Source organism: Nicotiana tabacum, chromosome 8 (genome assembly GCF_000715075.1).
Source record: "Nicotiana tabacum cultivar K326 chromosome 8, ASM71507v2, whole genome shotgun sequence".
Lineage (NCBI taxonomy): Eukaryota > Viridiplantae > Streptophyta > Magnoliopsida > Solanales > Solanaceae > Nicotiana > Nicotiana tabacum.
The window spans coordinates 91891923-91964011 of NC_134087.1; the positions used below are offsets into that span (position 1 = coordinate 91891923).

At 39.3% G+C, this 72089-nt stretch overlaps 1 protein-coding gene and 1 pseudogene across 1 annotated transcript; both read right to left on the minus strand.

Annotated features, from left to right (window-relative positions):
- Positions 1 to 2705: 2705 nt before the first annotated feature.
- On the minus strand, positions 2706 to 3521 carry LOC107812151 (uncharacterized). The gene has a single exon (XM_016637183.2). The coding sequence runs from the start codon at positions 3519 to 3521 to the stop codon at positions 2706 to 2708; it is 816 nt and encodes a 271-aa protein (XP_016492669.2).
- A 30755-nt stretch (positions 3522 to 34276) lies between these two features.
- On the minus strand, positions 34277 to 42214 carry LOC107783376 (heat shock cognate 70 kDa protein 1-like; annotated as a pseudogene).
- Between the last annotated feature and the right edge of the window lie 29875 nt (positions 42215 to 72089).

Genomic DNA, 72089 nt, shown 5'->3' on the forward strand with positions numbered 1-72089 from the left:
GTTGCTTGCACTTCAGAGTAATTGTTAGTCATGAAATGAACTGGTGCTGAGAAGGCCATCACCATTTTACCATTTCTTTTCCTAACAACACCCCTAACCCCTTTTTTGCTTGAGTTTACTATGAAACTGCCGTCTGTGTTGATTTTCCATTGATTACTGTCTGGAGGTTCCTAAAGGGCCATAACACTTTTTAGTCTTGTTTTGTAATCTTCCGCTACCTTGCATACAGTGTTCCACGTCCAATTCCAGTCCATCTGATTGAATTTTTGGCCCATGGAAACTTTAACCTGAAAAAGAACTTGTTGACATATTCTAAAAATAGAAATAGTCTTCTTACCATATTTCTTACCACACCTGGCCTTCCATAACTCCCAGCATATTATGGTTGGGGTAATTAATAGTAGAAACTTATGAACATTATTTTTTGGATGTTTGCTCCACCATTGAGTTAAGATGCATAGAATGTTCCTTCCTGTTGTCTGGAATCCTAATGGAGTGGACATGGTGTTCCAAACCTTCTTTGCTGTGTTGCTATTTGCAAAGACATGGTTCATGGTTTCTTCTTCTGGCAACCTGCAACAACAACATCTAGATATAATGTTAGTACCAAATTTTAGCACAATATCATCTAGTTGTAGCCTGCCTTTCAATAATCTCCATGTTGTGAAGGAGATTTTAAAAGGTAGATGCTTATTCCAGATTTTGGCCAGATGAGGTGAATTATCTTTCTTTTCCTCACGAGCTGGTAGGCAGAGGAGCAGGAAAAAGGATCCTTGGGGGTTGGGGGTCCATACGGCTTGATCCTGGATATGATTATGACCAATTTTGATTTGCTTTATCTCATCAACAACTCTCGAGTTAGATCTTTGGCATTGCTTAGCTCGGAGAAATTTTGTCCATAAGTTGTTTTCTACCCTGAATCTCCACCACCGTTTTGCTGCAAATGAGTTGCATATATCTTGGAGCTTTTTGAAGCCAACTCCTCCCTCATCAGTAGGGTATCTCATATTATCCCAGGAGCACCAATGATAGCTCTTTTTCCCATCTTTTTCTCTCCAGAAGAAATTTGCCAAATACATTTCAATCTGATTGATAATGGTCTTACGAGGGATAATAGCTGCAAGCGGATATAGAGTTTGGGACTGTAGGATGTGCTTGATGAGTCTCCCTTGCCAGCCTCCTACTTTGTTGAGCACTTTCGTGGCTAGGTCAGCGAAGTAACAAATCTTCTTTCTGCCTATATATAGGGCATCCAAGATATGTGAATGGGAATTGCATATGCTTAAATCCTGTCTATTTTCGGAGTCTTCTAATGGCTCTTTTGTTATTTCTGCTAACACCATGGTTATACTTTAGGAAAAAGCTTTTATCTTTGTTGATATCTTGGCCAGATGCATCCTGGTAGTCCTCTAGGATTTCCATTAGTAGCTTCACTGATTTTCTGTCACCAGAAGAGAAAAGAATTAGGTCATCAGTATAACTTAGGTTGGTTTATCTTGGGTCCTTTGAGATTCATAGAGAAACCAATAAATTGGTTGTTCTCATTGAGTCTGTTAAGGGCCCTAGATAACGCCTCAGCCGCTAGAATAAATAGAGAAGGGGAAAGAGGGTCTCCCTGTTTCAGTCCTCTTGTTGACTTGAAGATGTCTTGTTCCATTAATTAATATGGAATACCAATTCACAGAAATCAGTCTGTGAATGGAATCTATGATAATTTCAGAGAAATTCATTTTCCTTAGCACAGCCGTGAGGAAACTCCAAGAGAGCTTGTCGTGAGCTTTTGACATGTCAAGCTTAATGACAATGTTTCCTCCTTGATTAATCTTCTTGATGCCATGTACCAGTTCTTGGGCAAGAAGGATATTTTCAGTGATTAATCTACCTTTAAGAAAACCAAATTGATTATCAGATATTAATTTAGGAAGTATGTTAGCTATCCTAATACTGATAATTTTGGAGATGATCTTGTTTGACACATTACAAAGACTAATGGGTCTTAGCTGTGATAAAGATGATGGGGAGGATATTTTAGGGATAAGGACCAGGTTTGTATGTGTGTAGAATCTGGAGAGAATATAGCCATTAAAAATTTTTTGGACAAACTTGCAAACCTCCCTTTTGATAATGTCCCATGATGCTTGGTAGAAGTGACCATTGAAACCATCCGGGCCTGCAGAGCTATTAGGATCTATAGAGAATACTGTATTTTTTAGCTCTTCTTCATCAGGGATCTGGTTTAGGAAGTGGTTGTCTTTCTCTGTGACTATCAGATCAATACAACCCAGGATAGACAGATTGTTGTCACTATGTTTGTGGGCGAATATATTGCTGAAGTGATCAATAGCAGCTTTTGCAATAGCTTCATTGCCCTCTATCCATATTCCTTGATTATCCTTAATTCTGTAGATGTGTGCTCTCCTCCTTTTCTCCTTGATCACACTATGAAAATATTTGGAGTTAGAGTCACCCTCTTCAGCCCATTTGATTATGGATTTTTGCTTGAGGATATATTCTTGCATCTTCAGTCATCTAGTATATTCAGCTTGGGCCTTGTATAGGTTTTGCCTATTGACATCATTGTTATTTGTCTCATATTCGTGCTCTAACCTACACATCTCCAGCTCTATATGTTTGACTGAGGTGAATACATCTCCAATAGACTCTTTGGACCATTTGCTAAGGCATCTGGCTACAACTTTCAATTTCTATTGAAGTATCCATTGGTCATTTCCCTGTACCTCCTTGTTCCAGGTGCTTTCAGTTAAGGAATTATAATCACTCTGCTTAGTCCAGAAATTAAGGAACCTAAAGTATTTGATAACTTTAGGGTTCTTATTTCCAAATTTAAAAGTGATGAGGCTATGGTCCGACCTTGATTTGGCATGGTGGTCGACTCTGTTGGTTTGAAATTTCTCTGCCCAGTCCTCATTAATAAGAACCCTGTCCAGTCTTGTGTTAATTCTTCTTCTTCCCCTGCTGCCATTGCACCATGTGAAAGGATTCCCTGTATAGCCAAGGTCAGACATTCTACAATCATCCATGCATCTAATAAAGTCTGCACTCTTGCTAAGAGTATGAGGAGTGCCTCCCTTCTTTTCCTCTGGAGCCATAATAGTTTTGAAATCGCCAAGGATGGTCCATGGTCCATTAACTCTGTTGCTCATGCTCCTCAGTTTAGTCCATAGTTTCCTTCTTTTCGCTACATTGTTCCTCGCATATATTGCTGTGATCCAGTAGGTATGCTCATCTTCCTTAATCTTGAGAGTAATCTTTTGTCTGCTATTGTCGATGATTTCACATTCTAATACATTATTCCAAAAGCACCACAACTTGCTACATTTATTGGAAACAGCTTGGTCAAAGCCTAGGAACCTTCTGTAATCTTCTAGCTTATCAGAAGAGAGGAAAGGTTCTTGAAGAATGACCATCTGAGCCTTATGGATTCTGATTAGTTTGACTAATCTTTCACTTGCACCCTTGGAAATCATACCCCTAATATTCCAATTGATGATGCTAATCATTAGGAATGATTGGGGGTTTGTAGGCTACCTTGTGTTTGGAAGGTACTGGAGGTTTTGGGATGACCTCCTTTACCTTTGTGGTTTCTTCTTTTGTTTCCTCTTGGTGAGAGCCCATGTTTTTGTATCACCTCCTCAGTTTCTTTTGCCACGTGATCATCAAATTGCTTTGGTGCAGGTACAAAAGCTTCAACTAAACTGTTTGCAACCTATTCATCATTATCCTCACTTGCTCCTATAGAGCTTTCAGCTACTTCATCATCTGTGGAGGCCTCGTGAGAATGGTTACTATTGATGTCCTCTCCTGATTCATAGATTGAATTGTTATCTATATCTGGTCCATATTTGGTGTTCAGCTCCCTTGGATATGCTCAAGTGTTCCCAGATCAATAACGATTTTTCCTCCTTTATTTTGAATGCAAGCCGTGTCCGCAATAATTGGGGACAGTATCTAGTTGTTTGAACTAGCACTATTACTTTCGTGCTCTTTTGTTTTTTCTTCCTGTTGAGACTCTATCTCTTTCTCCTTGTTTGTAGTATTTTCTTTTGTTTTTTTCACCATGTGGATTTTTCCTTCCTTTTGTACTGCTTCTATGATTTTTTTCCTCTATTTGTCGTGGCTTTTGTTTGATCCAAAGTCTGTTTTTAACTTTCAGACATTGGGTATTCACCTTTTTTGTCTTCGTTTTTTTTGTTTCTGCTGCTCTTCTTGTTTGGGTTGGTTCCTTTCTCCTGGATAGTAGTGGTTCCATCGTGTTTTCCTACCACAATGCCTTTGATAGGTTCTTTCGCTTGAATGTTTCTATTTTGAGGATCTTCCTGATCATGTGGAGGTTGTAGTTGGTTCATAACAGTCTGTTTAATTTCATCGTTGTTGGTGTTTGAGCTCTCTGCCTAAAAGGCCTTCTTTTTTTTGTTCCTCTTATTTCTAACTTGTATGAATCCATCATCCTTTTGGTTCTCAATGCGTGTATGTGCCCCCTCAGTGTTAGCCTTCGTTCCTGCATCTCCAGAGATGTTAGCCTTTGGCTGGTCTTCTTTTCTCTCAGCCTTTTCATTTTCTCTGTTAGCTCTAGCTTGTTCTCTCTTTCTTTCCTCGACCTTGCACCTTTCGACATCATGTCCTTGCAGTTTACATGTCTTGTAGAATGCTGGAACACCCTCGTATTCTAATTTTTGATCTCTGCCCTTCAGTCCTGTTGTATCACCTTCAATGCCTACGAAAACAGAGTCTGGGAGAGATTTCATCAATTCAACCCTGACCTTGGCCATGTGCGGTCTGGTTCTTGCAATGGTAGCAATGTCCTCCTTCATTGGAATGCCAATTTATTCCAATACTTGTCTTAAGTAATCCCATTTAAACATATGGAAAGGTAATTCTAGTAATAATACCCAAATGGGAGCCAAGGAAGTTTCCTCATTAGGGTCGAAGTCAGGGGACCATTTGAACATCCGCATTAGGGCTCCAGAAATTCCCATAAATCGTTGAAAATAAGTAGTGTTGAAGTCTGCTTCATTGTTAAATTCAATGAAGACATGTCTATAATCATAAGCCCCAATTCTTACCTTTCCTTTTAGAGGAATTTTTTCAATGAATTTTGCCCTAATTGTTTCAATTTTGGGTCTCCCCATGGTGAATTTTCCAACCAGAGTCCATTTGCAATTCTCCGCCATTACACCATAGCAGTCGGAAGCTTTGAAGAAAACCGCCGGTTTGCCGTTGTGGGTCATTTGCCTTGCCACCACAGTGTTGATGTTGGTCGTGTTGCAAGAGCTTGAAGTTCCAGCCACAATGGTGGAGTACAAGGTTTTTGGTTCAGGTGGTATGGCCATCAGTGGCCTTATATCTGTAGGTGGGTCTTTTGGCTGGGTGATACGCGCCGGTTGACCAGCCGGAGATGTATCCATTAGAGGATGCGTGAAGACACGCTATTACCATTGAGAGGAAATTTTTAGAGAGAGAATTTTTCTCTGTCATGTGTTCATTATATTCTTTTTTTTTATCGTTGCTTAAGGCTTGATATTGGAATACTCGGAGAGGAATTTTTTGTGTCTGAGGACATTTTATACTTTTTGATAAGATTGCAAATGAATGAAAATTCAATTTTAAGCGACAAAACTCCGCTTAGTATTTTTCTTTTCTACTCAATCACGTAATGAGGGGGCATAGAAATGAATAGCTTTTCGGTGTTTGAGCCGCTTTAGTTTTTATCTTAGAGACTTGAATGAATTCACTATATTGTCCAATGTTGTGTTCAGGTAAGATTAGTATGACATTGCAACTTGAATTAACATTCCATTATAAATTAAAGGGTCATTTTAGACGATCTCAAAGTACTACTCCATATATTAGGCAAAGTCTTAGTTATGTATAATTTATCCAATATGAAAGTACCTCTTTGAAGAAATAATTTATTTTTGTCAATCAATTTCGAGATTATTTTTGTTGTTAATATTTCACGTTTTAATACTCGTGTTTTTATTAGCTAGATAGATAGAATTCTATGCAATTCTATCCTATAGATTATTATTATCTTAAGAAATAGTTTATTCTCATAATCGCTAAAATACATGGTGTAACGATTCGGTTGGTCATTTCGAGAATTGTAGCCCCATTCCCCTATTTTTCTACTCATTCTCTGCTTAATGGTTGTTATGTGACTTAAATACCTTGGATTTCCTATCCTAAACTCCTCTCCAAAAGCTGAGGATTTCCTTTTTATTCTAGATAGTATGCCTGCTCAACTCACTAACTGGACAATAAACTGCTTGAACATAGTTGGTAGAACTACATACTACATTATCATCATCTACGCTTGCCAACATTCCCAACTATGTCATGTAATACACCCTTCTGCCTACTAAGATACTCAACACTACTAGCAAAATTTAAAGGGATTTTATTTGGCGTTCAAATGATTCCAAGAGAAAACTCCACCTCCTAAGTTGGGATGCAATCACTTTAGACAAGGATAAAGGTGACCTTGGACTTAAAAAAAACAAATACAAAAATCTTGCACTCCTTACTAGCTTAGCCTGAAGATTATTAAATTATCCTCAAGCCCCATGGGTAAAATTACTAATCCAATCCTACATCTCTAATACCAAGAAACATCAATCCTTTTGTTGGAAAAGCATCCTCAAAGGTTGGTATTTTTGTGATACAGGCACTGTGTGGTACATTAATAATAATTCCTCCCTAGGCATCTAGGATGCGAGGTGGATCCCTAACAGTCCTCATCTTAGGAATTGCATAGAAGGTAGATCAAATAAAAATGACGCCTCGCTAAAAATTACTGACTTAATTAGTCACAACAATTGGTCCCTCGATAAAATACCCTTTGTTCTACCAAAAAATATTATTGATAACATCCTCTCTATCTATTTACCAATAAAACAAAGCTTATGATTGTCTCGTAGGGGAACCCAATAGTATTGGATCGTTCTCAACTGCTTCTTGCTATAAATAATAGAAAATGAAATAACCTCAGCTAGGAGCTTCAGGTGGATTGGAAAATTCACTGTCCTAAAAAATTAATCAAATTTTTTCCTATGGAAGTACTACCACGACAAATTACCTTCTAGATCTTATCTTAATCACATTGGTGTGAATGTGAATAAGGTCTGTATAATCCGGCGACGAAGAAATAATTCATATTTTTCTGCACTGTTACATTGCTAAAAGTTTCTAGCGTTCTTTAAACTTGACCAGCACCACACCCTACTGATCAGATGACCTCCGCTGGCTGGATAAAATAAGGTATAACAATCCAAATATTCCAGCAAGTAATGTAACATGGACTCAACTTTTTCCCTTTGCTCTATGGAACCTTTGGCTTAACAGAAATGGGAATAATTGAAAATAATACTACTAATAGTGTTTCAATATCTTTTGTCATCAACCAAGCTATAGAGTATACTCTCCTGACTGACAGAGAAAGTAGTTATATGAGAAGAATCCAATGCAAGACTCACTGACATAAACCTTACACTGGATGGTACAAGCTGAACGTGGATTGAGCCTTCAAGCATATTATCTGTGGCTTAGGAGTCATAAGAGACTGTAAAGGAGACACGATCTTGGGATTCCATGAGAAAAAGCATGCACTAACATGTACACATGCAGAAATTCTTGCCTTAACAGGGGCGGCTCAGTGGATTTTGTGGCTTAAAGCCAAAACAAACTAAAAGGACCTTAATTTTTTGTAACACCCAGATTTTAGACAGAGTCTTACATCGGCAAAATACAAGAGGGATGATGTGTATATAAGTTAACAAGTCTTAGACCCTAGTGACGCGTTTTAAACTCGTGAGGGCCTAGGCCCAGAGCGGACAATATCACTAGCGGATTGAGCTGTTACAGATGGTATCAGAGCCAGTCTTGTTTCAGCCTTGCCAACGATGGGTCAGAGTTCATTAGAGGGGGTGTATGTAACACCAAATTTCAAACAGAGTCCCATATCGGCAAAACACAAGAGGGATGCTGGGTGTATAAGTTAACAAGCCTTAGACCCTAGTGACGCATTTTAAACCCGTGAGGGCCTAGGCCCAGAGCTGACAATACCACTAGTGGACTGGGCTATTACTTTTTATTTTTGTAAAATCCATATAGTAATGAGATACAAAGAGGCCTAGGACTTTGGCTGTGGTAAGTGTACAACGCGTGATGTGTGAATTAGGTGCACGTCATGGTCCGGAACTATGTGTAAATGGAAATATGGCATTAATTAAGTGAAGGAAGGTAGAGGGGGCAATGACGATAATCTGTCGACTTGCGAACTTTGTACCCCATTGCATTTGGGGATTTCTCTTAAAAAGATGAACAACAAAAATTACTTTTTAATTGATGGATCAATAATGTGAAAAGAAATAGCCAATTCAAAGAAACTAAGTTAAAATTAGAAAGTGAAATCATTAAAAACATAAAAAAAACATGAGTGCATAGACGAGAAAAAATTAGATTTGATAACAAAGGTAAATTGGGACCTTAATATTTTGGGGGCCTAAGGCAATGGCTTCATTTGCCTTATCCTTAGGCGGCACCTGCTTAAGAAAGGGCTTGGAATTGGCACTGCAACATAACCTTTTGCCACTAGAAATAGAAACTGACTCGACACATGTAATTAAACTTTTGGAAGATGGCCTCACCACTTGCAACTCTATCTTTCAGATGGTTGATGTCCAAGAAGGGGAGGGAGCTGGTGCTCCGGCATAACTTTCGACGAGGAACGAAGTAGCTCACATGTTGGCGCAGGAAGGAACTAGGCAACCCGATCCAGATAACTTAATGTGTTTTGTAGTCCCGCACCATTATTGAGTCCAGGATGCTGGCGGACAAGGAGGGTTTCTCTTCTACTAATAAGTTAGTCGTTGAAAGTATCTTTAAGGAGCTTGCTAAACTAGGAAATCTGAATGTCATGGAAGGCATCTCAGTTGTATATAACAATCCCATGGATCCTACGTTCGTAGTATTAATGAATAAATTATTCCAGTTTCTCCAAAAAAAAGAAGATTAGGTCCTATATGGTTTCAAACATAAGCACAAATCCTTAAAGTGGACTCCAAATCCGAACTCCAATTTGGCCCGTTTAGGCCCAATTTGAAAGTACGCAAGAGTTTCTCGACTTTCTTCGACCAAGTTCGTGAACCTTCTCCTCTGTGGAGAACTCACTCGGAATCTCTTTCTCCCGCGAATTGCAGTTGTACGTTTCCTTCTTTGCACTAATTTTTACAAGTTATTGTGCATCTTTATTTGCTTCTATGGTAATGGCTTCTAAGTTGTGAGATGTATAATCTAGCTTTTCAGTCTTAGTTATCAGTTGTGAATATTTCTCTAAGACAAGGGAAACAGAGAGTTAGGAAACAAACAATTGATAATCAAAAGAACTTATTTCTAAGACAACCTCCAGTCGTAGTTTGGGTGAAAGTTGTAAAATTCAATGTCATTCTATTCCAAACAACTGATTCTATATAAGAATCGTACAGGATTGAGTTAAGGTACCTAGTGAGATAAAATACTTCTATCCATAAGGTCTATTGAGTTAAAGTTAGGTCATTAGAGAACTTTATATTCCATATTGATAATAATGATAAGTTTTTTCGAAGACTCTTAACCAAATCTTTTTGTATGATAAAACTTGTTTCTATAACGAATACTACAATCTCAATGTACATTGATAATAACTGAAACTCTATTACAATTACTAGTAGCCTAACGCTCAAATTATAGGATAACTATGGAAATACTGAATATAGACAACTATGGATGTACGAGAAGACACACAGGTAGAAGAACGGAGACGAGAAGCTTAGACTCAGAGAAAGGGGTTGAGGGGAACAGACATTTTTCTTTAACAATTTGTCTACCCCCAAAATCTCAGACCACCGCCCCTTTTGGCAGAACCGTTACACCCACCACTCCACCTGCATCCCAAATTAACCTGGCCTAGAGCCCATTTAGATTGGCTTAAAAAATGGCTTTTAAGTACAAGTACTTAAAAGCAGCTTTTAAGTGTTGGAGCTTATTTTATAAATAAGCAGTTACATATTTGGATAAAAATGTTGAAGCTTAAAAAAAGTTGTTGAAGTGTTTGGCAAATTAATGTTGGTAAGCACTTTTTCTTATTAAAAAGACAAAACTATCTTTAAAACTGTTAACATTACGGTGATATGATACATCACTTTATTTTTAATTAGAGGTAGAGTGTAAAAAAATATAAAAATAATTGAAAGAAAACACTTTCTCTTTTAATTGGTTTTGTCTAATCTGGAGCGTAAATCCAAATTCATTAGAATCCGAATATTGTTGTAAAATAACAGTTAAAAAATCAAAAAAGAAAGAAAAGATGGGAGTATTATACTTAATTATTAGAATCCGAATATTGTTGTTTTGCTTGTTTTGGATGCACACAAAATATATTTAATTTCCCCGATTGAGGAAATAATGTAGCTAACGAGATCGTGATATTGGTTTTGCTTTTTCAGCTTTAGAAAGGAAGATGGAGTTTCCTAATGAAGAATTTGAGTCATCTAATTCTCAGAGAAAATCAGGAAGAGGAAAGATGAAGAGGAAAGAAGAGAGCGGAAGAGTGAATGAAATAGGAGTAGAATGTTTTAGGGTTTTTTTGACTGAAGGTAATTTTGGTATTATAAAAACTTATAAGGGACAAGAGAGTAATTTCATTGGTCAAACTAAAATGGCTTTTAAGCAAAAATAAAAAAAGTTGGGGTAAGCCAACTTGTTGCTTTTAACTTTTTTAAGCAGTTTTTTTTTGCCAATCACTCCATTAATAAAAAAAGTGCTTACCAGCTTTTAAGCCCATCCAAATACCCTCCTAGTTGTTTGTTCTCGGCCCAGTACCTCTTCTCAGTCCAGTATCAACTTGTGTGACATTGGACTGGGACTGATTCATAATAGTTTCTGACCTAAAAATTGACCACCACATTTATTTATTTATTTATTTATTTGATGATAGATAAATTTGTCGGGGCAACGCTTAGGTCTAACTGCATTGTTTGAACCTCGGGGATAATGAGTCCGCACCTTTACCCTGCTCCACTTAAATACCATATTAGACTTAGTTCGCATGGATCGAACTTTGACTTGAGTAACAAGTCCCTCAACCTTTGCCACTTGAACTAAGCTTATTTATTTGTTTTTGAAGAAGAATAAAAATTTGACCACTTACTGAACTAGAAAGAAACTGGAAGAAGGGGAAATGGGAAAAATTCAGCTGTTTGATCAGTCTATATACCAGCAGCCTGCTCTAGAAAGAATAATAAATACTTCAGTGTGTTGGTATCTAAGACATGCCTGATTGTACACATTGATGCACTACTTAGTTTGAAGTGTCTATTGTCACATTACAGGTAATTGTATTGGGAAAAATTGAGTTTGCATATTGGAGGTGACGTGTCATGACACGTGAATTAGTCAAATGATCAAAGAGTTATAATTAGCCAAGAGGCATGAGCAATAACAGATACGAGAGAAGGTGATGAAAGAGGCACGGGCAGTTATTCAAATAATTCGGCGTCCGTACCTATTTAAGTCATTTAAAGCTCAAAGATCAAGAAGAATCAAGGAAATGAATCTGACAACGCATGAGAGTCCAAATTCAGTATTTAACATATATTAAATACTGAGTACGTTAGAGAATTTGTATTTAATATAAATGATTAACGTTTCTTTTATTGTCATTTATTACCCATAATTGCCTTATTAAGACAAAGGCAATACACATATCTCCAAAAAAACCATTATAAAAGGAAGAATGCTTTTGTAAGAACATGGAACACAATTGAAATATACTCTGATTCACTTGTCTTTCTCCTGATTACATTCTGGTTATTCCAAATTATTCTCTTCTACATATTCTTTTGATTATCAGTAACTCGCGTTCTTCTAAATTTTAGCTTTGACTAAAATTCTATTTTTTGGTTAAACAAATTGGTTCCGTTACCGGGAATCTGATAATCTATTTTCTTTTCACTTGACCTTCATTGTTACGTCAATCATGTTGAATAACAATGACAACACCCCAGGAAACCAAGAGAACCAACAGAGTCAGGGAGGCCCACAAAACATTAACAATCAGGTTCCTACTCCGCAGGACTCTCCACGGCAATCTCGTGAGGGTACTCTCGATGGATCTCAAATAAACGAGTATGCTCAATTTGAAAATGCTGAAGCTGTTGATGAAGCTCTGCAGAAGTTAGTTACTGCTCAGGTCAACAAAGCTGTTGAAGCGCTTGTTAACCAGTTACCAGTTGCAACACCCACACATTCTCCAAATAATAACACTATAGAAAACTCTCGTTCCGGGTTTGTTAACTCAGGCAGTGGTGGAACCCCCAGTAAATCGCAGGAGAGAGAACCAAGTAATGTAATTAATTCTGATTTACAAAATTTAGTACTAACCTTGCAGAAACAACTCAAGGAGCAAAGTGAACGCATAGAGCAGATACTCGAGGTGCCGCCCATAATTAAAGGGGTAGACATGGACAGATATTCGCAACAACCCTGGAAGCCGAGTGCTGCCCCACTCCCAATTCCAAAAAAGTTCAAAATGCCTGATATTCCAAAGTATGATGGAACGACAGACCCACGGGGCCACGTGACTGCATTCACAACGGGCGTAAAAGGCAATGATTTGACTAAGCAGGAGATCGAGTCGGTATTAGTCAAGAAATTTGGTGAAACACTCACCAAAGGAGCACTAACGTGGTATTCCCTTTTACCTGAAAATTCTATAAATTCTTTTGTTGAGCTTGCAGATTCTTTCATCAAAGCGCACTCGGGAGCCCAAAAAGTGGAAGAAAGAATGGAGGATATTTTCAAAATTAAGCAAGGAGATTCAGAATTGCTTAGAGAATACGTGGACAGATTTCAACGCGAAAGAATGACATTGCCACGTGTACCTGATAACTGGACAGTTATAGCTTTCACAAGCAATTTGAATGAAAAAAGCTCGGAAGCTACGAGGAGACTAAAGGAAAGCCTTCGAGAATTCCCAGCTACAACGTGGAACGATGTTTATAACAGGTATAGCACGAAGTTAAGGATTGAGGAAGATACTGTTCCCCGATCTCAAAAAAAAAAAGTACACGTTCAAGACGTGCAGAGAACGAAAAAAGATCCGGTAAAAATAGGTACGAGCCTTATATGGGACCTGCGGGGAAAGACTCACGATCAAAACAGGATAATCAAAGGCACGATCACAGATCAAGAAACAGAGAATCAGGTTCTTCATCAAGATTTAGGAACGAGCGAAACAACTATGAGTCACGGGATAATGATAGAAATTTAAAAGCGAGATTCGGAGGTTACAACTTCAACGCCAGCACCTCCGAGCTCGTAGCTGTTTTAAAAAGCATGGAAGATAAGGTTTGATGGCCAAAGGAAATGAGATCGAATCCAAACAGGCACAACCCTGATCATTGGTGCGAGTTCCATAATGATCACCGACATAAAACAGCAGATTGCAGATTTTTACAAAGTGAAGTTGATCATTTATTAAAACAAGGATATCTTACAGAGTTGTTCAGCGAGAAAAGCAAGAAAGATTACATAAAGAACAGGCAGGAGCCTCCAAAGCCACCTTCTCCCAAAAGAACTGTTAACGTTATAAGTGGGGGTGAAGACATTAATGGTGTGTCATATACTGCGGCTAACAAAACTTCCAAAATAACTATTACCCAAGGGAAACGGGTGCGGCATGTTCTAGAAGAAGACAATATTGCATTCAATGATGCAGATACAGATGTCGTATTAATCCCTCATAACGATGCACTGGTAATATCTTTAATTGTGCATGATACTAATGTGAAACGAGTTTTGATTGATCCAGGTAGTTCCATGAACATTATTTTGCTAAGAGTGCTACGTGAGCTGCAAGCTGAAGATGGAGTAATACCAAAGGCGCATACTCTATCTGGATTCGATAATTCCAGTATCGTCACAAAAGGAGAAGTAACACTCACCACTTTTGCTGAAGGGGTCATCAAAGATACAAAGTTCGAGGTAGTAGACATGGAGATGACTTACAACATGATTTTAGGGAGACCATGGATCCATGAAATGGATGTTGTTCCTTCAACCTTGCATCAAGTTATCAAATTCCCATCGCCATGGGGAATTTGTCAAATTCGCGGAGATCAACATACATCCAGGGCTATTAATTTCGTTGCAGATACAAGCACGAGAAGTGAAGGCAAATAGCAATCACAGAAGGCAGTTGAGGACACCACAACACATACCTCAACTGAACAAGTGCGAACAGATGTAGACTCAAGACATGATACCATTCAAAAACCAGAAGAGAATAAAGACATCAAAACAACGATAGAAGAATTAGAACCTATCGTGTTGTTTGCTCAGTGGCCTGATAAAAAAGTCTATGTTGGGGCTAATCTTGACCAAGGAATGAAAGGTAAGTTAATCGAATTTTTGAAAACTAACATGGACTACTTTTCTTGGTCCCACTCCGACATGACAGGAATACCACCGGAGGTGATGACTCATAAACTAAATGAAGATCCGTCATATCCTCATGTGAAGCAAAAGAAAAGAAAGCAGGAAACTTTCAAGAATCAGGTGATTCAAGAAGAAGTCCAAAAATTGCTAAAAATTGGTTCCATTCGAGAGGTAAAGTATCCTAACTGGTTAGCTAATACTGTTGTGGTTCCAAAGAAAAATGGTAAGTGGCGGGTTTGTGTAGATTATACAGATCTTAACGAAGCCTACCCTAAAAATTCTTTTCCACTACCACACATAGATCAATTGATTGATGCAACTGTAGGTCATGAATTGTTAAGTTTTTTAGATGCATATTCAGGATATAATCAGATTAAAATGGATCCGACAGATGAAGAAAAAACTTCATTCATAACAGACAAGGGGACTTATTGTTATAAAGTAATGCCTTTTGGTCTAAAGAAAGCAGGTGCAACGTACCAGAGGTTAGTTACCAAAATGTTTCAGGAATATTTAGGAAAGACAATGGAGGTATATATAGATGATATGCTTGTTAAAACTCAGCACTCAAAAAATCACATATCACACTTGTCTGACACATTTTCAATTCTGCGTAAATATAATATGAAGTTAAATCCCAAAAAATGTGCATTTGGCATTGCATCAAGCATGTTTTTGGGTTTTCTTGTTTCTAACTGTGGAATTGAAGTAAATCCTGCACAGATTAAAGCCATTGAAGAAATCCCTGACACACTTTCAAACAAGAAAGAAGTTCAAAGATTAACAGAGAGAATTGCGGCCTTGGGAAGATTCATCTCTAAATCATCAGAGAAGTGTTTTAAATTCTTCTCAGCTCTTAAAAAGCAGGATCATTTTGAATGGAATGAGGAATGTCAACAAGCACTTAAGAATTTGAAAACGTACTTACCAAATCCGCCTCTGTTGGCAAAACCAAAGGCTGGGGAAAAGCTACTCCTATACCTTGCTGTTTCGGAGGTGGTGGTAAGTGTTGTTCTGGTCCGAGAAGAGCAAGGTAAACAATCACCTATCTATTACGTAAGTAAATCTTTGTTAGATGCAGAAACGAGGTATCCTCAATTAGAAAAACTTGCACTTGCGTTAATCATGGCATATAGGAAGTTAAGACCTTACTTTCAATGTCATCCTATCATTGTGGTAACTACCTACCCTTTACGTAACATACTACATACGCATGAGTTATCAGGTAGGTTAGCTAAGTGGGCAATAGAGTTAAGTGAATACGAAATTGTATACCAACCTAGAACTGCTATAAAATCGCAAGTATTAGCTGATTTCGTGGTTGATTTTAGTCAGGGAATACAGTTAGAAGCAGAAAGAGAATTACTGGTGTTCAATGGAGCCAACCCAGGAACTTGGACTTTATTCACTGATGGCTCATCTAACGTGAGAGGAGCAGGTTTGGGGATAATATTGGTACCACCTACGGGTGAAACCATTCGGAAAGTTATTAAATGTCATTCCATAACTAACAATGAGGCAGAATATGAGGCTATGATTGCAGGTTTAGAACTGGCACGGGAACTTGGCATAAATCAGATTATAATCAAGAGTGATTCACAACTCGTAGTTAATCAAATGCTGGAGACTTATACAACCAGGGAAGTAAGGATGCAGCAGTATTTAGAAAAGGTACGAGAATTGATAAAACAATTTCAAGATTGGAAAATTAGACAAATACCCAGGGACAAAAATCTTGAAGCAGATGCCCTAGCTAATCTCGCATCTGCGGCCGACATGGAAAACGATGCAAATGCCTCAGTAATACATTTATTTCATTCAGTTCTTGATCCTGATGTTAACGAGGTAAATTTTAATAATTTAACTTGGGATTGGAGGAACGAAATTGTTGCTTTTTTGCAGTATGGAACCGTTCCTGATGACAAGAAAAAGGCTTGTGCGCTTCGAAGAAAAGCTGCTCGGTACTGCTTAAAACAAAGCAATTTATATCGTAAAATGTTCGGTAGTCCATTAGCAAGATGTCTTGGACCTTCGCAAACAGAGTATGTAATGAGAGAAGTACACGAGGGTCATTGCGGGAATCACGCAGGTGGAAGATCACTGGTAAGAACCTTAATTAGGGCAGGTTATTACTGGCCTAAAATGGAAGAAAAGGCAGAAAGTTTCGTGGCCAAATAAGATAAATGCCAAAGGTACGGTAACAATATGCATAGACCTGCGGAATTGTTACATCCGGTCATTACACCATGGCCATTTATGAAATGGAGAATGGATATCGTGGGTCCATTACCGCAAGTAAAAGGACATGTAAAATTTTTGCTTGTTCTCACTGATTATTTTACTAAAAGGGTAGAGGCAGGCGCATTCAACAAGGTACGAGAAAAGGAAGTTAGAGATTTTATTTGGCGAAATATCATTTGTCGATTCGGCGTACCAAAGGAGATTGTATGTGATAATGGCCCTCAATTTATTGGAGCTCAGATCACAGAATTTTTTCAAAGCTGGCAAACTAAAAGGATTACGTCAACACCATACCATCCAGTGGGTAATGGGCAGGTAGAGTCAACAAACAAGATTATCATTAACAATTTGAAGAAGTGTTTACAAGAAGCAAAAGGTAACTGGCCTAAAGTGTTACCGGGGTTTTATGGGAATATCGAACAACTGCTAAAACAAGTACGAGCGAAACACCATTCTCGTTGGTTTACGGAGCCGAAGCCTTGATTCCAGTTGAGATAGGAGAGCCGAGCACACGGTTCATGCAGGCAACGGAGGAGTCTAATAGCGAAGAGATGTGGGTCAATCTTTATTTACTCGAGGGAAGAAGAGAAGCTGCATTAATAAGGATGACAATACAAAAGCAAGTCATTGAACGATATTACAACCGAAAAGCGCGCCTCAGATTCTTCAAAATTGGGGACTTCGTGCTTAAAAAGGTCTTTCAATCTACAAAGGTAACTAACTCAGGGAAATTAAGTCCAACATGGGAAGGACCCTACAGAATTAGTGATGTTGCAGGAAAGGGAGCGTATGAACTGGAAACAATGGATGGCAAGATACTGCCTTCACATTGGAATGCTGTTCATTTGAAGAGATATTATTTCTAAGGAAAAACCCACGGTCAGGTATAACCATTTTAAATTTCATTTTTGAATTATTAATTTTACTAACGATTTTAGATGATAGGCAAAAAGCTAGCCCGTACTAAATGATGAGTCATGACCTGTAAGGCACACAGAGTAACCTAAAATTTCTGGCCTAGGGTTACAATTATTCTGATAGAAACGAAAATGGGTTATGCAGTCTTCATCTATAATCGTCCCTCCGAGTCCTGTATGTTTTTTCTTTTCAGGAAAAGGACCAAGATGAGAGAAACAAACAAGTGCTCGAGGCTTCAAACTTCAACGCTCAAACACTTGGGGGACTACATAATATACACAGACATATGTGTAAAAATCAAGCAAAGATTTGAGGAAAAAATCAAGCTTAGAAGAAACAAGTGCAGAGCAAAAGTTACGAAGTTACGACATTCATAGCATTCACCATAGTGTTCTTTCCCATTAAGACAATGAAGAGCTATGACATTCATCATAGTGTTCTTTCTCATGAGAACAACGGAGTCACTTCTCAAACCCTTCCTAATACATGGAGTTAGGGTAATGACTATGTACTAAAACGAGTTATAAGGAAAAACCTTGTGTGTATTATTTTTCTTTTGTAAAAATCTGTTACAAGAAAAACAGTTACGAGAAATCTATAGATGTAATCCAAATACATGTAAAGTATTATTCAAAAACTTGTTAAGGTTCATAAATAAAAACCTGTCAAAGTTATTTCAAACAAAACATGTGTGTTCCTATTCCTTTCATCGTATTATAATACCATTATGAAGTTGAGACGTCTTCTTCATTAAGTGTCGAAAATATAAAAGGGCCCTCTTTTATAAAACTCATATTATTAAGTCATGAGATTAATCATAGAGCATTTTCAAAGGATAAAAATGCAAGCTATTCTTTAAGTCCTTAAAAATAAAAGGCAAGAATAGAACAAATAGAAGTAATAAAAGCTTCTTAATATATTTAAAATCTAAAGACTAAGTATAAACTTAGTCATCAAAATTATTTTATATAGATGCCCCATAATAAGAACTGGGGATTGTTTCCTTCTAAAAACCCTTAAAAACAAACTAAGGGTTTGATCATTATCTTCCAAAAAGAAAAAAAACAAAAAACAAGTTAAGTTATAAAAACTAGTCACTTGGAGGCAGGAGCATCAGGAGTAACGGTGCCAACATCAGAAGGAGCAGCCACAAGCACGGTGTCAACTTGACTTGAAACAGCAGGCTCGATGAGGTGAGCAAGAGTCACGGAAGTTTCACCTTCGGGAGCTTGATCCACGGTAGCTTCAACTTCAAGAACTTGAGCCAAGGCTACATCAGTTTTGGGAGCTTCAGCCACGGGAGCCTCAATTGCGGGAGATGGAAAGTCCAGTGGTTGTTGAGCCTTCTCAATAGTCTCCATGACTTTATCCAATTCTGACTCTATATTAAAGTTCTCTTGGCTATCCTCGGTTAAGGCATCACGGCGAGAGTTCAGAAAAGTCCAACTTACCTCAACGGCCATTTTATCCTCAAGAAACTCGTAGTCTCTTTCCCAAACAACAATCTTTTGAGTTCTTCATTTTCAGCCAAGGTGGAATTGAAGGATATTTGAAGAGAGGCATTGGAACTTTCCAAAGCACGGATTTTATCAGTAGAGGCCCTCAAGTCCATTTGAGTTTGAGTTAAGCTCTGTGCAAGATCCTTCTCATAAACCTCCTTTTGACTCAAAAGTGATTTCAACTCTTTAATCTCCTCATCTGCCTTAGATAGCTGATCTGAGAAAGAAGACTCAAGGCTTTCTTTGTCCTTCTCTGCTTGGCTTGAAGAAGCCTTGGCCACTGCCAATTCCAAAGTCAATGCATGCACCTGCTGCTCCAGGTTACTCCTATTCTCTTGCATATCTTCAATAGCAATTTGTGCACTATCAAATTGCCCTTTCCAGTTAGTCGCTTCTAGTTGAGCTTCACGAGTCACTTTCTCGGCCTCAAGAATTGTTTTCTCAGAGTCACGGGCCACCTTCTCTAAAAGAGAAATTCTGCCCATCAACTCTGTACCAATGAGGTTGGCCTGAAAATAATAAAAAAGGAAAGTAAGAATCCAAGAGTAAAAAGAAAAAGAAATTTTTTAAATAAAGGAGGAAAATACCTTCAAAGTGGCATGAACAGTGTTGTTCATCAAAGTTAAGCAGCTATGGCTATTCATCTTCTCTTTTTTAATTGATCCAATCAAAGGCTCGAGCCAAACGTCTGCCTGACCAGATTTTCTCAAAAGGCTGCTGTTGGCGGGAACTTCAATAGTCACGCTCCTCATGGCAGTAGTTCTGCTCGTAGAACCAACTTCAGTATGATGAACAATAGGAGGGGGAATAGTCAAAGGAGGAGCCGAAGAAGAGGTGAGTGCAGTAGAAGAAGGAACGGAAATAAATAGGGCCGGTAAAGAAGGAATCACAGGCATGGGTGATGAAAAAGTCGATAAAGGTACTTCATCTAAAATAGGCCCGAGATCACCACTATCAAAACCACTAGCAAAAAGTTGGTCGGTGGATTCACGAGTATCTTGGGGGTAACATCGTCATCAGAGACGAGATGAACAGGCTCGGCAGAAGAGGCACGGGGAGAGACTTCAGCCTCATCATCGAACATAACACGTCTCCTAGCCCTTTGCCTCTTTATCAAAGAGCCATCTTCATCTTCCTCATCGGAATCTTCTTTAGCGGTTTTCCTCTTCACAAGTATGTCCTGAGCTTTCCTTAAAGTGAGTTGAGCCCCTGTAGAGGTTCGAGAGGCCGCAACTGCTTCAGCAGAAACGCCTCAAATTGAAATCCTGACAAAAGGAAGGATGAAAATTAAGGCAATAAATAGAAGATTTTACATACGAGAAAATATAAAAAAAATTTCTTACCATGAGTTTTCACTTTCCAACCGTACTGATTGGAGATAGATTTCCAGGACCTGGCCTCCATAGGCGCGACCTTCAATAATTTGTCTACCCAACCACGAAAGTTGGGAACTTTATCCACAACTCCCATGATTGCTACAAAAAGGAGAGGGAGAGAAAATTAAAAAAAATTCAAAATTGAAAGAAAAAGGTACGAGAAGAATAAAAGACTTACGTGCAAATTCCATTTCTCGGGAAAAGGAACATTTTCTTCACCCACTAAACCAACAGTGGCAGCAATGAATCGAGCATACCAGCCACGATCCTTATCATCTTCTGGGCTTACTAAAACCCTTTTACTCCTAGCTACTAAAGTAAAAACACCGATGCGATAGAGCCTGGGGGAGTAAAGATGAATTAGATGAGGGAAAGTAAAATCAACACCCGCCTTGTTTGATAAATATCTTAAGCAAGCCACAACTCTCCAAATGAGTGGGCCGATTGTGCTAAACAAACTTGAAAAAAACGGCAAAAATCAAGAATTACTGGATCAATGGCTGGTTTAAATCCTAGAGTAAAGGGATAAGTATAAACGAAAGAAAAACCAGTCATATAAGAAGTAATTCTTTGATTTGGATTAGGAACAACAATTGGGAAGTCACTATTCCAATGACAGTCGTTACAAACTATGGGGGTTAAAACCTCTGTAATCATGGTAGGGTAGGTATCAGCACGACTCAACTCAGAAACTTGTTTTTGAAGTGATTCTCTGTCATGGGTAAAAGATAAGTCGCTAGAAACTATCTCTTCTATCAAAGGTTCTTGTAAAGGTTCAGAAGTTTCTTTACCCTTAGAAGATGATTTCTGAGTAAAAGAACCTCTAATTCTAGAGGGAGTACCAGAACTAGAGGAAAGTATAGAAGAACCAGCAGAAGAACTGCCGCTACGGGCAGATCCTAAACTACGGAGTCTACCACCCCTACCCCTTCTATGTCTAACAGGGGCATTGGGGAAGTTATCCAAGATAGGAACTATTCTAGGGTTAGGGTTTGAAGAAGACATGATGAAGAAGGTCGAATTAAGGAAGAAGTGAATAGTATCAAAGAATAAAGTATTCAATAAAACTTTATGAAGAAGAGGACAAGAGAAAAAGGTTATATTTATGTGAGAAAACCACCGTCAAAGGCAAGAAGTGTAATGATGGAAAGCCTATAATAAAGGCAACTAGCTCTTCGTGAATAGTGGAGTTGTAAAAGCCTTAAAAAAGGCTGCAAAACTGCAGAACCGATGGGAGACTGACACGTGTATAGAGCATTTAATAGAAGAGACAATTGAAGCGTCAATGTTGTCATAGCATTAATGATGACATAAATTCCCTTTTTAATGAAATCTACTTCCCAAATATTTAATTGATAAATAAATGGAAAGTGGGGGGACTATCTGTATTGGGAAAAATTGAGTTTGCATATTGGAGGTGACGTGTCATGACACGTGGATTAGTCAAATGGTCAAAGAGTTATAATTAGCCAAGAGGCACGAGCAATAACAGATACGAGAGAAGGTGATGAAAGAGACACAGACAGTTATTCAAATAGTTCGGTGCCCGTACCTATTTAAGTCATTTAAAGCTCAAAGATCAAGAAGAATCAAGAAAATGAATCTGACAACGCATGAGAGTCCAAATTCAGTATTTAACGTATATTAAATACTGAGTACGTTAGAGAATTTGTATTTAATATAAATGATTGAGTAACGTTTCTTTTATTGTCATTTATTACCCATAATTGCCTTATTAAGACAAAGACAATACACATATCTCCAAAAAAACCATTATAAAAGGGAGAATGCTTTTGTAAGGACATGGAACACAATTGAAATATATTCTGATTCACTTGTCTTTCTCCCGATTACATTCTAGTTATTCCAAATTATTCTCTTCTACATATTCTTTTGATTATTAGTAACCCGCGTTCTTCTAAATTTTAGCTTTGACTAAAATTCTATTTTTTGGTTAAACAGTAATGCTTTTGAAAAAGTATGGTTTCTTCTAGTACCTCAAGCTAATTAATTCGAAAAGAACAATAGGAATCAAGTTTTCCTTGTTATTTCAGTGAGGGAGGGGCAAGTTTAGGATTGAAAATTTTGGAAAAAGTACATTTAGTGGCTTATAAGGGGACTGAGTAGAGCTGAATTGTGGGTATTCAGTGTTTGACAGGGTTTGCGAGTAGCTAATATTAACATAGTATCTGCAATGGGTAAATGTAGTTCCTTTTCATGTGATTTAATACGACTTGTTAGGAACCAAGTGCGATAGCAGTACCATCCAGTTTTAATCGGTTGAAATTATTGATTTTACTTTCTAACAAAAGAGTAAAATCTAACTTATTAGTAACATGAAATCCTATGCTCCTTGAATGTCCTTTTGATAATTTGATCCTCTTGACTAAATGTCAACAATCAAGAAAAGAATTTTTCAATAATATACCAGATTGACTATCAAGTGCTGGACAAGAGGAGGGGGAAGGGGGGCGCACCATTTCAAATACATAACGCTTTCATGGCTGTACAAATTAAGAACTACTTATACTTTATTTATATGCATGCTATTTGATAAAAAATTTTAAAATATTTCCACGAAGGTCAATAAATCAAATTTCTAACATTAAGTTTTGGAAAGATTTCGTTGAAGCTCTAGTATAGAGTTTATATTTTCCACCTCTGTATCATTATCATACATTAACAGTTTATCAGGGAAAAAGAATACCATAGATTAACATTAACCTTGTTTCCTGTAGTGAAGTTTGGATTAGCAAAGCAGCGGAAGGAAAGTAAAAAAGTAGTAAAAGCTATGTTAGCCATGATATATTTCCTCATAAAATTGATCTTTCATTTCCTAGTTTTAGCACTAGAAACGATTTAGGTTGAAGAAGAATTATGTTTGCTTAGTAATCCTTTTTGTAGTTTCGACTGTTCTGTTAGTAATATGATTAATTAGGGGGAAAAAGTATGTTGGTCCAGTGTTTACTGGTGAAAAATAAAAATTCTACTCCTTTCTTAGTGAAATTTTTGTTCTCTGTTTGTGGAAATATAGCTCATCGTGCTTCTGTCTCATTCCCTGAAGATTGTAACGTAGTATAGCTTGTAAAGTGTGGATTTTTTTATTCTCAAGTTATAGATAAGTAAAATATTGATTTCCTAGATAAAATATGCTATTTTCTTCAAATTTTTCCTACTTTTCACTACTAGAAATCCGGTAAAAAGCGACCACAAAAGCGACCAAAATTGATCGCTTATAGGCCTAAAAGCGACCAAAAAGCGACCAAACATGCCTGGTCGCAATATTGCTGGTCCCTTTATTTTAGGGACCAAAGTTGGTCGCTAATTAGCGACCAACTTTGATCTATAAGGTAAAAGGACCAAATATTCCGGGTAAAGACTATAGCGATCAATTTTGGTCGCTTTATTATTTTAATAATATAATTTTGGCGACCAAAGTTGGTCTCTAAATGTAAAATACGTTATTTATTTATTTATTAATAATCATAAAAAAGCGACCAACTTTGGTCTCTAATCCAAATATTATATTTTAAAATCTGGAAAATAGAGACCAAGATTGGTCGCTTTTTTATTATTTTTTTTTAAAAAAAATAAGCGACCATAGTTGGTCGCTAACTTCAAGAAATAATTTTTTTTAATTATAAGCGACCAACTTTGGTCGCTATATTTTCTGAAATTATTTTTTTTAAAAGAATAGCGACCAAAGTTGGTCGCTTTTGAGAAATCTGGGTTAAATAGCGATCAAGGTTGGTCACTATTGCCCAGAAAATTATTTTTTTAAAGGGAAAAACGACCAATTAGCGACCAAAGTTGGTCGCTTTTCTTGGTATATTTTTTCCAGAAAATGCCTGTTTTGGCAGCTACACCACCTGCCAGCTTACCAAAAATCCTAAACATGCATTTTAGGCCAACAACAACAACAATAATAAACAACAATAACAACAACAACAACAACAATAAAAAGCAACAAAGTATAAAGTTCAATAGAACTAACACATTAAGCTAACAAAACTAAGTTAACGCTTATTACAAGCCCATTCGAAAACTGGTTCTATTGTCTAGTTCAAAGTATATAAAGTACTCAAGGAGTGTTCTTTCAGCATCCTCATCCGAAAGTTGGATTGTCTCGCCCGACTCATTAGGTAGCTGACTGCGTATGAATTCCCCCACATCAACTGTAAAGCGAACCTATAAGAAAAATTATATTGAATTAATATTTCAAAATTTATATAAAAGTAAATCAAAATACTTAATGAAAAGTAAAAAACTTACATGTATAGTCGAGGCTCGACCCTCGACCCACCTTTCTAGATTAGTCTCTTTCTTCTTCTTTACAATACGAGTCTCATTGAATAACTCATCTTACTTCATTGGCATCATAAAGTTGTCTGGTGGCTTTGGTGATTATCCTCGTGGTACTATTACTCGGGATGAACTTAGATACAGAGAGTAACTTGGATACAGTACCCGACAGGGTGTGTCTTTGATCAATTGTTGTTCTCATTAGCGACAATGATGATGAGAAGGCAATGGCATGTGTTTCAAACAGTGATGGTGTAGGTAAGAATTTAACATTTCCTAAGCAGATAAAAGAAGAGGTTATAGAGGAATTCTCTACTTCCTCTTGGAAAATGAAGTAGAAGAATTCCTCTATAACCTTTTCTTTTATCAATTTAGGAAATGTTAAATTCCTACCTACACCATCACTGTTTGAAACACATGCCATTGCCTTCTCATCATCATTGTCGCTAATGAGAACAACAATTAAAGGCACACTATGCCAGGTACTGTGTCTAAGTTATTCTTGGTGGAAGTTGCATTGCATGTCTAATAAAGTCATCAACCCCTTCTACAAAATCCTCCCGCAATCCTAAATTTCAATTCATATCCACAAAAGTTCAATTCATATCCTAAAGGCTCAATTCATATCCTAAAAGTTCAATTCATACACAAAAATTTCAATTCATATCCTAAAGGTTCAACTCATATCCACAAAAGTTCAAGTCATATCCTAAAATTTCAATTTATAAACTAAAATTCCAATACATAAACCAAAAATTTCAATTCATATCCTAAAGGTTCAACTCATATCCTAAAGGTTCAACGCATATCCACAAAAGTTCAAGTCATACACAAAAATTTCAATTCATATCCTAAAGGTTCAACTCATATCCACAAAAGTTCAAGTCATATCCTAAAATTTCAATTTATAAACTAAAATTCCAATACATAAACTAATATCCTAAAGGTTCAATTCATATCCTAAAGGTTCAATTCATATCCTAAAAGTTACAATAGATTATAATCTAAAGTTTGCCTAGTAATGAAGTTGAAATCCTACAAGGATAGGCCGAGGTTTTTGATCCCGTGAGTTGGGAGTTTTCCATGTAAAACTCATTTTTGTGTCATTTACTTACTGTAGTATGTGTGTGTTTTGTGGTAACTAATAGAGAACCTCGTTCTCTATATAGTTTGATGAACCTTTAGTTTCTATCACAGAGGCTTAACAGGGGAAGGACGTAGTTTGCATCAAGTTACTTGTGTATAACATTAGCTGCAATATTACGCCTTGGTGTTGTTATGATCGAAATATTCAGGTGTCATGTGAAAGCTAGTGAAGCAATACTTGAACAACGATAAATCAAACAGAAGAGAAATATACCAAAAAGAACACAATCATTTACCATGGTTCGGTCAATTGACCTACGTCTATGGTGGAGATGAGCAGTCCACTATATTAAAAAGAGTACAAAATATCGAGAGAACAATTTCACAAAGAGACAAACACAAGTATCACACCAACACTTGTCCCGAAAAGTTCTCCCCCTAAACATGATTTTCAAACCCATATGACTACATTGTGGATGCTACTGAATAAGAAGGAATAATCCTCAATTTATAGAAGTCCAAACTTTTTCCTCCAAGAAGAGGGAGTATCCAAATATGAGAGATTTATAATTTTCTTCTAAAAGAAGGAAAACCCAGTTATGGTAAATATGTTTTCCTTTCCTTTAAGAGATAGAAAAATGAAGTACGATAAGAAAATCAGGACAAAACCTAACAATTCTCCTCCTTTGCTTGAATTTTCAGACAAAACAAACTTGATCCACCTTCATCACATAACTTTCAATAGGCCGCATCTCCAAATCTGCACCACAAAGTTTGTCTCAACATGAGTAGCACTCGGGTCAAATTCTCAAACAAAAACCATGATTATCGTCAACTATCCCAAATTGCCACCTATTCCTAACCGGCCCTCACCCCTATTAAATAACGCCTCTCACAGTCACTTTCACAACTATCCATATCAAAAAATCCAAAATTCTTCTTTTTCCTTCTTCAAACCAAACACCTTCTTCTTCAACTTACTAAACTCCATCGTGTCTGAAAATCAGGAAGCCCATAGTGCTCCAAGCATCGTTCCCACTGTGTTTTCACCTGTTGAAACCCCAGTTTAGAGCCCACACTCCTCACTCCGACTAGTCTAAACCCTAAATCTAAGTCACAACCATCTACCTCTCCGACCCAGTCGAGTACTAGTTCTCATCGGAGTCGCAAAGCTTCAACTCCCAAAAAGTTTGTGGCTGTGACCTCTCCTTCTGCCTCGCCTGAAGAAATGGTCGAACATGATACAGTAGAGAGAGAAGAAAATCTAAAAGTTTCTAGTCTACCTGTGGAAGAAAGCTCTGCCAAAGAAAAAGATATGGGTCATATCTATGTTGAATCGACAATGACAGCGCCTGGCCTTGATTCTATAGGTAATACTCTTCCTACTTCTGAGTTTACCATGGGGTTACAAGAACAAGAGGCCATAGAAAATATGTTGTCAATAGCTGCTGAGGGAAGTGTTATTGAGGGTGGTGAAGGTGTGTCTGAGTCTTAGGGGGAAGAAAATAGTACACTTGTGGAGAGTAGGGAACTGGTGCCTGTTGAAACATCAACACCAGACAGTACTACTAGGGCACCAATTGAGGGACCTGATCCCTCCACTCAAGAGGAACCAACCCTTGGTTTCTCTCAATCACCCTAGGTCAGTATTGATCCTCCCCCCTCTCCTCACTTCTATGCTGAGCCTTTGTCCATAGTTGTTCCTGAAATGAGACCTTTATCTGATGAGGAAAATGCAGATAGTGAAGAAGAAGATTATGATAATATGGCTCTGGCAAGCTTTATTAGTACAAGGAGTAGAAAGGCACCTCTCCAGGGGTCAACGTCTAAGAGACCCATCACGAGGTTGTAAAAGAAGGAAGAATTTGAGTCAGTCTTGAGGAGAAACAGAAAGGAAAAGAAGAAGAGGAGATTGATGAAAGAGGGAAAGGTTGTCAATGAAAAGGTAGTGCCTCCTGCACTAGTCGTGAATGTTGATGATGAGGCAGAAGAGGAACCTGGTTCCTTAGTTCGTAAATCCTCAAAGAACCTTACTGTTCCAAAGTCCAAAAAGGAGTCATCTGTGAATGAAAAGGAGTTGAGAAGGGTTGAGGGTGAAAAACCTGGTGAGAAAGAGAGTGAGAAAGTGGTTGAGGAGTCTTGTGAAAACGTGGATGAGGAGTCTACTGAGAAGATCTCTAGGAAATCTACAGACAAATTAAAGAGTGTTACCAAATCAGTGAAGAGGAAAGCTGAGGCCAATGAGTAACCTGGTTCTTCCAAAAAGACCAAGGTTGGTGATGCCCAAGGAAAAATTGAAACACCAAAAGGTGATGTGGGGACGTACATTTTCCCTTGATATTCTGGAGATGACCGGAATGCGCCAATTTGTAGAGATCTGTGAACACCAACAATGGCCACATCTGTTCACAAGTGACAGTCCTAAAGTTTATGAGGAAGAGGTGCGTAGTTTTTATACCTACTTCTTTACGATTGAGGATGATCATATTTGTATGATGGTGAATGGTGTTGATTTTATGATGGATATTGCTATTCTGGGAAGTATTTTGGGGGTGCCTACTGATGGTATGTCTTCTGTTGAGGGAACTTGCTCGTCTAACTTCAGAAATGCCATAGTGAAGGACAAGACCATACAACACGGGGAACAGGTACACAAGAAGGCCTTCCTTCTAGTGTACCAACTACTGTTTGAAATGGTAAACAAAGTTCTGCTTCCACACGCAGAAAGGAGGTCAATAACTTCACGAGCAGACTTGGTTCTCATGGAAGCACTGGATGGATACACTACTATAAACTTGCTTGGCATCATGATAGAGTACATGCAGAAGGTGGAAGAATTCAAGGTCTTTGAAGTATGGTAATCACGCTCAACTTTAGTCCTAAAAAGGATAAGCGGTCGCTGCAAATATAATCCGGTCTAAAAGTCCGGAGTCGAATCCCACAGAGAACTAAGGCTTAGCTATATCTATTTAATATGACTAAAAAGACAAGTTTGAACAATTTTCTAAATTATAAAGATTGAGATTTATATTTCTAACTAATTAACTAGCATATACTAGAAAACGGTAAAATTATCAACTAACGAGACAAAAGGTTGGAGACTAAATTAAGGAGGTCTAGAGTTATGATTTCCCCAATTATCGGAATCCTTCTAGCTATGTTCCCTACAATTTTGCCAATGTATTCTCTACTGATCGGGAGCACTTTAGATGTCGTAATTCTCTCTCGAGCAACTACAACAATTTACTAGACATATTCTCTCGAACTACGCTAGTTGGCTTTATCTAACCGCTCATTATGACCACGTCAAAGGCTTTGTTATTTCTAAACCTGCCTTTAAACCCACAGTATTGATTTCTCATATACGTTAGGAGTAATGTTGTTCAACAACTACCTAAATATGTACTCTCTCTCGAGCACTACACACTAAATAGGCACAATCAATTGATGGTCATTCAATCAACAACAACAACACGTAGTTGAACAAGTAGATAAATCCAACGACTCAATTATATAAAAACATAACAAGAATTTATCCTACAAAAGGTTCTATCAAAACCCTAGATAACAAATTAGTTATTCATAATAGTATGTAAAACTACAATACTAAAAGTCATAACCACAATGAAAAAATAGGAATAAGAAGGAAAAACTCATAGAAGAATTCTCTGCCTTGCTCCTATTGTGTCTCTGCCTCCTTAGGTCGAATCTATGTCAAATATTGGTCTCCTCCTCTCAAAATACCGTTTTTCCATGTATATATACCAAGTAGGGTCGGGCCAAAATAATTATACCTGCTCCTACACGAAAAAGGACAAGTTTCCAGTCCTGGACGTCCGTGGCCGCGGCCCAGGCGCGGTACTTTCCTAGTGTACTGCCTCAGCCCGCCTCAGGTCCGCGGTCGTGGTTTTGACCGCATTTTTCACACTGTTCCATTTGGAATTTGGAATAATGTAAAATATAACAATTGTATCCCTTTGAGTTAGTGTTTCAAACATATATTGTGGAGCCAAAATGGAGTTTTGAGGAAAACGTTATGTGCATTTTACTAGACAGTAGGCAATATATCTATTCGATTCTTCATTTCATTGCTCTATCATCCGTTGATCCCTGAATATGATCCCGACTTAATTCCTTGGGCTTTTACTCAAACTTCAAAGCTCCAAATCACTTGAATTCATTCCATAACATCTACATAGCTCGAAATCACTCCTACAAGGCATAAAACACACAATTAGTGCAAGGCACTAGCGATTAAAGCTCAAACTCAATTAAAGTGCAGTAAATTTGAGTGTAATAAGCGACTAAAATACGTAATTATAGCATATCATCATATGGTAATCATGGCCTGCCTTATAGGTTCCTCCTCACTAAGGTCTTTGTATTCTTCAAAGTCCCTTTGGGAAAAGCTAAAGTGGGTACTCGTAAGCAAACCTTCTCCAAGAACACTCTCGAGGAATGTGAGTGCATTGATAAGAGTGGAGAGATTGGCAACACTTCTACTATCTCTCAGCTGATCAATGTTTAGAACAGTGACACTGAATAGATAAGGAAGCTAAAGGCAAGGAATGTCATTCTCGAAGATCAGCTAAGTCAGGTTCATGAGGCACTTGGTTCCAACAGCTCTCAAAGCACTGAGGCTGCCCGTCTGACAAAAGAAAATGCCAACCTCAGGAAACAGGTTGAGGACTTGAAGGAGAGACTGCTCAGTGAGCAGGTGTCAACAAATGCTCGAATGGACATCCTTCTTAGAACCATTGCCTCTTCATCTGGGCCTTACCCTTCCAGTGCTCCCTAAACAGTGTCCCTTTCCCAAGTGTCAAGTTCTTAGTGTCTGTCCTCTATTTTAGTTCTGATGATGTTTATGACCGATACTTTTGTTTTTGCTTTTTTTATTTTTTGGATGTGTTTGGAAACAATGGAACCGATCTCTGCTTAATTATCCAAAATCAGTGAAACTTTCGTCCTTTTGTTGTGTATGCCTTGCTCTTCTGCTCTGTTTTTAGTCATGGTTGTGTACACACATGTGGCATGAGTTAATTAAGCTAGACTTTATTTTGCTTAAGGCTTGCTACTGATCTTTTTATGATTCCAAAAGGGGGAAAAATAATTGAGGGGGAACAGGATGAGGAACAGATTCAGGGGGAATACAGGAAATGTGAATGTCATTCTAGTTCTTAGGGGGAACTTAAATTATAAGTTTGTCATCATCAAAAAGGGAGAAATTGATAGGTTATATGTATCCATGTTATATTTTAATGATCTAAAAACTTATTTTTAAGAACCAAATAAGAAACCTGTTACACATTATCAAGTACTTAAGATCAACAAGTCTCCAGTTGGGGATGTGGTTCAACTCTTCAGAGTCAAAGGAACAACTGAGCGAACAGATGGCCGCCAGTTCCCTTGGTGACTGTACAAGTCAACTCCCCACAGTTGTAAAGTTGTTGCCTGCACACGCAACAGTGCAATAGTCAACTTTATGGGGAATGTCCTTTACCTAACTTGCTTGCATCATTCAAGTGATGTCACAAATGAATTATTAACATCAAGCAAAGGTAAAACAAAACACTTGCACATTCAAGAATCAATCAAGCATTCTCTCAAGTCATCTATCAATCTTGCAAGTGACTCTCAAGAGCATCAAGAACAAAGAACAACATAACAATGGACCAGTTCCATGTATCGAGTTATTACATCTCCTTAGTTGTGTTGCACTTTTGTTAAAGCACTCTACTTAAAATTCGTACTTAGCTTAGTTAGAAGCATTGTTTAGGAAATCTTTGTAAATCATAAACCCTTGTGCTTGTGTCTTGGCTAGAGTTAGTTGAGATGTAAGTCTTTATAATAGAGTTATTATAAAGTGGCTTGTAATAGAGTTGTTACAAGTTAGTGAGGGATTAAGAGGTTAATTCCTAGGTTATAATAGGTTGTAATCTAAAGTTTGCTCAGTAATGAAATTGAAATCCTACAAGGATAGGTCGTGGTATTTGATCCCGTGAGCTGGGACTTTTCCACGTAAAACTCCATTGTGTCATTTACTTACTGTAGTGTGCATGTGTTCTGTGAGAACTGATAGAGAACCTGGTTTTCTATACAGTTTGGTGGACCCTTAGTTTCTATCACAGAGGCTTAACAGGGGAAGAAGGCAGTTTGCATCAAGTTACTTGTGTATAACATTAGCTGCAGTATTACGCCTTGGTGTTGTTATTATCAAAATATTCAAGTGTCATGCGAAAGCTAGTGAAGCAATACTTGAACAACGATAAATCAAACAGAAGAGAAATATATAAAAAAAGACACAATCATTTAACATGTTTCGGTCAATTGACCTACGTCTACGGCGGAGATGAGCAGTCCGCTATATAAAAAAGAGTACAAAATATCGAGAGATCAATTTCACAAAGAGACAAACACAAGTATCGCACTAACACTTGTCCCGAAAAGTCCTCCCCCTAAACAGGATTCTCAAACCCTATATGACTACATTGTGGATGCTAATGAATAAGAAGAAATGATCCTCAATTTATAGAAGTCCAAACTTTTTCCTCCAAGAAAAGGGAGTAGCCAAATATGAGAGATTTATAATTTTCTTCTAAAAGAGATAGGAAAACCAAATATGATAAGAAAATCAAGACAAAACCTAACAATTCTCTCCATTTGCCTGAATTTTTAGACAAAACAAACTTGATCCATCGTCATCACATAACCTTCAACAGGCCGCATCTCCAAATCTGCACCACAAAGTTTGTCTCAACGTGAGTAGCACTCAGGTCAAATTCTCAAACAAAAATCATGATTATCGTCAAATATGTTGAGGCTAGAACTAAACCCCCCATGATGAACTTGTCTTGAACCTCGCTCTGATACTATTTGTTAGGATCGGAAAAATCAGATGCCATGCGGAATCTAGACACAAACATTTAGCGTGGTTCGGTCAATTGACCTACGTCTACGGCGGAGAAGAGCAATCCACTATATAAAAGAGAGTACAAAATATCGAGAGAACAACCTCACAAAGAGGCAAACACAAGTGTTATCTCCCCTTAAACAAGACTCTAAAATCTCATATGGCTACATTGTGGATGCTACTAAATAAGAATGAAAGATCCTTAATTTATAGAAGTCTAAACATTTTCCTCCAAGAGAATGGACTAGTCAAATATAAGAAATTTATAATTTTATTTTAAACGAAAGAAAACCCAATTATGATAAAAACAACCTAACTTGTGTGTCATCTTTTCCAATCAGTTGCCGAGATTTCCCTGATTATCATCTAGTTACTGAGGTAGTCTATGTAGTTATTGACCAACTCAAAGTGAGACTCAGGCTCAGCATAGAAGTTTTTACCATGTATCGCTGTATTTGGATTTTATCCATGACTTTTTGATCTGTAGCAGGGCGGCGGAGGAGGTGAATACGAGTAAAGATTTAATAATGTACTTCTGACAAAATTAACAAGATGAACTCCCAGACTGTTTTCTCAGGAACGATGGAAGAAAGAAACCGATAAAAATAGAAGCTGAAACCTTTACAAAGTCAGGCAATGGCTCAACTGTAAACTTTGATGTGAAGTTCACATTTTTTTTCTTGCAAAGGTTTTATAATATTGCAGTTGATGAGCTTTCTGCGGTAGTATTATGTCTTTTATTTGGCGCTGGAGAGAGTTTAAGATGGATGTCTGCATTTGGAAGAACTCTCAATGCTTAATATTATTGCAATCCTGGTATTTAGCTTCTTAAGAAAAGTAACTGTTGTTCAGATTTTATTTCTCTTTTAAGAAATTCGTCCAAGACGAAAGCTCAAATTATATAGTAGATCGCTTGAAAATAACACATGAACAATAGGTGATAAAACTATAGGTTTACAAATAAATGGCGCTGGATTAGTAGTTGAGTTGATTATTCAAACACAATAGCATATCATGCAATTGATAGGGAAAAAATGTGAAGGGGAACACAGATTGACTTTCTAATCAAACTAGTTATTATAAGGCATGATTAACTTATTAAATTATGTTTACTGGATAGTGTCCACTTAACCAACATCATTACGATCAGAAAGGCAGGGCAGCTACAGACTCAGTCGGCTCACTTTCTCATACTCGGTGAACAAACATTTGGCCTAAATATTTTTAAGTTTGGAATTTGCTATTGTTTGATAGTTAGGCAAAAGAAAAGCATCTTTTTATCCAAAACTTTGAAAAAGAAGTGACCTTGCCTCCTGAATCTACACTCGTGTTTGCTAGTTTTGGAGGCAATCCTTACCACCAATCAAATTCGCTTTTCGGTCGAAAGTTAATTTGTAACCTGTCCATTCAACTAAGGATTTAAAATTTAAGCTCGAATAGACATCCAAAGAGAATTGCTAACTTAAAATCGATGCAACTATTTAAGAATTCCAGCGATAATGAAAAACCACCAGTTTGAAATTCACAAAACTCTAGATGATAATTAAAGCCAGTTCAAAGTACTCTATTAAACTATACCAATGAAAAAGAAAAACTACTAGTACTATCTATCAATTATTTAATCCACTTCCTCAATCTTAGGTCCTGCACTGCTAGCACCAGCTGGTGGAGCATCATCATCCATAGCTGCACCAGCATCACCACCAGCACCCTGGTACATCTTGGCAATGATGGGATTACAAATGCTCTCAAGCTCCTTCATCTTGTCCTCAAACTCATCAGCTTCTGCAAGCTGGTTGCTATCGAGCCATGAAATTGCCTGATCGATAGCATCCTCAATCTTTTTCTTGTCATCCGCGCTAAGCTTAGAACCAATTTTCTCGTCCTTCACTGTGTTCCTCATGTTGTAGGCGTAGTTCTCCAATGCATTCTTGGCCTCCACCTTCTTCTTGTGATCCTCGTCTTCCGCCTTGTACTTCTCAGCTTCCTGCACCATCTTCTCAATTTCTTCCTTTGACAACCTACCCTTGTCATTGGTAATTGTAATCTTGTTTTTCTGTCCAGTGGTCTTGTCCTCCGCAGAGACGTTCAAGATACCAGACAGTGATCTGAGGCACACCCCTAGGAGCAGGAGGAATACCAGAGAGCTCAAATTTACCCAATAAGTTGTTGTCTCTTGTTCTTGCTCTCTCACCCTCGAACACCTGAATCAACACTCCGGGTTGGTTATCAGAGTATGTGGAGAATACTTGCTCTTTCTTGGTAGGAATTGTGGTGTTCCTCGGAATCAGGACAGTCATCACACCTCCAGCAGTTTCTAACCCAAGAGACAGAGGTGTGACATCCAAAAGCAGCAAGTCTTGGACCTTCTCATTACCCTCTCCACTAAGAATGGCGGCTTGCACAGCAGCACCATAGGCAACAGCCTCATCTGGGTTGATGCTCTTGCAAAGCTCCTTGCCATTGAAGAAGTCCTGCAGCAGCTGCTGCACCTTGGGAATTCGAGTGGATCCACCGACAAGAACAACATCATGAACAGTGCTCTTATCCATCTTGGCATCCCTCAAACATTTCTCAACTGGCTCCATACACTTCCTAAAGAGATCCATGTTCAACTCCTCGAATCTGGCACGAGTAATGGTAGAATAAAAATCAACCCCCTCATACAGGGAATCAATTTCAATTGTTGTCTGAGCAGTGGAAGAGAGAGTTCTCTTTGCCCTCTCACAAGATGTCCTTAATCTTCTCAGAGCTCTTGGGTTACCACTAATATCCTTCTTGTGCTTTCTCTTGAATTCCTGGACAAAGTGGTTTACCATTCTGTTATCAAAATCCTCACCTCCAAGGTGAGTGTCTCCTGCTGTAGCTTTCACCTCGAAAATACCCTCTTCAATAGTTAGAAGGGATACATCAAAAGTACCACCACCAAGATCAAAGATAAGCACGTTCTTCTCACCTACACTAGTAGCTTTCTTGTCCAGACCATATGCAATAGCAGCAGCTGTAGGCTCATTAATAATACGCATGACATTCAGTCCCGAAATAACACCAGCATCTTTAGTAGCCTGACGCTGTGAGTCATTGAAGTAGGCAGGCACAGTCACCACGGCATTCTTCACAGTTGATCCAAGGTAGGCCTCAGCAATTTCCTTCATCTTTGTCAGCACCATAGAAGAGATTTCTTCAGCAGCAAACTGTTTCTCTTCCCCCTTGTAATTTACAACAATCATTGGCTTATCACCAGGTCCGGGGATAACCTTAAAAGGCCACAATTTCATGTCACCCTGTACAGATGCATCACTAAACCTCCTGCCAATAAGCCGCTTTGCATCTGCCAATGTGAAGCACAGCGACCATTAAATAACAAAACTTTAATCATAAATAATACTGTATGGATTACAGCACAAAAGCCAAAAAAAATTGCACAACACCTATTCAAATAGCAAATTAACATGATAGCACATAAGTTCCATACAAAAAGTAGACAACTATACTGGCATATATATGTGACTAATAAATATGAGTAAACCGGTCGAAGACAAGGATAAAGGATCTGAAACCGATATTTGTTCCTACTGTTGCGGAAGCCAAATGTATATAGTGTGAATAAGTCACAACTACTATATCAAAAATTATGACAACCACCAAATAATAAATAAGACAATAAAACAACAATAAAGGGAACACCAGAATTTACGAGGTTCGGCTAATTTTGCCTACTCCTCGGACACAACCAATATTTTATTTCACTCCAAAAATACAAGTGAAATAATACTAAAGAGAGAAGATACAAATGCCTTAAACAGATGAGAAGGCAAATGAGAGGTGTGTCTAAATCCTAAATATTAAGCCTTCTTTTATAGGGGAAAAGTTTCCTACCAACTCCTTAACCCACCGATGTGGGATGGAAATTTGACATAATTCAACAAATCTCCACCTTGGCAAAATTCCACATCTTCAATTTTCTCTCAGTAACAAATTTTGGTTGTGTCTTCATCTTCAATCTTCAGTGTTCAACAATGTTGATCAAATCCAAACAATGTTGAAACTTGACCGCAGTCACCACCTTTGTCAGCATATCAGCAGGATTCTCCGTAGTATGAATTTTCTTCACCGTGACTCCACCTTCTTCTATGATTTCTCGTACAAAATGATACCGAACATCAATGTGCTTCGTCCTTGCATGATAAACTTGGTTCTTCGCTAATTGAATAGCACTTTGACTATCACAAAAAATTGTGATACCTTTTTGTTCAACACCAGGCTCCTTTAGCAATCCTTGAAGCCAAATTGCCTCCTTCACAGCCTCTGTAATAGCCATGTACTCTGCCTCTGTTGTAGACAAAGCAACTGTTGACTGCAAAGTAGACTTCCAACTAATTGGTGCCTTTGCAAAAGTAAACACATAACCAGTAGTTGATCTTCGTTTGTCCAGATCACCCGCAAAATCTGAGTCACAATATCCAACTACAGACTGATTGTCTTCCTGCTCAAAAACTAACCCGACATCTACAGTATTATGAATATACCGTAGAATCCACTTCACAGCTTGCCAATTCTCCTTCCCTGGATTGTGCATATATCTGCTAATAACTCCAACAGCTTGTGAAATGTCAGGCCTTGTGCAAACCATTGCATACATCAAGCTACCAACAGCATGTGCGTATGGTACCTTTGACATATACTTTCGTTCAACTTCATCCATTGGCGACATAGTAGTACTTAGCTTAAAATGGGGAGCAAGTGGAGTACTAACTGGCTTAGTCTAGTCATCTATGCCAAAACGTTGTAGTACTCTCTTCAAATATTCCTTTTGAGATAAACAGAGTTTCTTTGAACGTCTATCTCTAATTATCTCCATGCCAAGAATTTTCTTTGCCTCACCCAGATCCTTCATCTCGAACTCCTTCTTCAGTTGAATCTTCAACTTATCAATTTCTTCCGAATTCTTGGAAGCTATCAACATATCATCAACATATAGGAGAAGATATACAAAGGAACCATCTTTAAGCTTGTGCAAATACACACAATGATCGTATTTGCTTCTCTTGTACCTTTGCCGCAACATAAACTCGTCAAATCGCTTGTACCATTGTCTAGAAGATTGTTTCAATCCGTACAACGATTTTTCAAGTTTGCACACCATATTTTCTTTTCCAGCAACTTTGAATCCTTCTGGCTGAGTCATGTAGATTTCCTCCTCCAAGTTTCCATGTAAAAACGCAGTTTTTACATCCATCTGAACTAGTTCCAAATCCAATTGTGCTACCAAAGCCAACATAATTCTAATGGAGGAATGTTTTACAACTGGAGAAAACACTTCATTGTAATCAATTCCCTCCTTTTGAGCATATCCTTTGGCCACCAATCTTGCTTTGTAGCGAACATCTACTTGGTTAGGAAATCCTTCCTTCTTTGCAAATACCCATTTGCACCCAATTGCTTTCTTTCCCTTCGGGAGATTGGCCAATCTCCATGTATGATTCTGATGAAGGGACTGTATTTCATCATTCATGGCAATCCTCCACTTATCTTCTTCTGAACTTTGGACAACGTCTTTATAAGTAGTAGGAACATCATCAGCTACAATTGAGGTTGCACAAGCAACCGTCTCTATGAGACGAACAGGTTTCGTTATTGTTCTTTTTGGCCTGCTGGTTGCTATTGATTCAAGTTGTTGTTGAGGTTCCTGAGTTGGAATCTCCTCTACTTGCTCTCCTTCTAGAGGATAATCTTCATTTGTTTCCTCCTCTGCTTCTTGTGTAGGAAAAATAAATTTTCCCTCAAACTCCACCTGCTTAGAAGCACCTTCATTTTGTTTGGTGTCTTCTGTTACCTTATTTACCATAGCAGATTCATCAAAGGTAACATCCCTGCTGAATATTACTTTCTTTGTCATAGGACACCATAAGCGATATCCTTTGACTCCAGAAGTAATTCCCATAAAAATAGTCTTCTTTGCCCTTGGATCCAATTTTGACTCCGTCACATGATAATATGCAGTTGAGCCAAACACGTGCAAAGAGTTATAATCTACAGCAGGTTTTCCATACCATTTTTCAAATGGTGTCTTGCCATTAATAGCAGCAGATGGTAAGCGATTAATGAGGTGACATGCATATGTAATTGCCTCAGCCCAAAATTCTTTGCCCAAGCCAGCATTGGACAACATACACCGTACCTTCTCCAGCAAGGTCCGGTTCATACGTTCTGCCACTCCATTCTGTTGTGGTGTATGTCTAACAGTGAAGTGTCGGACGATACCATCGTTTTGACAGACCTTATTGAAATGATCATTTTTGTATTCACCTCCATTGTCTGTGCGAATACACTTGATCCTCTTGCCTGTTTGATTCTCCACCATCGTCTTCCATTTGAGAAAAATTCCCAACACTTCATCTTTGCTCTTCATTGTATACACCCATACTCTTCGGGAAAAATCATCAACAAAGGTTACAAAATAGTGTTTCCCACCCAATGAAGGTGTTTTGGAAGGACCCCAAACATCAGAGTGTACATAATCCAAAATGCCTTTAGTATTATGGATCGCTGTACCAAATTTAACCCTTGTCTGTTTCCCTTTAACACAATGCTCACAAAACTCCAAGTTGCAAGCCTTGACTCCTTTTAACAATCCTTGATCTGATAGAGTTTTCAAGGATTTTCCCCCAGCATGTCCCAAGCGCATGTGCCATAGCTTGGTTGTTTCTGCCTCTTTGTCGTCACTGGATGTCACTGTTGCTGTCCCAATAACTGTACTGCCACGATAGCGGTACATATTATTATTTTTCCGATTAGCCTTCATTACCACTAGTGCACCGGAGCATACTCTCATCACTCCATTTTCTGCAATGATTTTGAACCCTTTTGATTCTAGGGCTCCCACAGAGATGAGATTCTTCTTCAAATCCGGTACATATCGAACATCTGTTAATGTTCTGATCATTCCATCATGGTTCCTTAATCGTATTGAACCAATGCCATATGAGGTAAGAGGACTGTTATCCGCTGTGTGGACGACTCTATATTCTCCTTCTTGAAATTCCACGAACCAGTCCATGTTGGGACACATATGATAGCTACAAGCCGAGTCCATCAACCATATGTCTGATGATGTTGATGACTCTGTTGTAACTAATGAGAAGTCTGAATCATCGCAATCAGTTACATTTGAATCCATAGTAGTCTTTCCATTGTTATGTTTGGCCTTATTCTTCAACTTCGGACAGTCTTTCTTCCAGTGCCCCTTTTCTCGACAAAAGGCACATTCATCTTTGCTGGGTCTGGATCTTGACTTGGATCTTCCCTTCTTTGTCCTCATTTGACTTTGAGGACGACCCCTCACAAATAGTGCTTCTCCTTCTCCGCCCTTCTGTTTTTCTCGCTTTCTTTGTTCATAGCTGTACAATGCCGAACAAACTTCTCTGAGAGAAACTTCGTCATTTTCATGGAGTAGAGTAGTTTCAAGGTGCTCGTATTCATCAGGAAGTGACGTCAACAACATTAAGGCCAAGTCACCATCATCATAAGTTGTATCCATATTTTGCAAATCTGTGACCAACTTATTGAAACTGGTGATATGTTCATTCATCGTGGTACCAGGAACATAGGTGAAGTAAAACAGTCTCTTCTTCATGTAAAATTTATTTTGACTGTTTTTCTTCAAAAATTTATCCTCCAGTGCTTTCCATAATTTACTTGCAGAAGTTTCCTTTGTGTATGAATATTTCTGCTCTCTAGCAAGGTAGGATCGAATGGTACCGCAAGCAACACGGTTGATAATTCTCCAATCTTTTTCTCCAATAACATCTGGTTTCTTTTCTTCAATGGCCAGATCTAGCCCTTGTTGAAAAAGGACATCTAGAACCTCGCCTTGCCACATCCCAAAATGCCCGGACCCGTCAAATATTTCGACCGCAAATTTCGCATTTGACACAATTCTTGTCATAAGCGAAGATGCCAATGATGACGTATTGTTGACACTTGATGTAGATTCTTCTTGTTTATTGTCTCCCATCTTTGACACAAATATTATTTAATAGCTGACGACAAAAATCAAGATTATTCCTTTCTGATGTAGAAGATCAGACTAAGCTGCAACCACAGATCATACTCAGACAGAACCTTGACTCAGTTACCAAGATAAATCTTTTCTGATGTGGAAGATCAGACTATGCTGCAACCACAGAGCATACTTAGACAGTAACTTGGCTCTGATACCAATTGTTGCGGAAGCCAAATGTATATAGTGTGAATAAGTCACAACTACTATACCAAAAATTATGACAACCACCAAATAATAAATAAGACAATAAAACAACAATAAAGGAAACCACAGAATTTACGAGGTTCGGCTAATTTTGCCTACTACTCGGACACAACCAATATTTTATTTCACTCCAAAAATACAAGTGAAATAATACTAAAAAGAGAAGATACAAATGTCTTAAACAGATGAGAGGTGTGTCTAAATCCTAAACATTAAGCCTTCTTTTATAGGGGAAAAGTTTCCCACCAACTCCTTAACCCACCGAAATTTGACATAATTCAACACCTACCACGTGTTTAACTAAAATAATCATACTACTGGCAATGGCTAAAGCATGCATTAAGATATCATATCGTTTTCGATTAAAACAATTCCAGAAATTCACTGACTTAGATTCTCTAATTTTTCTCTTATGCCCACAGCAAATTCACCAGATAGTCTTAAATTATTTAATAAATTAAAATCATGTCAACTTGCCTACACCTCAATAAAATCATCAGACAAATTGATTGTTATAGTAAAAATTCAGACTTGAAATGTGCAGGTAATTTCTTATGTTTTAAACAGTCTATAAGGATATTGTTTAACCCTCCTACGAGCTTCTGGACTAATTAACAACTAAATAACAATGAATATAAATCAAGCTAATCACACGAATCACACCACGTCATTCATCAAACTTCAACGTCGCAACAAATCAAAATTTTACAAAATTTACCACTCATCAACAACCATACTATTTAAAACGGAAATAAGCATAAGAAATAGTATGAGATTAGATAGAAAAATTGAAAGCTTACCGAAAACGGTGTTAATGGGATTCATGGCGACCTGATTCTTAGCAGCGTCACCAATGAGACGTTCAGTATCAGTGAACGCAACATAAGACGGCGTCGTCCTGTTTCCTTGGTCATTAGCGATAATCTCCACACGATCATGTTGCCAAACGCCAACACAAGAATACGTAGTTCCCAGATCAATCCCGATCGCTGGTCCTTCACCTTTTCCGGCCATTGCTTTAATCAGCGACGTATATATATAAGTGAGCGAAAAAGAGAGCTAAATTATTATGATTTGAGAAGAAAGAGTAATACGGTTAGATATGAAGGGAGGAAGGAACAATGGGTGGTATATATAACGGCTTCGGGTTAAGCGTTTTGTAGCCGTGTTTAAGGGTTCTAGAATGTTCTTTTTGCCTAATTATAACCAATCATGGATTTTCCTGAACGTGTTTTATGGGATCTAGAAGGTTCTGTTTTCCAAGTCTAACCGATCAGGGTATATTTGGAATTTCCTAATTCCTGTAGCGTGTAGACATAGCAATGGTATAACTTAGTAGCAGCGGTGTACAAAGAAAACAGATAAATCGCACCAAATCGATTATTCGACTCAAATCGGAAAAAAATCGATTGTGGCTTGGTGTTGGAAAAAAAAACAAGACCATAATTAGTTTGGTTTGATTTTAACTAAACAAAGACAAACCGAAACCAAGCCAACCCGACATTACATTTATAAAAATTTTCAAAATATTTTATACATATAAATATTTATTGTAATATAAATTATAGATATTTATTAAACTTGTTTACAGTTGTATCTTAAACGTATTATTTAAAGTTTGGATTTAACATTCTTGAATGGTCGAATAAATTTTATAGCCTATAGCGGTAGTAAGTCAAATAAAGTTCAAATTAAGATTAATGCTAATAAGGAAATTTAATTCAATACTAGGAATGACAATAGTGTTGGATATCTATTTTTTAGTTATGGATTGGTTTATAATGAAAATTCATAACATAGTTTATCCTTTTCTTTAGTGCTTAGTTGTGTAATTAATAGTACTTATTAGATATGCTTATTTTAGCATGACCTATATAGCATTTTTTGATTATGTTAATTTTTATTATGGCGTATTAATTAGTAATATTTTTTATGCGATTTTATTATCTTTGTTATTGAATATGAACTCATAACTTTAAAAATACAATGATTTCAAGGCTAATAACCTTATAAGTTGAACCCATAAAATTTAAATGGTTTTTTTTTGCCCCCCGCCAGAAACTATTTACATTCCGTAGCGAAAAAGTGTATAAAATTTATATAGCTTTTGTATATAACATACATAATGTATATATATACAAAAATATACATGATTTCGGTTATTAATTTGAAAGCGACTATACAGTGTCATGTTTCCAATTTAAATTTAAATCTCACTACTATATGTTCACTACTATATGTGGATAGTAACTTGTACTTACCTTTTAAGTGACAGTTTGCACTGAAGTTAAGCTCTAATAAAAATGAATGTGCAGGTGAAGATGCACAAGTGATGGAGTTACAGCTGAGTTAGAAAAATCAAAGTTACAATATTTACAAGCTTCACTAATTGTAACAACCACAAAGAAAATAGCTATACCAGAGCTTCTGCTAAGAAATATGAATGACTTTGCTCAAGATTTGGACTCATTAGTAGAGTGGATTTGCCAGCAATTACCTACATCAGGTTCATTGAGAAATCAAATCTATTCTTTGTTTAATTTGATTACAAAGTTGTGGGCACCATCTTTCCTTTGTTTCATTTTTTTTTCTTTTCTTTTGTCCAATCTCCGTAAATTGCCTAATTATCTTGTTAAGTTGATATGAAACAACTTTGATAATTCCAAAGCCAAGCAGTCTAGTGGTTTAAATTCTGAAAGACCAGATAATACAATAACATTAAAAAAGGACATAAGAAGGGTAATTAAGTGTACTAATGATTTGATATTTCTAATTTTCCAGCAGCAAGTTCTTGCTATAGTTTGTAATTCCCTCTTGAGTTAGAACCTGTTTGGTCAAGCATCTAGGAAGCCAAAAATACTTTAAAAAAAAAAACAAAATAAGCAATATTTTGGCAGCTTAGCCAAAGGGGTTTCTTAATATTTTTGAAATATTTCAATGATCATGTAGGCATATGAATTTTATTAAAATTAAATTCATAAAATAATTTGGATTATATTAGTCCAAATAAATATTTTGGGCTAATATAATGAAATTAATTATATAAGTCCAATATATATGGACAAAATAATTAAGTCTGATTCCATTGGGCTAGCCTATTTAATTGGGCTACAAATGATGAGCCCACTTTATTATGCCCAATATATCATCTTCCTAGAGGCCCAGTTTAGTGCCATGTGTGAATGACGTGGCACACCAAGTCAAATGGAAGAGCCAATAGGATCGTGCCATATGTCAAAATGACATGACATGCCGAGTCAAATTAAATGGCCAATGAAACTGCGCCACATGTGCAAGTGACATGTTCTGTCCTTGTCACACTTCAATTTGATTGGTCGGAAAGAGTTTGGAGGTCCGGAGTAGATTTAGGCTTGAATTGGCGAAATTGAAATTTTGGCGTTTTCCGGTTGATAAGGGAGATTTTGATATAGGGGTCAGAATGAAATTCCGAAAGTTGAAGTAGGTCCGTTGTGTCATTTGTGACGTGTGTGCAAAATTTCAGGTCATTCGGACGAGGTTTGATAGACCTTTTGATTGATATCGGAATTCGGAAGTTTTTGGAGTTCTTAGGCTTCAATCCGTGGTTGATTTGATATTTTGATGTTGTTTTGAGTGTTCCAAAGGTTGGAACAAGTTTGAATGATGATATGGGATATGTTGGCATGTTTTCTTGGGGTCCCGAGGGCCTCAGGTGAGTTTCGGGTGGTTAAACGGATCATGTTCATGTTTGAAAAGTTGCAGATTATTCCTTCAGTTCTATTGCAGGTATTTCTTCTTCGCGATCGCGTGAGGAGGCTCGCGATTGCGTAGAGCATTTGTAGGGGCAATCCAGGTTGTTCTTTGTGTTCGCGTAATTGGAGCTACGATCGCGTGAGTTGTTCAAGTAATGAATCGCGAATGCGTGGGTTAGGTCGCGTTCGTGTAAGGTTAAGTGGACCAGAGGTTGGCCATGCGTTTGTTCATCGCGAACGCAGTCCCTGGTCCGCGATCACGTAGTTATAAGGCTCCTGTGCATCGCGTTCACATGGGAAGCGACGCGTTTGCATAGAGTAAATTTTTTAGTCAGCGATGTTTGTGCTTCGCGATCGCGATGGATTTCCCGCGATCGCGATTAAGGAATTTAAATCACTGGGCAGAATGTTTAAAAGGCAATTTTCGCGATGTTTGGCCATAGTTCACCATTTTTGAGTCGGTTTTGGAGCTTCTTGAGGAAGATTGAAGAGGGAATCAAAGGGAAACACTTGGAGGTAAGATTTATAGACTTATAGCCTGTTTGGCCAAGCTGGAGAAATCAGCTTATTTTGAGAAGTGCTTTTAAAAAAAGTACTTTTGGAGAGAATCAGTTTGTGTTTGGCTAATCAGTTTGAAAAGCACTTTTGAGAAATAATTTGTGTTTGGCCAAGCTTTTTAGAAAGTGCTTTTAAGTGTCAAATTACAAATAAAGACATGAATAAATTTACTTAATAATTAATATTATAAGTAAATAAATAATATCAAATTTTGTTATACATGCAATAATTAAAAAAAATTCATTTTATTTAAGTAAAATATGAAAATAAAATTAAAAAGTACTTAATTCTTTTAATATAAGTTAAATATATTAAAATTCCTTCAACAAATATAAAAGCATTCACCCCTAAAGACACTATATATTAGAAAGTTTCCTAAAAATAAGAAGAAATATTTATAAATTAATATCCTAAGTATTAGGTTTAAGGGTTATTTTGGTATATACTATATTTTGTTAAGGGTATTTTAGGTAAGAAGAAAAGCCAAAACTGCTTCTGCTTCTGCTTTTGGAAAGAAACTACTTTTTTCTGCTTCTCTGAAACTGCTTCTGCTTCTTCCCAAAAGCACTTGGCCAAACACCTCAAATTAGGAAAAAAAGTGCTTTTGGGAAAAAAGCACTTTTTTTGTCTTGAGAAGCTTGGCCAAACAGGTTATTAAAACTCGATCCTTTTGTGATTTCTACCAACTTAAACATGAAATTTGGGGGATTTGAAGCACAAATTTGGGGAGTTAGGGCTTGGAAATTGGAGACCTTAATCTAGGGATTTGAGAGATCATTTGTGGCCGGATTTTGGTATTCTTGGTGTGTATGAACTCGTGGAAGGATGAGGATTCCAATGATGTGACTTTTATCGAATTTCGAGAGTGGGCCGGGGGTCGGGTTGGACCAATTTCAGGATTTTTGGTATAATTTGATTATTTTCGCATGGGCTTCGTTCCCTTAGCATATTGATGTTGTAATTCTGATTTTGGATAGATTCGATGTGAGTTGAGGCCGAGGCGAGAGGCAAGGGCATTGCAGAGTAGTATTTCATCCGGTTTGAGGTAAGTCACCATTGTAAATCTGGACCTGAGGGTATTAAACCCCCGTATTTAGTATTGTTTTGATAAATAAGGTGGCGCACATACTCGGTGACGAGCGTGTGGGCATGCATCGGTAGGGATTTGTGACTTGGTCCGTCCCGTAGCGACTATTAAGCCGCGTATTTGATTTGATATCTTATGATATCCCGTATTTTAGAGTTTGATACTATATTGGGTTGTACGCCATGTTTGGGGCCTTGTGTCGACCTGTTTAGACCCTTAGGGGTATTTTTACTACATTTTCTCACTCTATTTGTTTGAAAGCATATCCTCAGTCATGTTTTACCTGTTTGTTGTTTAAATCCAGTTTCATCACTCTACTTCTTAATATATGAAAACTGTTTGGGCTGAGTTCCCTGATTTTCACTGATATGCCCAAGTGGCTGTGAGGTTAATGACTGAGAGAGGTTGAGGACTTAATGGTGAGGATTTTATATATATATATATATATATATATATATATATATATATATATATATATATATATATATATATATTATGGATCGGGCTGCACGCCACAACGATATATATATATATTGGATCGGGCTGCGCGTTGCAGCGATATGACTCTTGGGCTATAGGAGCCCCTCCGAAGTCTGTACACCCCCAATGAGTGTAGTCGACTATAAACTATAGATCGGGCTGCACGCCGCAACGGTTATTATAATTATTATTAGTATGAGATATTATGGAGCCGGAGTGCTGAGTGTGAGTACTGTTTGACGAGAGCTGAGTCACAAGTGACTGAGAGGCTTGCCCGAGGGGCTATATTTATGAGTGATACCTAGCCCAAGGGGCTTGTTTATGACTTTTGTTGTTTTCACTCTTCTTTTATACTGAGCCTCTGTTGAAAAGTGATGAATAAGTGATTTCAAAGTATTCTAATCGAAACTGAATTTTTACGAGATAACTGACTATGGCACTATTGGTTTTGACTTGATATTTCCGTTGAAAACTCTTATATGGTTTTAAATTGCTCATCACTGCACTCAGACCTTATTTACTTTAGTTACTTACCGAGTTGGCATACTCACGTTACTCCATGTACCTTGTGTGCAGTTCTAGGTGCCTGAGCAGCAGAGTGAGAGCTTCCAGCACTCTCAGAGCTTTACCGGAGATTGCAAGGTAGCTGCACGACGTTCGCAGCCCTGCATTCCTCCTTCCTATCTTAGTATTCTGCTATTTCAGACGTATGATGTATTATTCAGTCAGTTTGAGTTGTATTTAGAGGGTCTTGACTAGTGGTACCAGATTGTTGGGCTGTGTTGGTATTCTGTACTAGCTTTTCCGCATATTCTGTTTTACTCATCTATTTCATATGACTAATTTGAGACTTATCCGATACTAGAAAATGATTTTTATAAAAGATTTCGTTGTGATAAATATTTGGTTGGCTTGCCTAGTACTGTGATAGGCGCCATCACGACCGAGGTATTTGGGGTCGTGACAATGAACCACAAAGGTTGTCATTATGACGAAGACGAAGAAATTGTAGGTTGTTCATATCATGTTACTTCACAAGGCGAGAATGGTATTTCGTCTCTAATAAAGGATGATGAGACATTGGAGGACATATTACCATGTTATCATATATCCTTCAATGATGGGGACACTCAAGAAGATGAAGATGCAAAGGATGCTCTGCCTGAATTTGAAGAAGGGGTAAAACCAACAGTGGACACTTTGAAAGAAGTGAACCTTGACTCTGAAGAAGAACTAAGGCCCACTTATCTAAGTGCTTTATTAGCAGCCGATGAATAAAGAAATCATATGGAGTTACTTAAGGAGTTTAAGGATGTCTTTGCTTGCAGTTACAAAGATATGCCTGGCTTGGACCCTAAAGTAGCAGTCCATCACCTTGCAGTCAAGAATGATGCTCGTCCTATTAAGAAAGCTCAAAGGTGCTTTAGGCTAGACTTGGTTCCATTGATTGATAGTGAAGTTAACAAACTCATTAAAGCTGGCTTTATTCGTGAAGTTAAATACCCAACATGAGTCTCAAGTATTGTCCCTGTAAGGAAGAAGAATGGCTAGATTCGGGTGTGTATTGACTCCAGGATCTCAACAATGCGTATCCCAAAGATAAAATCTCCCTTCCTATTCCAGAGCTGATGATCGATGCTACTACTGGTTATGAGTCAATGTCTTTCATGGACGGTTCGTCTGGCTATACCAAATTCGCATGGCACCAAAGGATGAAGAGCTTACTACATTCCGTACCCCAAGGGTATTTATTGCTACAAAGTAATACCTTTTGGCTTGAAGAACGCTGGTGCTACTTACCAAAGGGCTATGCACAATATCTTTGATGACCTTTTCCACAAGAATGTTGAATTCTATGTGGACAACATGGTAGTAAAATCAAGAAAGATGGGCGACCACTTGAAAGACTTGATAATGGTGTTTGGATTGCTCCAAAGGTACCAACTTAGGATGAATCCATTGAAATGCGCCTTTGGAGTTACTTCTGGAAAGTTCCTTGGTTTCATTGTCCAATACCGAGGGATCGAAATTGATCAAGCAAAAGTGAATGCTATTTTGAAAATGCCCGAGCCTTACGATATTCATGAATTGAAAAGTCTGCAAGGAAAGCTAGCATATCTTAGGAGATTCATCTTAAACCTAGATGGGAGGTGCCAACCATTTAGTAGCCTCATGAAAAAAGGCGTTCCTTTCGTGTGGGACCAAGCTTGTAGCAAAGCCTTTGAAAGAGTCAAAACTTATTGGATGAAGCCTCCGGTTTTGGCAGCCCATATACCTGGAAAGCCGTTGATACTATATATTTTAGCAGAAGAAAGGTCTGTTGGAGTGTTGTTGGCCCAAGAAAATAGTGAAGGGAAAGAAAACTCCCTTTACTACTTGAGCAAATTGATGACACCAAATGAGCTGAATTATTTGCCAAACAAAAAGTTATGTTTGGCACTAGTCTTCTCAATCCAAAAGTTAAAGCACTACTTTCAAGCTCATGTCATTCATCTTGTTTCTAATGTAAATCCTATCAAGTTCGTGATGTCAAAACCTGTCCTTAGTGATCGACTAGCAAGGTGGTAACTCCAGTTTCAACAATTTGAAATTGTGTACATCCCTCAAAAGGCTATAAAAGGACAAGCGCTAGCAAACTTCTTGGAAGATCACCCTATATCTGATGATTGGGAGATAAGTGACGAACTACCTGATGAGGACGCAATGGTCTTTGAATTTCAACCTCTATGGAAGATGTACTTTGATGGTGCTGCACATCGCAGAGGAGCTGGTGCTGGCATAGTATTTGTCACTTCTCAAGGTGAAGTTTTACCCTACTCTTTTACGTTGAAGCAACTCTACTCTAACAACATTGCTGAGTATCAAGCATTAATATTTGGGTTTAAAATGGCTGTCGAAATGAAGCGGTTGCAATTGCAAGTCTTTGGTGACTTTCAGTTAGTGATCAACCAGATATTAGGTAGTTATGAGGTCAAGAAGCCTAAACTCCGCCCATATCATGATTATACTAAAAACTTAATGGGGTAGGTCGGTGACGTGACTATTTAATATGTGCCTAGGAAAGAAAATAAGAAGGCTGATGCTTTTAGCTTCCCTAGCTTCATCATACTTTCTTGATCAAGCGCAAGTTACTATCTGTCAAAATGGGTAATACCGCCACCAAATGAGGGTGAAAATGAAGAAAATGGACTCGAGCATCTTGTCACTGATTCCGAAGCTGAGAAGGAAGAATGGTAACAATCCATTATTGATTACTTGAGCTACAGGATACTTCTAGAAAATCCGAGGAGAATGATTGAAATCCACCGTCGTGCACCTCGCTTCCTTTACTACAAAAATACCCTATATAGAATATCATTCTAGGGAGTACTCTTGTGATTCTTAGGGGAAGATGAAGCACTCTAAGCTTTCCAAGAAGCGCATTCTGGGTATGTGGATCACATTAGTCTGGATAAAAGCTCCGCTTCTATATAAAAAGGATGAGATATTATTGGCCAACGATGGTAAAAGATTGCTTGGACTACGCTCAAAGATGCAAGGCTTGCGAATTCCATGCAAATTTTATTCATCAACCTCCCGAAGTGTTGCACCCTACTATTGCATCCTGGCCGTTTGACGCTTGGGGATTGGATGTTGTTGGACCACTACCAAAGTCCTCTGGTGGGGAACCTATACATCTTGGCTGCAACTGATTACTTCTCAAAATGGGCTGAAGTTGTTGCTCTTAAGGAGGTAAAGAAGGAAAATATTGCAAGTTTCATCCGAATAAACATTATCTATCGCTATGGCATTCCTCGTTACATAATATGGATAATGGAAAGTCATTCAACAATAGATTGATGAACAAAATTCGTGTACTCTTTGGCTTCACGCAACGTAACTCTTCTATGTATAATGCTGCCGCCAATGGTCTAGCCGAGGCATTCAACAAGACTCTATGCAACTAGTTAAAGAAAGTCGTCTTCAAATTTCAATGAGATTATCATAACCGTATGGAAGAAGCTCAGGGGCATATAGGACAACTCACCGCATGCCAACACAAGCGACCCCTTATTCACATGTCTATGGAGTTGAAGCTATTTTTCCACTCGAGCGTCAAATACCTTCATTATGATTAGATATTCAAGAAGGGATCACTGATGAAGAAAATGCTCGACTTCGATTGGCAGAGTTGGAGGCTCTTGATGAGAAAAGGTTGGAAGCTCAACAAAGTCTTGAATGTTATCAAGCTCGATTGTCTCGCGCCTTCAATAAAAGAGTTCGCCCAAGATCCTTTCAAGTAGGAGATCAAGTCCTTGCCATAAGAAGACCCATTATTACTTCCCATAAACCTGTAGGGAAGTTCACTTCAAAATAGGATGGGCCATATGTCGTGCAAGAAGCTTATTCAAGTGGGGCTTACAAGCTTGTTGATGCAGATGGCATGAGAATCGGCCCTATCAATGGCAAATTTTTGAAGAAGTATTATCCTTGAAGTAATGACGCTCCTTAGTGAAAGAGCATAAACTGCATGTTACTCCTGGCCCGCAAGAGTATAAAACATGTACGTCCCAAAAAAAAGTCCACTAGGTTGAAAACCTCAAAAGAGGTAGCCTAGGCAAAAGTTAGGATGTAAAAAAAATGTCCACTATGTTGAAAACCTCAAAAGAGGTGGCCTATGCAAAAGTTAGGACATATAAAAAAACTCACGCATTCTGAACTACGGTATGACTTGATCCTCTTCACCGAGGTACGTAGGCAGCTTAGAATTTCATTCTAAGTTCAGTCGCATAAGTTAAAAAGATACATAATTCCCCAATTGCTGTCTAAATGAAGTATGATGGAAGTACATTCAACTAACACATAAAAATTGGGCTAAAATATCATTCTTTTGTTGAACTTTAGATCTCATATGACTTATAGGGGGCACAATCCTCCATGGTAAACCTGTGTCTTCAATGGGGCGATTATAGTCTTTTAGAGGCTACCAAGTATTTGCACTGAAATTCAGGGATTCACTATGTCTTCACATTCGCCAAATCTTTAAATTCGTTGATCTTCAAGTTCGCTGCTCTTCAAGTTGAAATATTTGAGCCCTCAAAATCTTCAAGTCTGTCAGCCTTCAAGTTGAAGTCCTCAAATTAGCTGATCTTCAAGTTGAAATATTTAAGCCCTCCAAGTCTTCACGTTGAAGTCCACAAGTCCGTCGGCCTTCAAGTTGAAGTCCTCAAATTTGCCAATCTTCAAGTTGAATTGTTTAAGACCTCCAAGTCTTCAAGTCGAAGTCTTCAAGTTTGCTGATTTTTCAAGTTGAAGTCTAAAAGTCCACTACTCTTTAGGTTGAAGCGTCAAAGTTCGCTGAATCTTCAAGTCCATCAAATCTTCAAGTTTGTCGGTCTTCAAAGTCCGTCAAATCTTCAAAGTGTGCAAAATGTTCAAGTCGATGTTGTCAAGTCCACCAAGTCTTTAAGGTGAAGCTTTCTAGTCTTCCAATCTTAATGTGGACATTTAAATCCCTTTGCACCTTAAGTTGGCCTCGTCGTGGGTTTGTCCTTAAAAGGAACTATAACTTTTCAATCTTAAGGTGGACATTTAAATCCCTTTGCACCTTAAGTTGGCCTCGTCGTGGTTTGTCCTTAAAATGAACTATAACTTTCCAATCTTAAGGTAGACATTCAAGTCCCTTTGCACATTAAGTTGGCCTCTTCGTTGGTTTATCCTTAAAAGGAACTATAATTTTCCAATCTTAAGGTGGACGATTAAGTTCCTTTGCACCTTAAGTTGGCCTCTTTATGAATTTGTCCTTCTATATATTGCCATGATTTTTCCTCCCATATGACGTTGAGAATTTGTCCATCTATTTATTACCATGGAATTGTACATTGATACGTTGTATGAACCTTTGCACCCTGAAATTGCCTTCGGTTTTTGGGCAGGGATGAATATCCATCTCTTCACCCTATGAGAGTAATCTCTCCGATATTCGGGCCACTTTGAGAGTAATATCTTTGATATTTGGGCCACCTTGAGAGTAATCTCTCCGATAGTCGGGCCACATTGAGAGTAATCTCTCCGATAGCCGGTCCACATTGAGAGTAATCTCTCCGATAGTCGGGCCACATTGAGAGTAATCTCTCCGATAGCCGGTCCACATTGAGAGTAATCTCTCCGATAGTCGGGCCATCTTGAGAGTAATATCTCTGATAGTCGGGCCACCTTGAGAGTAATCTCTCCGATAGTCGGGCCACCTTGAGAGTAATCTCTCCGATATTCAGGCCACCTTGAGAGTAATCTCTCCGATATTCGGGCAGAGATGAGTACCCATCCCTTCACACCCTAAGATTGTCGTCTTCATGCATGGATCATCTCTTAACCAAAAAGATATCATTCTCATTTGACCTACAAAAATAAATTACAAAGAAATAAAATCACAAGAAGAAAAGAAGAAATTACCTTTTCGTTAATTCTTCCAAGTTGTTAAAAATAAACTCAAAATGATTTGCAAACGTTGAGATTGGTGCTAATTGAACGAAGAGTATACAAGCTTATATAGATCTTCGGAGGCAGGTATGGAGGACAAATTTCCGATATGGGATGATCACTATAATTTGTCCCCTAATTGAATTAAGTCAACCAGTTGCGGTGACACAAGTTTCTCGATGTCCAAAGCCGATATTATTGCTGTATAATCCAATTATAATTGGAAACAAAGTACAAAGGGAATTGTCAACTGAAATGAAGTGTGTACAAGGAGATTACGTGGATAAAGTAAGATTGCAATATCTAAACTAATGTTTAGTTATTACAGGTGGAGGCAACATTTTCTAGTTAAAGAAAATGCAATTCTTAGTACCAAAGTTTAACAATGACGTAGCACCAAATATTTCAACAAATATGGAGTTATTTTTTCATGTCTTGCACTCGAAACTGATGTTGCCTTAAAGCGCTGATAGTTCTCTATTTTAAGGAATACATTGCATAGATTACTATTAATCTCAAAAGCATCTAATTAATACTTGAAGTCTAGTCTTTAAAAAAAAGAAGCTTAAATACTCCGACAAGTCTTGAAGTAGGGGGCATTTATAGGCATATGAATTTTATTAAAATTACATTCATAAAATAATTTGGATTATATTAGTCCAAATAAATATTTTGGGATAAAAATAATGGAATTAATTATATAAGTTCAATATATATGGACTAAATAATTAATTCTGATTCCATTGGGCTAGCCCATTTAATTGGGCTACAAATGATGAGCCCGCCTCATTAGGCCCAAGATATCTTCTTCCTAGAGGTCCAGTTTGGTGCCACGCGTGAAATGACGTGGCACACCAAGTCAAACGGAAGAGCCTATAGGATCGTGCTATATTATTACGATTGTACACTCATATTATTTGAAATCAAATACTACGATTGTTGCAATATTTTTCGGTCTTGATTTTAAATTCTCGACTCAATTTATTGTCTACAGATCCTTCTATATTGGTAAATATGCTACTTCTTCGTTGTGTTTTTCGCAACGGATTGTTATACACAATTATAAGCGGCAAGATGAACAAGGGTTTGTTGGAGAAGTTTAGGCTTTCTTTAGGATAATTATGCCACTAAAAGGCAACTGTAAAACAAGGATCTTAAATGTTAAGATCCAGTTTCTCCTCTAGCCTGTGATGGCGCTCAACGCCGCTGTTAGGAAAGTCAATGGTGAACTAACCATGTCATTGTTCTTTTTTTTTTTTTAATTTAAAAATAGTTGATTTTTAAATATTAGATAAGTAAGAGATGAGAGATTTAACAAAATAAGTGTAAATAATTTTAAGAACAAATGTGACGAAATAAATACTCAAAAGTCATCAAATGTCTACTAGCATATTTTTTAAGACCTGGTATCACAAGTGTATGAGCTATTAGTATAATATACAAAACTCTAAACTACTATTTGAAATAGAGTAGACAGAAAGTAAATACAAAAGAGAGAGAGAGAGAGAGAGAGAGAGAGAGAGAGAGAGACTCCATGTGCTGCAGAACGGGCTTGAAAAACAGCTCACCACTAAGTCTCTGGGTACCAAGGATGCGCGCCAGGACGACTACCAGATGCAGGTGCCTCAAAACCCGCACAATTAGTGCAGAAGTGTAGCGTCAGTACATAAATAACATGTACCCAATAAGTATTCAGTCTAACCTCGAAGAAGCAGTGACGAGGGGTCGATACCAGCACTTACTATGGGCCAACAATTAAAATACTGAAAATTCTAAATAAACATGGATTATGTAAACAATAATAATAACTCAATAACAAACAATGAATAAATAATTCTTCCAATAATAGTAAATTTCCAAGTCAATTTCTGTGATTAAATAATTATACCCTCTCGAGCCATAAAAGAATATCAATTATACTTAGACTCCGAGTATTAGCACACATGATTTATGCCGAGGTCGTACTGCCCGATCACAATAATATACTATGTGCACTGTCGAGGGTCGAACGGCACGAACCATAGATGCATCTATTAACCTGCTGAGGCGAATGGCCCGCTCCCATGAAAATAGATAAGTTTACCTCGCTCGCGGAAATTTCTCAAAGTTTTTAAATATTCCTCAATTATTTCCCGAAAATAAGAAATCTAACTTGGATGTTTCAACTTTAAAAATCTCTAGTCTCAGCTCTATTTGAGATAACTAATATGCATAACAAACATGACATTACAATTAAAGCATGATGTAAACCTAAGACTACCCGAACATCTCATGGAATATAGCCACACACAAACTCTCGTCACTTAGTGCGTACGTAGATCCCCACGCAAGTAATTTTAAACAAAAAGTATACCTAAGGGGTGAGTTTCCTCTTGCAAGGTTAGACAAGAGACTTACATCGTTCTCAAGATAAATTTCGGTCCATAGGTACGCTCTAAATCCTCAACTTGGTGCCAAACAACCCGAAACTAGCCAAATATTATATAAATAAGTCAATATATACTCAAAAGTTCATAATCTAGATATTAGAGTAATTACCGAACCTAAATTGGAAGATTCCTAAAATTCACCCATGGGCCCACGTTCCTAGATTCCGGAATTTTTCGAAGAATAATGTTACCCATAACCTTATGAATTCAAATATATCATTTTCACCCAATTCCATAATCATTTTCGTGGTTAAATTACATTTTTATCAAAACCTAGATTTTTCAACTAAACCCATAATTTTCACAATTTTTATGTTAAAATCTATCCATAATATATGTATTTAACTTACACTGGATAGAAATTACTTAAATTCAATAAATAGGTGAAAACCCCTCTCCAAAAGCTCCAAAATCGCTTAAGGGACAAAAGAAATAAGCTAAAAATGGTCTAAGTCCCATTTTTAAAAAATGTACCTGCCTAGTGGTCCTTAGTAGCGATCGCGATAGGGCATTCGTGATCGCGAAAGCCAAGCCCAAGGGAACGCGATGGCTCCTTCGTGAACACAAAGAGAAGCAGTGGCCACCCCAGTTCCCCTCACTCTACGCAAACGCGGCCTGGCTATCGCAAACGTGTAGCACCAGTTTCCAGACCCCCCCTATTCGTTCTTTACAAATGCGGAACCTTCCTCGCGAAAGCGAAGAAGGAAACCAGAAGCATTAGATTGCAGATTTTCGACTCAACTTCGTGTGGTCCGAAACTCACCCGAGCCACTCGGGACCCCGTCCAATTACACCAACAATTCTATAAACATAACACAGACCTGCTCGAACTCTCGGAACACGTAAAACAACAACAAAACTAAGAATCACACCCCAAAACCAAATTGAATTAAATTTTGAACTTCAAGTTTCCAACTTGCTCCGAATGCGCCGAATCATACTCAAACTACTCGGAATGACACCAAATTTTACCTGCAAGTATTAAATCACTATATGAAACTTTTTCTAGGCTCAGAATCCAAAAGGACATCGATAAAGCCAAATACTACTTCAAACCAAATTTAAAAAACTTTAAAACCTTCAATGTGCCAACTTTCACTATTAAGCGCTGAAACACTCTTGCTCATCCAAAACCCGATCCGAACATACACCCAAATCCAAAATCATCATACAAACCTATTGGGACCGTCAAATCTCGGTTTCGAGGTTTATATAAAATGTTGACTCAACTCAAACTTAACCCTTTAAAGCCAATATTAAGGAACTAAGTATTCCGATTTCAAATCGAACCCTTTCAAACCCGAACTAGCCATCCCCTCAAGTCATAAAATAGTAAAAGTACATACAGAGAGTCTTATTTAGGGGAACAGGATTCTAGAAAGCAAAACGATCAGTCGAGTCATTAATTCTCCACCTGTTAAACAAATGTTCATCCTCGAACGAGTCTAGAATCGTACATGGAGAGTGCCGAATAAGTGTGGATATCTGCTTCGCATATCCTCCTCGGTCTCCCAAGTCGCCTTCTCGACTGGTTGATCCCTCCACTATACTTTTATCGCAGAGATCTTCTTGGACCTCAACTAGCGAACCTTCTTGTCAACAATGGCAACTGGCTCCTCCTCATAGCCCAAGCTCTTATCTAACTGAACTGTGCTGAAGTCTAACATATGCGACCTGTCGGCATGATACCTCCAGAGCCTAGACACATGAAAAACCGGATGAACTCCCAATATACTAGGAGGCAAAGCAAGCTCATAAGCAACCTCCCCAACTTGCCTCAACACGTCAAATGGACCTATGAACCTTGGGCTCAACTTGCCTTTCTTCCCGAATCTCATGATTCCCTTCTTCGGCAAGACTTTCAAGAGAACCTTCTCGCCTACCATAAATGATAAATCATGCGCCTTCAAGTCCGTGTAGCTCTTTTGTCTGGACTGTGCTGTGCAAAGTCACTCCTAAATCAACTTTACTTTTTCCAAGGCATCCATCACCAAATCAGTACCATATAACTTAGCCTCGCCGGGCTCAAACCATCGGATGGGTGAAAGACACTGTCAATCATATAAAGCCTCAAATGGAGCCATCTCAATACTGGACTAATAACTATTGTTGTATGCAAACTCGGCCAAAGGCAAGAATCGATCCCACTACCCTCCAAAGTCAATCACACATGATCTGAGCATATCCTCCAAGATCTGAACCATCCACCCCTACTTCCCATCGATCTGCGGATGAAAGGCTGTGATGAGCTCTACTCGGGTCCCCAACTCACTCTGTACTGCCCTCCAAATGTGAAGTAAACTGAGGGCCTCTATCTTAGATGATTAAAATAGGCAGACCATGAAATCGAACAATCTCCTGAATATAAATCTGGGCCAACCTTTTTGAAGAATACATAGTCACCACCAGAATGAAGTGTGCCGACTTAGTCAACCTGTCGACAATGACCCAAACTACATCAAACTTTCTCAAGGCCCGCGGCAACCCAACTACGAAGTCCATAATGATGAGCTCTCATTTCCACTCAGGTATAACTATCTGCTGGAGCAGGCCACCTGGCCTCTGGTGCTCATACTTAACCTGTTGGCAATTTAGACATCTCACCACATACTCGACTATGTCCTTCTTTATTTGCCGCCACCAATAATGCTGCCTTAGGTCGTAATACATCTTCGCTGCACCTGAATGAATAAAATACCGAGAACTGTGTGCCTCCTCTAGAATCTTCTCCTTCAAGCCATCAACATTAGGAACACATTGGCGGACCTGAAGTCGTAGAATACCATCATTGCCGATAGTAGCCTCCTTGGCACTACCCTGTAGAAACGTCTCCCTAAGAACCAACAAGTGTGGATCATCAAACTAACGAGCCTTGATCTGCTCGAATAATGAAGAATGAGTGACGACGCATGCAAGAAATAAGACGGGCTCTAAAATATCCATCCTCACAAGTCTGTTAGCCAAGAACTAAATGTCCAAAGCTAATGGCCTCTCCTTTGCTACAATAAATGCCAAACTACCCATACTCTCCACATTTCTGCACAAGGAATCCTCAACTATATTTGCCTTGCCCGGATGATAAAGGATGGTGATATCATAGTCCTTTAGTAACTCAAGCCACCTGCACTTCCTCAAATTGAGATCCCTCTACTTGAACGAATGCTGCAAGCTGCGATGATCGGTGTATACCTCACAGGACACCCTATAAAGATAATGCCTCCAGAACTTAGGAGCATGAACTATCGCGGCCAACTCTAAATGATGTACGGGGTAATTATTCTTATGGGGATTCAGCTGACGTGAAACATATGCAATAACTCGCCCCTTCTACATCAATACACAACCCAGGCCAACGCGTGAAGCATCGCAATACAAAGTAGACATCCTTGAATCGAAAAGCAACACTATAACTGGTGCCGTAGTCAAGGCTATCTTGAGCTTCTGAAAGCTTGCCTCACAATTATCGGGCCACTAAAACGGATCACCCTTCTGGGTTAATCTAGTCACAAGCGCTGAAATAGATGAGAAGCCCTTCACAAATTGGAGATAATAACCTGCTAACCCCAAGAAGCTCCTGATCTCAGTCGCTGTGGTAGGATGAGGCCAACTCTGAACTGCCTTAATCTTCCTAGGATCTACGTTAATACCCTTGCCTGATACAACATGCCCCAAGAATGCCACAGAATCTAACCAGAACTCACACTTGGAGAAATTAGCATATAGTTCTCTTCCCACAAGGTTTGAAGCACCACTCTCAAATGCTGCTCATTCTCCTCCATGCTACGCGAGTAGATCAAAATGTCATCAATGACGACAATGACAAACGAATCCATATATAGCCTGAACACCCGGTTCATCAAATCCATAAACGCCGCCGGGGCATTAGTGAAGCCGAAAGACATTACTAGAAACTCATAGTGGCTATATCTAGTCTAGAAAGCCATTTTCGGAATATCCGAATCACAAATCCTCAATTGATGGTATCCCGGTCTCAAGTTGATCCTAGAGAACACCCTGGCACCCTGCAACTAGTCACACAAATCATCGATACACGATAACAGGTACTTGTTATTGATGGTAACTTTGTTCAGCTGGCGGTAGTCAATGCACATCCGCATAGTCCCATCTTTCTTCTTCACGAACAATACTGGTGCACTTCAAGGCGACACACTCGGTTTGATGAACCCTTTGCTAGAAACTCTTCAAGCTGTTCCTTCAAATCCTTCAACTCTTTCGAAGTCATGCAGTACATTAGAATAGAGATAGGCTGGATACTTGGAGCCAAATCAATACAGAGATCAATATCACGATCTAGTGGCATGCCTAGTAGATCAAAAGGAAACACATCGGAGAACTCTCGGACCACGGGCACTAAGTCAATCGTCAGAGTCTCTGCAACCGTATCTTGAACATAAGTTAGATAAGCCAAATAACCCTTCTCGACCATGTGTCAAGCCTTCATAAAAGAGATAATCCGACTAGGTGCGCTGACAGACGAACCCTTCCACTCTAACATAGGCAACTCTGGTATCACCAAGGTGATAGTCTTGGCATAGCAATCAAGGATGGCGTGATATGGAGACAACCAATCCTTGCACAGGATGACCTCAAAGTTGATCATATCAAGCAACAAAAGATCTGCTCTAGTCTCATAATCACGGAAAGTCACGATATAGGACCGATAGATCCGATCCACAACAATAGAGTCACCTACTGGCGTGGGCACATATACAAAAGTACCCAAGGACTCGTGAGGAACACCCATGAGATGAGCAAATAGAGATGAAACATATGAATACGTAAACCCTGGACCAAATAGTACCGCAACATCCCTACCGTAGACAGAAATAATACCTGTGATCACGGCATCTGATGCCACTGCATCTAGTCTGGCTGGGAAATCATAGAACCTAGCTGGAGCACTGACTGACTGGCCTCCACCTGTCTAGCCTCCACCAGACTGGCCTCCACCTCTAGGACGACCCCTACCCACCTATTGTCACGACCCAATTTCACCTCAGGTCGTGATGGCTCCCAACACCGTTGTCAGGCAAGCCAACGCGAAAATATTAGTGAATTCTCATTTTACTTACCAAAGCAGTTACAACATTTTTTTTAATTTGCAATTAAAATAGGTGATAATAAGCAATATTCAATAATAGTTATACAACCCAAAAGAACTGTCTACTAATGCGTGTGCCAAGACCTGGTGTCACAAGTTGTGGGCAACTAGTAGAATATACAAAATAATAGATCTATCCTATTGTCTAAAACAGAATAGACAGTCAAAAGTAAGAAAGACTCCATCAAGCTGCTGATCGGCACAGGGAGGGAATCAGCTTACTGTGGAAGTCTCGGACTATGTTCAGGGATGCGCACCGGTCTAATAGCCAGATGTACTTGCCTCAGAGCATGTACAATTAAGTATAGAAGCGTAGTATGAGTAAATAAACAATATGTAGCCAGTAAGTATCCCGTCTAATCTCGAAGAAGTAGAGACGAGAGGTCGACTTGATACCTACTAGTGTCAAATAATATAATATGATGTTATGCCAAGCAACTGAAGCTTCAGCACTTCTCCAATTTTTCCAACTTCACTTGAGCCTCGTCCGATTGACGCTCGGGGCTCCCGGGCCCCGCCCGAAAATACTGACAAGTCTGAAATCATGAAACGGACCTATTCGAACCTTCAAAAATCCCAAAACAACGCTAAATCTAAGAATCACCCCCTAAAACCAATCGAGTCAAACTTATGAACTTCAAGTTCTTAATTCTCCTCTAACGAGCCGAAATACACTTCAACTACTCGGATTGACACCAAATTTGCGGGCAAGTCTTAAATGTTATATTGGACCTGTACCGGGCTCTAGAACCAACATACGAGCCCAATACACATGTGATCAATCATTATTTAGTTTCTTTAAATACTTAGAATTTCAGTTTAATAATTTCCAATAAAAATTTGTTACTCGGGCTAGGGACCTCGGAATTCGATTCCGGGCATACGCTCAGGTCCCATATTTTCCTACGGACCCTCCGGGACTGTCAAAACACAAATCCGGGTCCGTTTGCTAAAAATGTTGACCAAAGTCAAACTTAGCCTTTTAAGAAAATCTTAAGGAATCAAGTGAGCCTATTTCAACCCAAACTCTTCCAAAACCCGAACCAACCATCCCCACAGGTCATAAATCAGATAAAGCAAGCGCGAGAAGTTTTAGTTGGGGGAACGGGGTTCTAAAAAGAAAAATGACCGGTCGGGTCATTACATTCTCCACCTCTTAAATAAATATTCATCCTCGAATGAATATAGAAAAGTACCTGAGGTGCCAAATAAGTGCAGATATCTACTTCGCATGTCCTCGTCAGACTCCCAAGTTGCCTCTTCAACTGGTTGGCCTCTCCACTGGACCTTTACCACTGAAATCCTCTTGGATCTTAACTGGCGATCTTGTCTATCAAAAATGGCAACTGGCTCCTCCTCATAACCCAAACTCTCATCCAGCTGAATAGTACCGAAGTCCAACACGTGCGACAAGTCAGCATGATACCTCCATAGCATGGACAAGTGGAAAACCGGATGAACTCCCGATAAGCTGGGGGTAGAGCAAGCTCGTAGGCAACCTCCCCAACTCGCCTCAACACCTTAAATGGGCCAATGAATCTTGGGCTCAACTTTCCCTTCTTCCCGAACCTCATAATATCCTTCATTGGCGAGACTTTCAAAAGGACCTTCTCGCCAACCATGAATGATACATCACACGCCTTCTGATCTGCATAACTTTTCTGTCTGGACTGAGCCATACGAAGCCTTTCCTAAATCAACTTCACCTTATCCAAGGCATCTTTCACCAAGTCTGTACCGTATAACTTAGCCTCACTAAGTTCAAACCACCCGATAGGGGAACGACATCGCCGCCCATATAAAGCCTCAAATGGAGCCATCTCGATGCTGGACTGTTAGCTGTTGTTGTAAGCAAACTCTGCCAAAGGAAAGAACTGATCCCACTATCCTCCAAAGTCAATCACACATGCTCTAAGCATGTCCTCCAAGATCCTATCCGCTCCGACTACCCGTCGGTCTATGGATGAAATGCTGTGCTAAGCTCCACGCGGGTCCCCAACTTACCCTGAACCGCTCTGATAAATTAGAAGTGAACTAAGGGCCTCTATCTGATATGATAGAAATAGGTATACCGTGCAACTGGACTATCTCCCGAATGTAAATCTGAGCGAGTCTCTCCAAAGTGTAAGTAGTCACAATCGGTATAAAGTGTGCCGACTTGGTCAACCTATCCACGATTACCCACACTGCATCAAACTTCCGCAAGGTCCAGGGCAACCCAACTATGAAATCCATAGTAATGCGCTCCCACTTTCACTCTGGTATAGGCATCTACTGAAGTAGGCCGCTCGGCCTCTGATGCTCATATTTGATCTGCTGGCAATTCAAACACCTTGCCACATACTCCACTATGCCTTTCTTCATCCTCCGCCACTAATAATGCTACCTCAAGTCACGATACATCTTCGTAGCACCTAGATGAATGGAATACCGCGAACTGTGAGCCTCCTCCAGGATTCTCTCTCTCAAACCATCAACATTAGGAACACATAGGCGACCCAGGAGTCGTAGAACACCATCCTCACCAATAGAGACCTCCTTGGCACTACCCTGCAACACTGTCTCTCTAAGAACCGCCAAGTGGGGATTATCGAACTACCGAGCCTTAATCTACCCCAATAACGAAGACTGAGCAACAACACATGCAAGGACTCGGTTGGGCTCCAAAATATCCAGCCTCACAAGTCTGTTAGCCAATTACTGAATGTCCAAAGCTAGTGGCCTCTCCCCTGCTGGAATGAATGCCAAGCTACCCATACTCTCTGCCTTCCTGCTTAAGGCATCCGCGACCATATTTGCCTTGCCCAGATAATAAAGAATGGTGGTGTCATAATCCAGTAACTCAAGCCACCTACGATGCCTCAAATTGAGATCCCTCTGCTTGAACAAATGCTGCAAGCTGCTATGATCATTATAGACCTCACATGACACCCCATATAGATAATGCCTCTATATATTGAGAGCATGAACAATCGCGGCCAACTCTAAATCGTGCACAGGATAATTCTTCTCATGAATCTTCAGTTGGCGCAAAGCATAAGCAATAACTCGCCCCTCCTGCATCAATACACACCCCAATCTAAGTCATGAAGCATCACAATATACCGTATACATCCCTGAACCAGAAGGCAACACAAGAACTGGTGCTGTATTCAAGGCTGTCTTGAGCTTCTGAAAGCTCACCTCACAATCATCAGACCAATGGAAAGGAGCACCTTTCTGGGTCAATCTAGTAAGAGGTAATGCAATAGATGAAAAAACCTGCACGAATCGCCTGTAATAGCCTGCTAACCCTAGGAAGCTCCTGATCTCGGCCACTGAAGTAGGACGTGGCCAACTCTGAACTGCCTCAATCTTCTTGGGGTCCACCTTAAGACCCTCTACTAACACAATATGCCCTAAGAATGCCACTAACTCTAGCCAGAACTCATACTTGGAGAACTTAGCATATAGCTTTTACTCTCGCAAGGTTTGAAGTACTACCCTCAAATGCTGCTCGTGCTCCCCCAGGCTACGAGAGTATATCAAGATGTCGTCAATGAAGACGACGATAAAAGAATCAATATATGGCCTGAACACCCTGTTCGTCAAGTCCATTAATGTTGCTGGGGCATTAGTCAAGCCAAAGGACATCACTAGAAACTCATAATGGCCATATCTCATCTAAAATGTGGTCTTCGGAACATCCGAGTCTCGAATCTTCAACTGATGGTACCCCGACCTCAAGTCGATCTTAGAGAACACCCTAGCACCCTGCAACTGGTCGAACAAATCATCAATGCGCGGCAATGGGTACTTATTCTTAATGGTAGCCTTGTTCAACTGACGGTAGTCAATGCACATCCGCATAGTCCCATTTCTTCACAAATAACACTGGTGTGCCCCAAGGTGAAACACTAGGCCTAACAAACCCCTTTGCTAACAACTCCTCAAGCTGCTCCTTCAACTCCTTCGGAGCCATGCATTACGGTGGGATAGATATAGGCTGGGTGCCTAGAGCCAAATCAATACAAATATCAATATCACGATCTGGTGGCATGCTAGGAAGATCAGAAGGAAACACATCGGCGAACTCCCGAACTACTGGAACTGAATCAATCGTCGGAGACTCTGTAGTGGTGTCACGAACATAAGCCAATTAAGCCAAACACCCCTTCTCGACCATTTGCCGAGCCTTTAGGAAAGAGATAACCTGGCTAGATGTATCAACTGTGGAACACTTCCACTCCAACCCTGGCAACTCTGGCATCGCTAAAGTAACAATCTTGGCATGACAATCTAGGATGACATGATATGGAGATAACCAATCCATGCCCAGGATGATCTCAAAATTGATCATATCAAGCAACAAGAGATCTTCTCTAGTCTCGAAACCACAGAATGTGACCACACAAGACTGATAGATCCGATCCAGTACCACAGAATCGTCCATAGGAGTGGACACATGAATAGGAGTGCCCAAGGGCTCAGGAGCACTAACCAGAAAATGGGAAAACAAATATGTCACATACAAATAGGTAGACCCTAGATCAAATAATACCGAAGCATCTCTACCACAGACGGAAATAATACCTGTGATGATAGCATCTGAGGCCAATGCATCTGGCTTAGCCGGAAGGGCATAAAATCTGGCTGGAGCGTCGGCTGGCTGGCCTCCACCTGACTGAGCAGTAGCTGGTTGAACTCTCCCTACTTGGCCTCCACCTCTAGGATGGCCCCTACCAGTCTGCCCTCCACCTCTAGGTGGCAGGGCAGCCGGTGCTGAAATCATAGGCTGCTGACCCTGCTGTACTACCTTGCCCTGAAGCTTGAGGCAATATCTCCTCATATGACCAAGGTCTCTGCACTCGAAACAACCTCACAGTGCACGGTGCGGCGACCTGCTGCCCTGATGGCTGACCCTGATGGCCTATAGATCTACTGGAAGAATCCTGAATGGCCGGTGGATGGTATAAACTCTCCGGCATAGCACTAAAATAAGAATCAGAAGAACCCTGAAGACTTGAATACTCATTGGAGGAACCCTAAATAACTAGTGGGCGGTAAGAACTCTCTAGTATGGCACTAAAATAGGGATGTGCCAGAGCACCCCGAGCAGGCGATGGTGCTAAATATGGGGGCCTGCTGGGCTGTCCCCTCAAAAATTGACCTCTGCCCCTGGCCTGGGCACCTCTGAACTCTCCGAAGAATTTAGCCCTCTTATCCTGCTGCATCTGCTCCCTACCCCTCAGTAGTTAGCCCTCAATCCTCCGAGCAATATCCACTAGTAACTTATAAGGAGTCCCCATCTCCACCTCTCGGGCCATGTTGACCCTAATGCAAGAATGCAACCCTGCAACAAACCTCTGCACCTTCTCTGCGTAAGTATGAAGTATCATCAATGCATGGTGGGATAGCTCAGAAAACCTCACCTCATAATCGGTCATGGACATCTGACCCTCCTCAAGCTGCTTAAACTGATACCGCAGCTCTTCCCTCTTAGAGGGTGGAATATACCTATCCAGAAATAACTGCGTCAACTGACTATAAGTGATAGGAGGAGAAGCTGCGGGTCTGCCAAGAACATAAGGCTGCCACCATCTGCAGGCCCTGCCCTCTAGCTGAAAAGTAGTGAAGTCAACCCAATGTGAATCCAATATCCTCATGTTGTGCAGTCAGTCTCTGCACCTATCAATGAAGTCTTGAGCATCCCCATGATGCTCACTCCCGAAGATAGGAGGGTGAAGTCTAGTCCATCTATCCAATAGCTTTTACGGGTCACCATCCGCAGCTAGTCTGGGCTCGGGTATCACTGCAGCAACTGGCTGAGCCCCATCCGCGGGTACTGCACCCAGAGTTTGATACACTGCAGTTGCATGACCATGATCCTGAGCAGTAGGGGTCTGTGCTCCCCCTCCTACCTATGATGTAGCTGGATCTGCTGGAAATAAACTAGCCTGAGTCATGGTGTCCATGAATCGTAGCATACGACCCATGACCTCCTGGAATCCCGATACTGTCATAAAGTTCACCGGGGTAGGATCAGCTGCGGGCACCTCACCCTGCTCCTCAATAATAGGATCTCCCACAAGATCTATCGGTGGTGCTATCGGGGCAGCTCTGGGATGCCCTCGTCCCCTACCTCGAGCCGGTGCCCTCCCCCGGCCTCTACCTCGGCCTCTAGCAATGGGGGGAGCAGCTCCTCCCGGGTCTGGAACATCAGCCGTGTGTGTCCTCACCATCTGTGAGAGAATAGAAGAGAGAAATTTAGTGTACCATCCACTGCACGACAGGAAATGAATAAAAGAGTAGTTTCCTAACACCATATAACCTCTCGAAGATAAATACAGACGTCTCCATACCGATCCACAAGACTCTATTAGGTTTTCCCATAACTTGTAAGACCTACGTGAACCTAACTCTCTGATACCATGTTGTCACGACCCAATTTAACCTCAGGTCGTGATGGTGCCCAACACCGTTGTCAGGCAAGCCAATGCGGAAATATTAGTGAATTCTCATTTTACTTACCAAAATAGTTACAACATTTTTTTAATTTGCAATTAAAACAGGTGATAATAAGCAATATTCAATAATAGTTATACAACCCAAAAGAACTGTATACTAATGTGTGTTCCAAGACCTAGTATCACAAGCTATGGGCAACTAATAGAATATACAAAATAATAGATCTATCCTACTGCCTGAAACAGAATAGACAGTCAAAAGTAAGAAAGAATCCATTAAGCTGCTGTTCGGCACAAGGAGGGAAGCAGCTCACCGTGGAAGTCTCGGACTATGATCAGGGATGCGCACCAGTCTAATAGACAGATGTACCTGCCTCAGAGCCTGTACAATTAAGTAAAGAAGTGTAACATGAGTACATAAACAATATGTACCCAGTAAGTATCCCGTCTAATCTCGAAGAAGTAGAGACGAGAGGTCGACTTGATACCTGCTAGGGTCAAATAACATAATATGATGTTATGCCAGACATGATGGTCACAATTATATAACAGTTGAAATAAGGATTCCTATGTCAGGTCATTTTAATATCACAGTTAATCCTTTACATTTCAAACCATGAATCAGGCAAGACATCAATGATAATTCACATAAATATCATGCGCACATTATGCCGAGGTCGACGACCCGATCCAACATAAAAGAAACTGTGCACTGCCAGAGGGTTGAATGGCGCGAACCATAGATGCATCCATTTCTACCGAGGCGATTGGCCCGATCCACAAATATCAATTATCAACAGAAAAATACAAGAAGGCGCATTTATATTCAAATAAACTCATATAAGTGTTCAACACAGCATATGTTCACTTATGTGCATTTCCAATTCTCTAGAATATCCTTAATGATAACATTAGCAAGAAGACATATAACATTTGCAAATATAGCATGATACGGGTCCTAAACTACCCGGACAATTAACATGATAGTAGCTACGCACGGACTTTCGTCACCTAGTGCATACGTAATCCCCACATTTAGTGGCAAATTATACAATTATTACTCCTATGGGGACAATTCCCTCTTACAAGGTTAGAAATGAGACTCACCTCGCTCCAAAGTGCACTTCCAATACCAAGAACGAGCCCTAACTCTCAATTTGGAGCCGAACGATCCAAAACTAGTTAAATGGGGTAAGAACTAGTCAGTAAAAACTCATAAGATCACATTCTAACTATTAAAGCAATTTTCCAACCTTAAACACAACTTTCCTAAAATTCGACCTCGGGCCCACGTGCCTGGATTTCGAAATTTTTCAAAGAAAGTTGTTCTTTGTAACCTAAGAATCAATAATATATGATTTCTACTTCGCTTCATAACCAATTTTTGTGGAACAATCTAAGTTTTATCAAAACCCTAGGTTTTGCTCTAACCCCATGATTTTACCTTAATCTTAGTGTTTAATCTACCTAAGACACAAGTATTAAACTAGGAATAGGTGGGATAAACTTACCCCATGATGCTAGGTGGAAGTCATCTCTCAAAAGCTCTAAAATCGTCCAATGGAGGAGTGAAAAATGGCAAAAATAACTTAGAACCCGTATTAAATGAAGCTCACCACTTCAGCGATTTCCGCATCTGCGGAATTTCACCTGGGCCGCTAGGCCGCATCTGCGAGTTGCCAGCCGCTTTTGTGGCTTCGCTTCTGCGAAGGAATAGCTGCTTCTGTGGTTTTAGGCCTGGCCTGGATTGGCCACATCTGCGTGAGATGGACCGCTTCTGTGGTCTTGCACCTACGGCTAGCCAACCGCAGGTGCGGTTATGACAGCAACTGAAGCTTTAACACTTCTCCAATTTTTCCAACTTCACTCGAGCCTCATTCGATTGATGCTCAGGGATCCCGGGCCCCGCCCGAATATACCGACAAGTCTAAAATCATGAAACGGACCTGGTTGAACCTTTGGAACACCCGAAATACTGCTAAATCTAAGAATCACCCCCTAAAATCAATTGAATCAAACTTATGAACTTCAAGTTCTTAATTCTCCTCTAACGAGCCGAAACGCACTTCAACTACTCGGATTGACACCAAATTTTGTGGGCAAGTCTTAAATGTTATATTGGACCTGTACCGGTCTCCAGAACCAACATACGAGCCCGATACCCATGTGATCAATAATTATTTAATTTTTTTAAATCCTTAGAATTTTAGTTTAACAATTTCCAATAAAAATTCATTACTCGGGCTAGGGACCTCAGAATTCAATTCCAAGCATACGCTCAGGTCCCATATTTTCCTACGGACCCTCCGGGATCGTTAAAATACAAATCTGGGTCTGTTTGCTAAAAATGTTGACCAAAGTCAAACTTAGCTTTTTAAGAAAATCTTAAGGAATCAAGTGAGCCTATTTCAACCCAAACTCTTCCAAAACCCGAACCAACCATCCCCACAGGTCGTATATCAGATAAAGCAAGTGCGAGAAGTTTTATTTTGGGGAACCGGGTTCTAAAAAGCAAAATGACCGGTCGGGTCGTTACACTTGCCCTCCGCCTCTGGGCGGTCAGATAGCTGGTGCGGTGGCTGGTGCTGTAATCATAGGCTGATGACCCTGCTGCACTGACTTGCCCCAAAGCCTGGGGCAAAACCTCTTCATGTTCCTAAGATCCCCACACTTGTAACAACTCCTCAGAGTGGTGGGCTACTGACTTTATGTCTTACCCTGATGGCCTGAATACCCACTTGAGGAACCTTGAATAGCTAGTGGACGATAGAAGCTTTCTAGAATGACACTGAAATAGGGCCACACTGGAGCCCCCCGAGGAGGCGGCGGTGCTGGATATGTAGGCGTACTAGACTAACCCGTCATGATGTGACCTCCTCCCCAAATGGAGCACCACTAAATCCTCCAGAATAATGAAACCGCTTGTCCCGTGGCATATGCTCTCAGCTCCGCTGACGATTACCTCGATCTAGCGAGCTATCTCCACAATCAGCTCGTAAGAAGTCCCTATCTCAACCTCTCGAGCCATAGTGGCCTTGACACCTGAATGTAAACCCGCAACAAACCTCCACACTCTCTCTTCATCAGTGGGGAGTATCATTTGTGCTTGGTGAGACAACTCATAGAATCTTGCACCATAGTCAGTCAATGACATCTGATCCTGCCGAAGCAGCTCGAACCGAAATCGCAACTCTTCCCTCTGAGAGGGTTGAATATAACTATCTAGAAAGGTATGTGTGAACTGGTCCCAAGTCAAGGGAGGAAAACCTGTTGGTTTGCCAAGAAAATAGGACTGCCACCATCTACGGCCCTGTCCTCCTGGTGAAAGGTGGTAAAGTCCACCTCGTGAGATTCTAATATCCTCATGTTGTGCAGTCTATCCCTGCAATGATCAATAAAGACTTGGGGGTCCTCATGTCGTTCACCTCCAAAGACAAGAGGATGAAGCCTAGTCCATATGTCTAATAGCTTCTGCGGCTCACCGGCCGTAACTGGTCTGGGCTGAGGTATAGCTACTGTAACTGGCTAGGACCTACCCACGGGTAGTGCACCCGGGGTCTAATATACAATAGTAGAAAGCCCAAGAGCCTGAGCGATAGGGGTCTGTGCTCCCTTCCCGCCTGAGATGTGGCTGGGTCTACTGGAAATAAACCAGCGTGAGTCATATAATCTATGAATCGCAACATACGACCCATGACCTCCTGGAAACCTTGTGCGGAGATGAAATCCGCTAGGGCTGGCTCCACTACAAGCACCTCACCTTGCTCCTCAATAGAAGAATCCTGCATTGGATCCACTGGTGACATCGCCGGAGCAACTCTAAGATGTCCTCATCCTCGTCCACAAGCAGGATCCCTCTCGCAGCCTTTGCCTCGACCTCTAGCAACAAGGGGAGCAACTCCTCCATGGTCTGGAACATCAGCTGCCCGTGTTCTCACCCTCTGTGAGAGAATAAGATAAGTATACTTAGTACAATATTAACTGCATGATAGAAGATGAAGAAAAAGTAGTTTCTTAAAACCCTATAGCCTCTCGAAGATAAGTAAAAACATCTCTGCGATCCATAAGACCCTATTTGGGCTTCTCATAAATTGTGAGACCTACGTGAACCTAGTGCTCTGATACCATATTATCACGATCCAATTGTTCCTATAGGCTGTGATGGTGCCCAACGTCGTCGTTAGGCAAGCCAACAGTGAACTAACTTTATGATTGTTCTTTTTTTTAAACTTAGAAATAGTTGAAATTTAATTATTAGATAAGTAAGAGATGGAAATTTAATAAAATAAAGTGTAAATAATTTTAAGAACAAATGTGACGAAATAAATGCTTTAAAACGTCAAATGTATACTAGCATATTTTCCAAGACCTGATGTCACAAGTGTATGAGCTACTAGTAGAATATACAAAACTCTAAACTACTATCTGAAATAGAGTAAACAGAAAGTAAATACGAGAGAGAGAGAGAGCGAGAGAGAGACTCTATGTGCTGTAGAATGGGCTTGGAAAGCAGCTCGCCACTAAGTCTCTAGGTACCAAGGGTGCACGCCGGGACGACTACCAGATGCACTTGCCTCAGGTCCTACACATTTAGTGAAGAAGTGTAGTGTGTGTACATTAAAAGAGGACTTTACACAAAATATAACCTATTTAAAACTTATTTAAATAAGTTACAACTACTTT

Excerpts from the sequence above, each read along its gene's own strand:
- LOC107812151 (XM_016637183.2), bottom strand. The coding sequence starts at position 3,521 with ATGATTAGCATCATCAATTGGAATATTAGGGGTATGATTTCCAAGGGT.